This window comes from Aristolochia californica, unplaced genomic scaffold (assembly GCF_029961685.1).
Source record: "Aristolochia californica isolate CCGP_79_NKW_82.1479 unplaced genomic scaffold, dmAriCali1.0.hap1 SCAF_2, whole genome shotgun sequence".
Taxonomy (NCBI): Eukaryota; Viridiplantae; Streptophyta; class Magnoliopsida; order Piperales; family Aristolochiaceae; genus Aristolochia; species Aristolochia californica.
In genome coordinates this window covers 16,495,693-16,567,781 of record NW_027181881.1, presented here as the reverse complement: position 1 = coordinate 16,567,781, position 72,089 = coordinate 16,495,693, and the positions used below count along the sequence as shown (strand labels likewise).

The following is a 72,089-nucleotide window of genomic DNA, read 5'->3' as shown; positions in this document are numbered from 1 at the left end:
GACATATTCATCACAGAGGTGCGCACTCATCTACAGAAGGCACAAAATTCTATGAAACAATATTATGGCAAGAAGCACCGGGAAGTCTTCTTTTCTCCTGGAGATTATGTTTGGTTGCATCTCCAACACTACAGGCAGTTGTCATTGACAGCCTCCAAACGTCACAAGTTCTCTCCAAAATATTATGGTCCCTTTCAGGTGATGGACCGCATTGGGATAGTGGCCTACAGATTGCAGCTTCCGCCAGAGGCCAGAATTCACAACGTCTTTCATGTCTGACAATTAAAGGCCTTCCACGGTGATTCGCCCTTGTTGCACACCCCGCTGCCACCACTCCATGATGGATGTGTACTTTCTACCCTGGCACAAGTATTACAAACTCGTCGTATTCAGGGTGATTGGGAGATCTTAGTGCAATGGGCTGATGTTGACCCCAGTGACACGACATGGGAGCCATTAGCGGCGTTTCGCACCCTCTACCCATACTTTGAGCTTGAGGACAAGCTCTTTCTCCAAGGGGGGGAGGGGGGGGGGGGGGGGGGGGGGGGGGGGGGGTGATGTTATGGACTTCATATCATCACGAGTTATCCATAGGCATAGGAATTAAATTATGTCAATTTACTTTTCATGTAATTTCAATTCGGTTTGGTTTACTTTATTTGGTTTGGTTTAATTTGGGTTGGTTCAGTGTAATGTGGCATGAACCACTTGACCTAATGGGTCATCTTTGTATTTTCGTCCTCAACCCTATTTAGGGGGACGTGAAGGAAAAGAGAGGCAAGTATTGAGAAAATTATATTTTACAAGTCTGATTCTCCCTCAGAGGTCAATGTTGGATTCTCCCTTTGAGGTCCAAGGTTGAGCTTCCTCCAAAGCTCCTTCATTCTAAATTGAGTTCCACCATTACTCGTTCAAGAAACAAGGTTTCTCTTCCAACGTCAAGATCAACCATGGAGGGAAGAGAGGAAAGAAGGGTGGCTCGATCCATGGCAAGGGAAGAACCTAACAGCTGAATACTGTTACAATACTTCATTCCACTCCGCCTTGCAATTCTCTCCTTCCAGGGTTCTTTATGGCAGGGATCCCCCTCACCTTCTATCTTATACTACAGGGTCCACCCGAGTGGATGCCATTGATCAAGCACTCATGGATAGCGACCAGGTGTTACGGACAATTGCAAAACGTCTACAGCGAGCTCAGGTTCACATGAAAGATGTCTATGACAAGGAACACTGTGATGTCTAATACGAGGTAGGGGACTATGTTTGGTTACACCTACAACCATATTGATAGCAGTCCATTGCGAGTCCATCACACATAAACTCTCCCCCAAGTATTTTGGGCCTTTCCCCACTATTCGGCGCATGGGGCCGATGGCCTATCAACTACAATTGCCAACCACAGCCAAGTTGCATGATATGTTTCATGTCTCCCTCCTGAAAATGTCTATGGGGACACCGCCTACATCCACTCCGTTCCTTCCTCCATTGGCCGAGGGCCATGTTTTCCTTACACCATCCACGGTGTTATGTGCCCATTTGGTCAATGACCAGTAGGAGATTCTAGTCCAGTGGACAGCTACAGAACTAAAGCAGCTACCTGGGAGTGGTTAGACATCTTCAGACAGGTATACCCAGCTTACGAGCTTGAGGACAAGATCTTTCTCCAAGGGGAGGCAGATGTTGTGGACTCAATAGCACACCGAATCACTCAAAGGAGGAGACAAGGACTCATTGATTTCATTAGTTTTATATTTCATATTTTATATTGCTTTAAGTATAACTTTTTATTAATTATGTAACGAGCAAGGATGTAGGGGCCGAATTATCATTTTTAGCCCTAAAACACTTATGACATCAAACCCTATTTAAAGGGTAAAGAAATAGAGAAAAGGAAAGCATTGATTTTAGGTTAAACAGGCTTGGAGTTCTCCTTGATGAACTCTAGGGTTAGGAGGTCTCCCTTGATGATCTCTAGGTCTAGGTTCCCTTAGAATCTGTATATCTCTATCATTATTGATTTGTTATTCCATTGATCCATACCAAGGAAGAGAAGGGAGTTGCTGTCCCTTTTCCGAATTCAAACAGAGGTTCCAGCCTCCTTTTCATCACAAGCATCAAGAGAAGGATTCTCCCTCTCTTTCCGAGAAATAATTGAGGCCTTCCCACCATCTTACCACGAGCAACCATAAAGCAGGTTTCTTTTTCCAGCATTGAGATCAACAAGAAGCCAGGTAAGGAGTTCCTAACCATAGGCCCAAGGGCTGTCCTAGTTAGGGGTTGCAACCCTAACACGAGCAGCAGTAAAGAGGGATCAAACCCTTTTTTTCCATGATCAAGAAAAGGGAACCTTTTCCTTTTACAATTTGAGTAACAACAGCATAGGATCCCTTGGCCCTAACAAGCAGCATACTAGCCTGACAAAAGAGGTTGTTTTCATCTTGACCGAGACCAGACCAAGAAAGGGTCTCCCTTACCTGACCTTATCGAGAGCAGTCACTCACTTATAGTGCTGGAGTCTCAAGTTCCACACCTTGTTACTCGATCCATGACTAGGGACCGTAACATATTGATTTTGCGTCTAATCCATGGCCATCAATTTCTAGTGGTGCAAAAGAAATAGAAAACAAAAATATGCTGAGAGCAGTTCCCCCAGAGCAAATTGCTGCAATCGCAGTTCTAATTCCTACACGGGTCCATAGCTCAGTGGTAGAGCACAGCCAGACCGAATGTGCTCAAAACCATCTGAAGGACAGTGCTGAAGAACGTTTGGACTTATCCAAATGGACAGCACTGATGTTGGGTTCTACACAAAGAGGCCATAGAGCTCTTACCAGAAAAGAAGTGGGAAACTATGGATCCCAATTCTGTAACTATATCTGGCCTTCTTTCTGCATGTTCGCTGTTAAGGAAGGTGAAAATGGGTCGAGTACTCCATTTGCTTGCCATTCAATTTGGATTAGTGGAAACTTCTATAGTAAGAAATGATCTTGTCTATATGTCTGCAAAATGTGGTATGGTTGGATATGCCAACTTTATTTTCTTGTCTAATCTATCTACGGATGTGGTTCCATGGAACACAATGATCGGTGGATTTGCTCTCAATGGGTATGCGATTGAAGAACTGTCATGGTTTCACCGCTTGAGATCATCTTCTACCTTACCTGATGTTATCACTTTGGTTAATGTTATTTCAGCTTGTGCTTACACTCGGGTATGTTAACTGGCTCCTAGGAGTGAAAGCTGTGACTGCAGGGTGGCTGTTCTCGCTACAGCAGGGTATGCACGTAACAGGCCACCTGAAAAGGCTCATGGGTTCTTCAACAAAATGATGTATGTTGTGCCAGTGCAGAAAACAGTGCTGCCAGACAGCCAAGAAACCAGAGCTGCTGTGACAGTGCAGAAACCAGTGCTGAAAATAGTGGCAGTGCAGAATGAAACAGGTGCTGTTAATTCTGGAAATCTAGATAACTCTTTGGCTGTAATTAAGCAGATGCTCCAGAATTTTTTTTTGTTCTTTGACAGCCTTAGTTCTGGTTTGGATAGTCATGGATCCTTAGAAGAAGCTGCTGTTTTTGCAGCACATGGGTTATGCAGAGATCCACCTATTGTTGGGGGTAATATAGCCTGCATGATCCGTGTTGGCATGCTCAGAGGGATTCAGCCTAATGGTTGGTGCAGGTTTACAATGGTGCCAATTGATATGGGAGGTGCCGCTGAAATTTTGTATGCTGTCCAAATAAATAATTTGGGTACAGCCAGTGGAACATTAGAGGTTACAGTCATTTTTTTTTTCAACACGGCACACTGTTCCAGCAGTATTGAAGAGGCCAGTGAGTGGGCTCTGTGTGGTTCCGTTCTCTCTCCTGTAGCGAAGCAGCATTATGAGCTATTGTATCAGACAGATGCTTTTGATAAGGCACAAATCCAGGTGACACAGAGACAGCAGCAGCAGCTCACTATCCTTTTGTCACAAACCGAATCCCATGGACAATTCCAGCATACCAACTCATCGTCAGCATTGACTTCACTTAGGGATGTGGAGAGCAGTCATTGTAAGTTCAAGGCTGTTATCAAGATGGCCATAGCTGATAAATTTCCGTTTTGCGTTATTCCAAAGAAGATAAATGCCATAGAGAGGGGTTGGGTTCAGTACTAGATTGATTTCTGTTATCCATAATACTGCAATTCGGGGTTTGATGAGCACTTGCACAACTCAGAGTTGTTTAATTTTGACGTTCTTACTGCTGCCTACAAACCAGTGCTGCACATATAATTCATTCTTGCTCTCTATCCTATAGTAGGTTTCATGGGGAAGAAATCTTTCTATTTGGGGGAGGTTGGTAATGGAGCTAAAATGAAGATTGTGGTCCACATGATAATAGGCAGTATGATGAATGCCTTGTCTGCAAATGGAACACAAAATTATCTACATCACTGGGCGGTCTTTGCACCACCTTCTCATCCCAATTCAAGCAACATTGCTGCTGCCAAGTCAGACCCCCAACAAAGTTTGATTGATATGATAAACGATCATCCACAATGCCAATTGGCCAACAAGACTATTGTGCCCTCTACATTGTTTTTAATTTTTTGTCACGCCATAGCAGCATTGTATGCAAAGTTAAATGAAAGATCACTGGATGAACTTGGGCAGCCAGCAGTAAGTAGGAATCAGCCCCATCCCATTACTGAGGTTACCAGGGACATGCTACATTTGGCCAATGAGGCAGCCGTGGGGGACAACTCACCTAAGGGTTGTTCATATAGAAGCAGAAATTGCCAGGATGGAGCGGGTGATAGTTCTACTTGTGGTTTGGTTGCTTAACCGTATTGGGTTGTGCTATACCAAGTGATGCTAGCAATGTTGGATTATTAAAAAAAAAAAAATTGCTTCTCATGTGGAATGCTCTAGTTTTGTCGTCTATAAGGCTGACACAGATACTGTAGATGTTATTTGGGTACAGGAGGGAGACGTTCGGTAAGCAAACCCAACATTCGAGCTTGAGGACAAGCTCTTTCTCCAAGGGGGTGTAATGTTATGCATGCAATAACATTATTAAGTTATTTAAAGTCTAATTAAAAATTTTTATTTTCTTTACTTTACTTTATTTTATTTCAGTTAAAGAATTAATAGGCCACATGGACATTTTTGTAATATTTTATCTTGAACCTTGTAAGGGTGAACCCTATTTAAGGGGTAAGAGTAATGAGAAAAAGGCAAACATTGATTTAGAGTAAAAAAGGGTTTTTAGTTCTCCTCAACGAGCTCAGGAGTGTGAGTTCTGCTAAAAAAACCTAGGGTTTTCAAGCTTCCATTTGGCTTGATTTTTGTCTTTCTATTCTTCCTCCCTGCGAATCGTTGTGTTAGATCCAGGACCATAACAGGTGCTTCCTAGTGCCTTGTCTAAAGTGACAAATTGTTCATCAAGGGCTTTTAGCAAGTCTTTGACATTTTCATGTTGATCAACAAAACCACAAATACCAGTAGAAATTCTAGTCTTAATGAACATAATACTGAGGCGATTAGATCACTCCCATCGTTCATAAAGTTTGATTTTAGCTGCAGTGGTGGTATCAGTAATTGCTGGTGGTTCATCTTTCCTAATAGCATAGTCAATGTCCATCCACCCTAAATGAAGAAGAATTTTCTCTTTTCAGACTTTATAGTTATATGCCTTAAGATCAGGGATATCACAACGAATATCAAAGAAATTTGTAGGTTGTACAACTGCATAAAATTATAAATTACATGTTTATATTAAAACTGAGGCCTGAATAAAATGTCACGTTTTACCAATGTAAATCATGCTTAAAAATTAAATTTATTAACATAAAAAAATGCATGTGGGCTAAAAATTTTAATTCAAGCATGTTCAATATTCTTTATGAGTAAACTTTATGATAAAACTATCAAACTATTTATCAATTCAAAATTGTTGTGGGTAATTATGAATAATTTGATATTTTATCCTAATTAATAAACTCAAATATAATAAAAAATCATGTGGGATAAAATTTATTATATTAACTATAATTAATTATAATTAAGGTCTACATTTTATTTATGATTAAATTTTATGATAAAACTATCAAATTATGTATGAATTCATAATTCATGTGGGTAAATTATGAATAACTTGATATTTTATCCTAACTAATAAACTCAAATATATTAAAAAATCATGTGGGATAAATTTTATTATATTAAGTAAAATTAGTTACAATTAATGTCTAATATTCTTTATGTGATCCGAATCATAATATATATTTTTTATTAAATTGAAGATGCTATGGCTACTCTCTAATTAATAAAAACTATATGGATCACTAGACATTAAATCACATAAATGTATGAGAATAGCCTGAGTAGCATAATTTTAACTCACACTAACATGTTATCATTATGCACAAAATATTCTCATAATATACGCATAATTAAAAACTATAATTTTATGCATAACTTTAATTTCATGCATTTAAGTATATGCCAAAAATGCATAAATAACAATTACAGGAAATAAATACATAATTTAAAACATATTTGATACATGACAGCCAATAGCTTAATGGTCACGAGCGCCGAATTTAGTCTCAGCACACAAATTCGAATCCCGTTAGCACAAAAATAAATTTTGATAACCGAGTAAGCTCGGTCCTCTCTCGGCAGCTCGGTTTAGCAAGTTGGAATGGGCGAACCAACTCAACCCATCCGAGTCGACCTGAACCTCATATTTTTAAAATTTTTACACTGAGTCTCCTCGGCCTAAGAGGGTTTCCGAGTTGGAACGGCGGGTCACAAACAACTCGGACCATATTTACAAATAAACCTTATATTTTTAATTAACATGATTTTGCACACTGGAGGTCATCTTCAACCTCCATCCGCACACAGAAACCTTTCATAACCGGTTTCCCTTAACGATGTCGACGCTGGTGAACCTTTCGGAATGGTCGCCGGTGTCAGCTTCGACGCAACTCGCCGATGCGATAGCCTTCGGAGAGCTCACAGAGACTGTCAGCACATTTTTTTTTATGTTGTTGTCGCCGGAAAACCTTTCGGAATGGTCGCCGACGTTGGCACTACGTGTTTCTCCTATGATTTTCACCAAAGTGAGAGCTCCGACTATCGTACATAGTGAGCACACATAATTCTCATACAGAGAGCGTACAAAAAATAATCAAATGGAATTGACACGCAGGATCAGAGGTATGGCTCTGATACCAACTGTAAGACTAAAATGAATTTCTAACTTCGTGAAATTCATAGTATTAAATGTAAACGAAAGCCAAAAATCATACCTCCCTCCATACAATCGGATTCCGTGTAGAAATCACCGGTGTTCTGTTCTCTGCTTGTGTTTGGCACTTCCGCTCTCTAATCACTCTAAGCAATGGTGTAAAACTGAAGGGGTGAATGAGTTGACGAGATTAGGGACCAAAACCGTAGATCTTATTAGCCAACCTCCCATCAAGGTTATTCATGGCTTCATGTTACCGAGGGAGTTGCAACTGCCAGAAGTTGAGACCAATCGTGTCCCTATGAGAAACTATTTCTCATGAGAAATGATTAACAAGGGAGTTGACTCATGGTACAAGATATTATTTTTCACAGCAGCTTCGGTTCATCCCAGAATTTCTAACATGAAATGTTTTAGTTTATGCAAGATAACTTTGAAGGATCCATGGTTCATGGATGTGAAATAGTCACAGCTCAATTGGCATATGTTGTTATCATACAAATTTCTCTTGATTCCTTAGATTCACCTTGACCTTGTGTGCTTTTGGTTTTTGAAAGGAAGGATAAATCGGGATCCAACCTGGTATCTTTGTGTTGAGATATTTATATCGACCGGGCTAGTCCTTTTAGATTTACCTGTTGAGCTTTCCTAATAGGTTTGAGCCTTTTAGCGCAATGGTTTCAACATGGTATAAGAGCAGGTTGGTCCCGTGTTCGAATCCCACTTTCCACGGCTTGTTCCCCGTGCTTTATACAGGCCCCAAATTTGAATTTCAAGGGTTGTCCCATGCGGGGGAGTGTTGAGATATTTATATCGACCGGGGCAGTCCTTGTAGATTTACCTATTGTGCTTTTCTAACAGGTTTGAGCCTTTTAGCGCAATGGTTTCAACACTTTGGTATCATCTGCTCTTGGAAACTTATCATTGTTAAACTAGGAAATCATCTTTACATATCCTTGGAAGTTTATGATTTATGCATCACAGAATTAGGGAAGGATCATGTATTTCAAGAAATTTTCCTTGAATCAAAGGAAGTATATTTGTCAAGATAAGATACTCTCTTATCCTGGATTCTAACAGATTTCCTAAATAGATCATTCCTGATTTATCATTTCTTAATTAAATTGGCATCTATGGCAAGATATTCTGATTGAAAGTCAGATTGAAAAGGATTTTGTTTTGAAGATCTCTTGACATTATTACTTTGCCTATTATGCTCTCGAGCCTGGTATTAGTTTGGTGTGAAGACGGTGAGCCTTCTCCCTTGCTCTAAAGGTTCTAATACTGGTTTGGCTTGGTCCAAACTGTGCCAAACATGACGAAGTTTATTAAAGGAATTGATTATTATTATGTCACCTTTCAAATATTAAGCTCTTTGGTCCTTTGTTTAAATCATCAACACTGGCGAGCTCTTCACACAAGTATCAAGTTTCTTGCTCTTGTGACCCCCTTACTCTCGGTTCTGCTTCGTTTCAACATGGTTCACCATGGTTCAACCCTCTCGTGACATAAGTCCTTTACACTTAAGGACTGTAATATGTTATTTGCTGCCATGCAGTATTATTTGTCGATACTTCTTGTTGCATAAGTGTAACTCGGGCCTTGGCTAATTATAGAAGCTGATATTATGTCTCTTTGATGGAGACATTGGTGTTGAACAAGACAATCCTCATATTGATTACCTTGGATTATTATTCATTGACTATTGTCAGCTTAGTATATACTATTTTTAAACCAAAGGGGAGTTCGGTTTTTTCACAAGTTCAGCACTATGATAGCTCTTAAGAACACCAGAGGCAAGAAGGCTATCTTTGTGGAATATTTTCCACTACTTTAGAAGATAAAGCGTCTGATGGCTTATACAAATAACTAGGCCACCTCCAAAAAGATTTTTCCTATTGCTGCTACTTCTATAATAGGTATGGTTTTAGCTACTTGTCCATCCCAGATCATTGAATTTGGGGCCTCTGAGCACTTAACATGTAATCGTACCATCCTAAGTTCTTTATCCCCTTGTTTGATTGACAATTTTGTTTTTATAGCAGATAGATTCCAAACCAAGGTATGTGGGGTGGGGTCCATATTTGCTACATCTACTCTTCATTTAAAAGATATTCTTTTTGTTTGTGAGTTTTCATTAAACCTTTTATCTATCACTCAACTCAAAAAAAAAATTAGCTCTTCCATCACCTTTTCTTTGACTTCTTGTGATCTTCAGGATCTGAAGACAAAGCAAGTTATTGGTGGAAACTGTGAAAGAGGGGGGCTCTATTATCTTGATTCACTAGCTTGAATTTAGAATTTAGGATCCCATGTAGAGGACTTAGATCAACTAAAAAGAAGAAGAGGAAGGAGAAGAGAGGAAGAAGGGATCAACTACAAAAGGGAGAGAGATTGGTCTAGGAGGAAGGAGAGGTGCACCGACCAAGGGAAGGAGGGAGGTTGGATGAACTTTGGAGAAAGGAGGAGAAAGCTTCAATGCTCTATCTCTTAGCCAATGCCTTTATTTATATATTTTACAATGCCATTATGGCTACAACTTTATAAAATAAGAGACATAAAAAGGACAAGTATTTACACCTTCATGCAATCTTTATGAGAAATATTCGATATTACCCATATGCCATCACTTAGACGTGTGGGCTTCCTTGCCTTGGACTTGTATGCTTGAGCCCATCTTCTAACACTCCCCCTCAAGTTGGAGGAGAAAAAACATCATAGATACACAACTTGCCACATATAAAGGATAGGATTTTAGATGTAACTGTTGTAGTTAGGATATATGGTACTTGCTCTTGTGATGAAACATGTTTGAGGGAGATTATACCCGCTTGAAATTCTCCTGTATAAAGTGGCAATCCACCTCAATGTGTTTGGTCCTTTCCTGGAAGATAGGGTTTGAAGTAATATGAATGGCTATTTGGTTATCATAGTGTAGATTCATGGGACCTCCTTTATAAAATCCTAATTCGGTAAGAAGGGTCCTGATACATAGGAGTTCACTAACTGTGTGGGTCATAGCTCTAAATTCTACTTCTGTGTATGAACTTGCAATCACATTTTGCTTCTTACTTCTCCATGTAACCAAGTTTCCTCCAGCAAGAGTACAATATTCTGACGTAGACTTCCTATCATTAGGTGATCCAACCCAATTTGCATTTGAGAAACCTTCCATGTTGAAGGGGCCAAGATTTTTATAAAGTAATCCTCTTCTTGGAGCTCCTTTTAAGTATTGTAATATTCTCTCTAAGGTCTGCCAGTGGGTAAGTTGTGGTTTATGCATGTACTAACTCACCACACTTACAACATATGATATGTCTGGTCTAGTTACCGTGAGGTAGATTAGTTTGCCCACAAGTCTTTGACATTTACCAATATCAATATCTTCTCCAGTCGTTGCACATAATTTTATATTTGTATCTATAGGTGTGTCAACTGGTCAATAACTCTTCATTCATATTGCTTCGAGGAGTTCCAAAATATACTTTTGTTGAGACAATATTTTCCCATGTTTGGATTGAAGAACTTCTATGCCCAAAAAATAATTAAGCAATCCCAGATTTTTAGTTTACCTCTTCTATGCTATGTGCATCATCATCGATTAAGATAATGTCATCAATATATACAACCAATAATATTTTTTATTTTGAGGTATCTTTATAGTATACCGAATGATCTACTGTGCACCAATGAAAGCCAAACAGTAGTGTTGCTTGGCTAAAGTTTTTCAAACCAGGGCCGAGGGGAATGTTTAAACCCATATAAGGACTTTTGAAACCAGCATACAGACTCCCTCTCAACCACATAACCAGGTGGTTGAACCATATAAATGTCCTCATAGATATCCCCATTTAAGACGGTATTCTTTACATTGAGTTGATATACGGGCAATGATGAGTTAGCAGGAAGAGATAATAGGATACGTATATAATTTAAGTTGGCAACGGGAGAAAAGGTCTCCTACATAATCCACTCCATAACACTGAGTGTATCCTTTAGCATTGAGTTGGGCTTTAAGACGAGTAATTGACCCATCCAGGTTATGTTTAACCAAAAAACATCCATTTACAACCGACTGTTTTTTTTGTTTTTGGAGCTGTGCTAAGTACCAAGTTTGATTCTCATATAAGGCATGCATTTCTTCATCCATAGCCACCTTCCATCCTGGATGTTGCAGGGCCTCATGAAAGGACTACGGAATTGAATTGGAAGAAAGAGATGCAAGGAACAGAGAGCAAGTGAAAGACAAACAATGGTGAGACATAAAGTTGGATATAGGGTGAGAAGTAGTACAGGAACGGCGTTCCTTTCTTAAAGCAATAGGCCGAGTATCAAATTTTAGACTAAACATAGGAGGGTATGGACTTACCTTGGGTAGATAAGAAAAATCCACAAGTGAGGTGTTGGTCGGTGCTTCAGGGGGTTGACTAATATCAACATTGAAGGGAAAAAGTGGACAAGGAGTTATAGGAGAAAATGACAAACCTAGAGGAGCACCATTCGAGGAGTAGAATGAGGTGTCCCCAAAGAAGGTCACATCCCAAGATACAAGCATCCTGCGAAGGGTAGGATTGTAACAGACATACCCTTTTTGGGTGCAATAGTACCCCAAGAAAATACACTTCATAGAACGAGGAGCAAGTTTACTCTTTTGTGGAGATGTGACATGGACAAACCATGTATGGCCAAAAAACTTGAGGGGAAGAGAAAAGGGGGTCTTCACAAGGAAATAATACAGAGTAAGGAGTTTTATGACTAAGAAAAACTGAAGGTAACCTATTGATAAGAAAATAGGTCATAAGTATAGCATGAGGACAATAAAAGTAAGGTACCTTCATGGAGTAGAGGAAGCCCCAAGCAACATCTAGAAGTTGACGATTCTTTCTTTCAGTAACACCATTCTGTTGAGGGGTATAGGCACACGATGTTTGATGGATAAGCCAATTACCCTCACAAAATGATTGAAACACACTAGACAAGTATTCCTTGGCGTTATCAAACCTAAGGATTTGAATTCTTTTGCCAAATTGAGTTAACACCATAGCATGAAAGATTTTAAAGATAGTAAGTATTTCAGATCATTCTTTAAAGAGATATAACCACGTGAACCAGGTAAAATCATCAACAAATGTAACAAAGTTTTTAACATGAGAAATATTAGAGACATACAAAGGTCCCCATACATTAGAGTGTATTAAAGAAAAAGGAGCATTACTTGTAGTTGTAAGGCGAGGAGAATATGTACTCCTATGATGTTTACTTAATTGACAAACCTCACAATTAAAAGTAGAGAGAGATTTTAGTGAAGGAAGTAAATGATGAAGGGAAGGTGTAGAAGGATGGCCAAGCTGGTTGTCCTAAAGTTGTGCCTCGGATGTAGTGGATGATAAGGTAGCTAATGGAGGAAGGTTGAAGTAGTACAACCCCCTTTTTCATGGCCGCCACCAATCACCAGTTTCATAGTTGGATACTGAATTGTACAAGAAGAGGGAGAGAAGGTAACAAAGCAATTCAGATTTTTTGTGATTTGGCTAATCAAAAGCAAATTTAAAGGAAATTGAGGGACAAATAAGACATCTTGAAGAGGGATAGAAGATGTGACAGATGAGGAACCCTTGCCAAGTACTTTGGTTTGGGTACTATTGGAAATAGTAACAAATTTATTAGGAAAACATGGAGATAAGGAATGAAGCATGTGTTTGTTACCTGACAGGTGTTCGGAGGCCCCGAAGTCTATGATCCAAGAGGAGGAAGAGGAAGAGGAAGAAAGCATACTTGAAGCAATGGTGGTAGCAGTGGTAGGTACCGGTTGAAGGGAGGACTCCATAAGGGACTTCATCTTTTGAAATGTGGATAGTCTTCAGCAGTAAGAGTCATTTTTCTGGATTGGGAATCAGCCAACATGAACGGAGGTTGTGTTAGCCATGGCCCAATCAGGCTTGCCATGAAGCTTCCAACAGTTTTCCGCAAGGTGGTTCTGACCACTACAGTAGGTGCATATGCGAGACTCAGTGCATGAATGGGTAGGACCCATTCTACCACATCTTGTGCGCCCCCCTCTAAAATTTCTACCACGTCCGTGGTTGGAGGATGATGTACCCCTATTACAGGAGTACATGGCTGATGGAGCATCAATAAGGGAGGTAGTAGTAGAAGATGGGTCAGAGATCCATAGCAACGTAACATTGATTTCATCAAAGGATGAAAGTGTGGATGAGCTATGGAGTTGGATTTTAGCAACCAAAAGACATGTCATGATATTCATCAAACAAATGGTTGTTGCCAAGGCCTCCCATTGCCTTTCTTGAACCGCAATATCTTTTGAGTACGATTAAGTGATCTTCCATTCTTGAAGAAGTCCCTGAAGCCAGGCCAAGAAATTATCCCCTTGCTTAGAATTCAGCATATTTTGTAAGACATCTAATAATTTTTCAAAGAGGCCATGAAAGAGTATAAATTAGCACATGTGTCCCAAATATCCTTGGTTGTTTCCAAGCGGACCACATTGTTGGCTACATGTTCTTCCATGCTATTTATGAGCCAACTAATAACCAAATTATCATTTTTAACCCACTTAGAGGTAGGCTACATCTTATTCATCAATTGGAGGAGAAGGTTTGTTTAAGTGACTGAGAAGATCACGAGTAAGGAGAACCCGTCATACCGATTGTGACCAGCTAAGATAATTGGAGAGGCCCCTCAAGGGGATAGTAGTAATTCAGAGTATATCACTCTTACTACTTGTATGTCCAATCTCCAAGATGAAGAAAATCAAATGCTTAAACCACACCAAGATCAATTGTAAAGGGCATCTAAAAAAAATCCACTAATGCAACTTGGAAGATCCGTGGACCAAATCAGGCATTTACAAAGAGAGATATAGATTTTTTTTCCGAAAAAGTAGGCACTAAATCATCAAAGAATTTGTTCTTATGTCGAGTGGAGACATCAACCAAAAATCAATCAATTCCTCTTATATCCTTTAAAAAAGATGATAGATTTAAACCCTTATGCCTTAATCAAAACTCAAAAAAAAATTGTGGCCAAACACTTAAGAATCACAATTTTATTTTGAGTTGCTTAGTAGCTAGTGCAGTCTCTTATAACTCGTCAACTCATGGGAACAATCCAACTTCAAAGAAATAAGTGTTGGAGTTCAAGGAAGTAGAAGGGGCAGTAGAATAATAAAGGCAAGTAGATGCTGGAATTTGAACCATATGACGATCATCCAGCAAAATAACAAGACCCCATGAACAGTGCCAAGTGTGAGAGAACTTACTATAATATGTGTTGGAATTCCAACTCATAGAAAATTGATCCAAGTTACTTGTAGGTAACTGAATCGCAAATCATTTTCATCAACACATCAACCTTGGTGAAACACTAGCAACGACCAATCTTGATGAAGCTTTCAATTTAGCTACAAGAAGATCAAGATTATAACATCACAAGAGATTAATCTTCACAACTTCTCATATTGTCTTGATGTAAATCATAAATCAAGATATCAACTTATAGAAGGAGAATATGTAAATAATGACCAGAATTGACTTATCTCTTCATGGCTGGACTCCTTTCATGAATAAATTCTTGGATAGATCTTCATAAATATTTGCTTGTATACTTCATCAAAGGGGATCCTAAACTCCTTGCTTTGATATCATATATAATTTAGGATCCCATGTAGAGGACTTAAATCATCCAAGAAGAAGAAGAGGAAGGAGAAGAGAGGAAGAAGGGATCAACTACGAAAGGGAGAGAGCTTGGACTAGGAGGAAGGAGACGTGCGCCAACCAAGGGAAGGAGAGAGGCTGGACGAACTTTGGAGAGAGGAGAGAGGAGAGAGCTTCAATGCTCTACCTTTTAGCCAATGCCTTTATTTGTAGCTTATACAATGCCCTTAGGGCTACAACTTTATAAAAGAAGAGACATAAAAAGGACAAGTATTTACACCTTCATGCCATCTTTAAGAGAAGCATCCTATATTACCCATGTTGGAAGATAGGACCCAAGCCCACACGACCAAGGAAGGTTGGACGTTTTCTCAAAGAGAGGAGAATGTTTGAATCCTTTACCTCTTAGCCAATGCTCATATTTATAGTATTACAAAGCCCTTAGGGTTAAAACTCAATAAAATAAAAGACATACTAAGACAATGTATTTACATCTCCATGCCATCCTTATGGAACATACCATAAATAACCACTTTGCCACTCCTTTGACGTGTGGGCTTCTAGCTTTGAGCTTGTGGGCTTAAACCCAACTTCCAACTTCCAACACTCCCCCTCAAGCTAGAGGAGAAAATACATCATAAATACCCAGCTTGCCACCTATATAAGATAGAATTTTGGATGTAACCGGTTTGGTGAGGATATCAGCTAATTGCTCTTGAGATGAAACATACTTAAGAGAAATTATTCCTGCTTGAATCTTTTCCCATATAAAATGATAATCCACTTCAATATGTTTAGTTCTTTCATGGAAGACTGGATTTGATGTAATGTGAATAGCTGCTTGATTATCACAATGTAGGCCCGTAGAGCCTCCTTTATAAAATCCCAATTCGATAAGAACAGTCTTTATCCATAAAAGTTCACTTACAACGTGGGCCATAGCTCAGTATTCTGCTTCAAAAGTAGATCTTGCAACCACATTTTTCTTTTTACTTTTCCATGTGACCAAGTTCCCCCCAACAAGGGTATAATACCCAGATGTAGATTTTCTATCATTGAGTGATCCAACCCAATCTGCATTTGAGAAGCCTTCTATATTGAAGTGACCATGTTGTTTATATAGAAATCCTCTTCCTGGAGCACCTTTTAAGTATCATAGTATTCTCTCCAATGCTTGCCAGTGAGTAATTTGTGGTTTGTGCATGAATTGACTTACCACGCTCACAGCATGTGATATATCTGGCCTGGTTACTATGAGATAGATCAATTTTCCCACAAGTCTTTTGATATTTTCCAGTGTCAACATCTTCTCCAGTTGTGGCACACAATTTTTCATCCACATCCATAGGTGTATCAACTGGTCTACAACCCTTCATTCCTGTTTCTTCAAGAAGATCCAAGACGTATTTTCTTTGAGAAAATATGATTCCATGGTTTGACTGAAGGACTTCTTTACCCAGAAAATATTTGAGCTTATCCAAATATTTAGTGTTGAACTCTTTACATATCATATTCTTCACTTCTTGTATACTATGAGCATCATTCCCAGTCAAGATAATATCATCAACATACACGGCAAATAATATCTTCCCTTTGATAGTATCTTTAACATATATTGAGTGATCAACTGAGTACATATGAAAGCCATATCGTAGAAGCGCTTGATTGAATTTATCAAACTAGGCCCGAGGGGACTGTTTAAGCCTATATGAAGATTTCTTTAACTGACATAAGGACTCCCCCTCAACCACATATCCTGGTGGTTGGACCATATAAATTTCTTCACGTATATCACCATTTAAAAATGCATTTTTTACATCGAGCTGATATACTGACCAAGATGAGTTAGCAGCAATAGAGAGGATGATACGTATCGAGTTCAGTTTTGCAACCAGAGAAAAAGTGTTATGGTCCTAGGGTTAAATACCTATGCCTTCCGCTGCTAACAAACCGGTCTTTTGGGTAGTATTGGCTAGGTGCTTAACATTAATGTTAACCACCTAGCCAATACTACCCAAAAGACCAGCCTGTTAGGAACGGAACGCATAGGTACTTAACCCCAAGACCATAACATACTTTTGTACTCATAATGGGTATGTGTATTACAATCCATCTCTTCAAAAAAGGTTTATTTTGAGTGATGTCACACACTTTGAGGAGCAGACATTTTATCCATCCACATTGCCTCCAATCTAGTTTTTCATAAGAGAACTAAGCACATCGAGGTCGACTATCACTTTGTGAGAGAAAAGTTGCAAGCAGGAATCCTAAGTCTTAAACATGTCTTAACTCGTAGACAACTTGTTGATATATTCACAAAGTTAGTCAACTCCAAAATTATCTCCATTGCATGTTCCAAGCAGGGGATATAAGATGTTTTTTCACCACCTACTTGAGGGGGAGTGTTGAAAGATATAGACAAGCTTCGATGTCATTATTGTAAATATCTTATGCTTTTTGTCTCTTCTTCACTCTTTTTAAGGTGAAGGGTATACCTGTTGTTGATTTTCAGGACTCCATGGATTTAGCTCATGGAGAAAAAGGAAGATGGCATGTTGGGAGAAAACAGGAGGAAGAAAGAGGTAATGGACTTTTTGTCCTAACCCTCCCCATAAGACTCACTTTATAGATGAATAAGATTATAATATTATAATAATACCCCTTAAACTTGAACTAATTACAGTAATATCATCTTTATGAGATGACTCTTTATTTACCATCATGCCACCACTATGTGGGCCTATGGGCTCTTGGATAGGTGGTCCTTCCATGGTCGTGTGGGCTTGGGCCCATCTCCCAACACTCCCCCTCAAGTTGGGGGTGACAGAACATTATGAATACCCAGCTTGCTGCAAATGTACATGAGATATTCCCATAAAAAATGGCAATCCATAATATCATCCAACACTCCCCCTCAAGCTGGTGGACTCTTTTTGTTTTGCCAAGTGACCTAGCTGGCAAAATGTAAGAGAGTAAAATCACTCCTAGTCGTAAGGCATGACTCCATACTCCAAAAAAATGGTCATAGTAAAAAATACTTTTTGGTCAATTTCACAAGGGAGAAAGTAGCCCTACTGTGGGGCATAGAGTCCACCCACTTTATTAGGGTAGCTTAAAAAAACACCTATTGGGTGAATAATAGACTTGACTCACGTTGGATGTTGGGCACACTCCTATCCTCTATAGGTAATAGGTCTATAGGCATTGCTCAGAAGTGTAATAATATACTCCTCCATCATGGTGTCCCATCACAAGGCACCGACTCTCAAATTGTAGGAGTAAACCTACCAAATAAGGGGGTAAAAAGGTAATTACAAGATGCTAATAAAAAAATGACCCAGGAAATAATCCATAGATAGTCCATCACTAAATAAGGAACTCACACCAAATAATGTGTTGGAACCAAGTAATAAGCTACCAATACTTTAAAATAATAATCCAATAGAACACAATGACCGGGTCGAGCTGAATCAAATATCAAACCAATATAGCCGAGTTGCAAAAGACATGCATATAGAACTTAGAACTCGAATCCGTATAACAGAGGCCAGAAGTAAGTAGATTTACTTGGATACCAAGGATATTCAACGAAAATTAGGGAGTAGAAATATTCAGATACGAGGAATTTCCAAGAAATCAGTGGATCGAGATTATCTCCCAAAGATAACAATGAGTAACTTAACATAAATTAGATAGGCAACAACTAAAATAGGCTAGACCAGAAGACACGAGCCAGCGACGTAATTTCCAAAATCTGTTGTTAACTAGAAGAGAGGTAGAGACGGTAAGATGACTCAACGGAGTCTGGTGTTTTCGGTGAGAAGTCCAAAGATCCAATCCAATGAAGAGTTCAAAACAGGCAAGTGAGGAATGAACACATCAAATGGGGCACATTCTTCTAGCTCCTCCACCAACTCCCCCTGCCAGCACCGAACCACATCGTATCTCCTTGATCAATGCCAGAGACCACAACGAGTAATGCAAGACCAACAAGAGCGAACACTTAATGACTCGACCAACTGATCAACCAAATCTTCAGTTTCCAATGAACCAAAAAACTAGAACTCTCGCCCAAATCCGCAGCTGAAATTAACTTTTATGCCTTCCGATTCTACACTAACTTGGAATTTATTTCGTCAATTTCAAGAAGTGACTAGTCTTGCTCGACGACCTCTTAGAATTTGATTACCAACCAATCGGTGGAAGTGTAGAAGGTAATTGGTGTTTTTTTGTTGAACGGTAGTTTCCGGCCTTGGTTTTTCTTAGTCCTCTAATGCGTCCTTGACCCGTAGCCACTCTTTCTTCATCCCAATTCTAGATTCAATTATGCTGAGTGGTTGTGATTTTTCTGAAGAAGACAAAATGTTGTTAAATGAAATCAAAGGCAGCCAGAAGTAGACATAGAAGAAGCAAAATGAGAGAGGCCAGAGACCATACGGAGGAACGAATTCAGAAGATGCTCCGTGTGTGGGTCGACGCACGTGTCAAGTAGAAAAAGATCAAAAGAAACCTAAGTAGAAATATGAGCAAAAGAAATAAATATGAGTTTCTGGAATCCTAAAAACCATACCTGTGAGTCCTAAAAATCAATGCTCATACCATATTGATTTTTAGGACTCGGATTTAGCTCATGGAAAAAAGGGAGACGACATGTTGGGAGAAAACAAGAGGAAGAAAAAGGTTATAGACTTTTTGTCCTAACCCTCCTCCTGAGGCTCAATTTATAGATGAATAAGAATATAATATTATAATAATACTCCTAAAACTTAAACTAATTACATGAATACCATATTTATGAGATGACTTTTTATTTAACATCATGCAAACATTGTGTGGGCATGTGGGCCTTCTCCTTGGTCTGTGAGCTAGAGCCCATCTTCCACCTCTCTTGGATGTGTGGGCCTACCTTGGTAATATGGGCTTGAGCCCATCTTCTAACACACTTGGACATGTGGGTCTTCCTTGTTCGTGTCGGATTGGGCCCATCTTCCAACACCTGTAATTTATATACTCTAGACATCTATAAATAAAGGCTACGGGGGAGGGTTTGGATATAATCCATAACCTTAATTCTCTCCCTTTCTCCTCTCATCTACTTGACCACTTCTCTCCCTTTCTCTTCCAGCCATCCTCACTTCCCTCCTCCTTCTCTTCTCCTCTTGTCTTCTTCCTTCTTCCTTCTTCTCTCCAACACTCTAAGTTGAAGATCTTTATAGTATGGAATCCTGAAATCAATATCACTGACTTTGAATCCTTGGCTAAAATTAGAAATTTGTCCTCATTATCTCCTTGTACTACCAATCTTTGTTATGTTCATTTCTGATGGATCCCAAAAAAAAGTAAAAGGCTTTGGATATTCAATCCATTATTGACCGAGTGTTGACTCCTATCCATATTTTGATGATAAAAAAATTTAATCAATCAAATAATTACAAATTCAACATTTTAGATATTTGTTATGGTCCCTTGTCATAAATCGAGTAACTCAGCTGTTACGGTTCTGAATCTGACACAAGGATTCTTTGGGAGGATCTTCAATCTGCCACGGGTTACGGGTCTTCCAAGCATTACCATAGGGGTAGTAGGAAGACATGGGGAAGACGAAGATCAATGGAGGATGAAAGAATACGTGGGTTTTTTAGGAAAACCCTAACCTTGGATCTAACCTCTTTACCCTAGATTTAACCTAATTCTTAATACTTCAATGCTTGCCTTTCTCATTACTAATACCTCTTAAATAGGGTTCACCCTGTTAGGGTTTAAGATAAAATATTACAAAAATACCCCTATAAATAAAATATTCCAAAAATACCCCTATGCCTAAAACTGAAATAAATAAAGTAAATTAAAGAAAACACTAAAATAATAATGTTATTGCGTGCATAACATTACACCCCCCTTGGAAGATGAGCTTGTCCTCAAGCTTGGAAGTAGTGTCTGTATGTCGACGTCTCCACCGGTGCCGAAGTAGCATCTGCGATAGCTATGACCCCCCCATTATACACCCAAATTTTATTTTATTTTTTTAATTATTTTTTGGCCCGGTCCGAGTTAACTTGGGTTGACTCGGTTCAGGAACCCTAGTTCGGCGCGCGACTCAGCGTCGTGCGCTGATGAAATTTTCCTTAACTTAGGAAATTTTGAATCTGACCCATCTTCTTCTTTCGGCAAAAAATTCGCTGACGATTCTTCAAAAATCGGAATCCGGCCTTATCCTCCAGCCGATCCAGAACATAGCGGCCGTCAGTAAGTGTGGAAATCTTGTCGACAGCTGTTCCTTCCCTCAGGGCGCTGACGAAGGCGGGCGACGGTCGTCTTCCCTCCACACGGCTCTGAACAAGGCAGAAATTTCGCCGACGGGTCTTTGGAAATCGGAACCCTACGGTATCCTCTTGCCGATCCCGAGCATAGCGGTCATTGGTAAGTATGGAAACCTTGTCGACAGTTGCTCCTTCCCCCAGGCCACCGATGAAGGCGAGCGATGGTCGTCTTCCATCCACTCGGCCCCGAACAGGGCGGAAATTTCGCCCATGGGTCTTCGGAGTTGAGGTCGCCCCCAAATCGTCCAGTGCCAACGATTTAGGATGTTTTGAGGCTGGTTTCGGAGTTGATATCGACTTCGAATTTGGGAGTTCAGGGTCTTGCTCATCAAATTTCCATGATCTAGAAATCAATTTTGACGGGGCCGTCATTGGAGTTTTCTGCTTGGAGATTTCCCATTCCCGATTTTCTAACGAAGGGTATGCTGAATATCCTTTTGTTTTTGGAATTTCTGAATCCCAAAATTCGGAGGTCGCCACCACCGGAGATACGGAGAGGTCTTTGATTGCTTGCTTCTCCTGCCTGTCCAAGCCAGTGTCGACTGTGGCAGCCTTCTTAATTGTAGTAACTTCAATTGCAACGATTTCAATGGGAATTGTAGAAACTTCAATTGCAGCAATTTCAATGGAAGATTCATACGATGCACGTATTTATCCGATATCTTTGCATACTTTTTCCATTAAATCATATACCTCGTCCAGAATAATTCATCCTTTTGGGGAAAATGAATAGCCCATTTTGTTCCTGCTATGATAACAGTCGTTACGGTCTCGGATCTGACACAAGGATTCTTTGGGAGGATTTTCAATCTGCCATGGGTTACGGGTCTTCCAAGCATTACCGTAGGGTTAGTAGGAAGACATGGGGAAGACGAAGATCAATGGAGGATGAAAGAATATGTGGGTTTTTGAGGAAAACCCCAACCTCGGATCTAACCTCTTTACACTAGATTTAACCTAATTCTTAATACTTCCATGTTTGCCTTTCTCATTACTCATACCTCTTAAATAGGGTTCACCCTATTAGGGTTTAAGATAAAATATTACAAAAATACCCCTATAAATAAAATATTCCAAAAATACCCATGTGGCCTAAAACTGAAATAAATAAAGTAAACTAAAGAAAAAACTAAAATAATAATATTATTGCTTGCATAACATCGGCATGGGATTGGTAAATCTAGCGTTGTAAGAGAGCTACTACTCTCAGTTAGGAGGAAAAGAGCCTCCTTTTCGTAGCTAGGCTACTGTTCTTGGTAAGGGGCTGGGACGCCCTAGCTGCTCTCGGATAGGAGCGGGATGGCTCCTTGCTTCTCACAACTGAGAGGGGTTAGGATGTTAGGTTCTTCCCTTGCCATGGATCGAGTCACCCTTCTTTCCCCTCTTCCCTCCATGGTTGATCTTGATGTTGGAAGAGAAACCTTGTTTCTTGAACGAGTAATGGTGGAACTCAATTTAGAATGAAGGAGCTTTGGAGGAAGCTCAACCTTGGACCTCAAAGGGAGAATCCGACCTTGACCTCTGAGGGAGAATCAGACCTGTAAAATATAATTTTCTCAATACTTGCCTCTCTTTTCCTTCACGTCCCCCTAAATAGGGTTGAGGACGAAAATACAAAGATGACCCATTAGGTCAAGTGGTTCACCCCACATTACACTGAACCAACCCAAATTAAACCAAACCAAATAAAGTAAACCAAACCGAATTGAAATTACATGAAAAGTAAATTGACATAATTTAATTCATATGCCTATGGATAACTCGTGATGCTATGGAGTCCACAACATCACCCCCCCCCCCCCCCCCCCCCCTTGGAGAAAGAGCTTGTCCTCTAGCTCAAAGTATGGGTAGAGGGTGCGAAACGCTGCTAATGGCTCCCATGTCGTGTCACCGGGGTCAGCATCAGCCCATTGCACTAAGATCTCCCAATCACCCTGAATACGACAAGATTGTAATACCTGTGCCGGGGCAGAAAGTACACGTCCCTCATGGAGTGGTGGCAGCGGGGTGTGCAGCAGGGCGAATCACCGTGGAAGGCCTTTAACTGTGAGACATGAAAGACGTTGTGAATTTTGGCCTTTGGCGGAAGCTGCAATCTGTAGGCCACTGTCCCAATGCGGTCCATCACCTGAAAGGGACCATAATATTTTGGAGAGAGCTTGTGACGTTTGGAGGCTGTCAACGACAGCTGCCTGTAGTGTTGGAGACACAACCAAACATAATCTCCAATTTTTTTGTCTTGTGGTCCTTTCCAACCTTAGAAAAGCTAACCCTTTTTGCTTACCAAAAATACGGCCTTCACACAAACTATTACTTACAATTTTCAACCCTGGTAGCTTCCCTTTGGACTGAAGCACTTTCACTCCTTTCTTACTCATGTGACCGAGCCTATAATACCACAAGTCAGAATCAGTAACAGCATCAGCAATTGCAACCGTGTCTTTGCAATTGGAAGTCATGTAAAGAGTTTCAGTTTTAACTCCTCATGCAACAATCATGGATCCCTTTGTAACTTTTCAAGCAGCACCATTAAAAGTCACATTATGAGCTTCATCATCAAGTTGCGCTCCTGATATCAGATTTCGCATCAGCTTTTGGTACATATCTCACCTTGTGAATTTTCCACTTTGTCCTGTTTGACTTCCTCAAACTGAAATGACCAATACCTACAATATTCAAAGGTTCTCCATCAATAAGATACACCTTCCCATGATCTCCAGCAAGATAATTCTCCATGATCTCACAATGTGTGATTGTGTGAAAAGAAGCCCCTGAATCTAACACCCAAGAGTCTATAGGACTATCAACCAACAAGAGTAAAGCGTCTTGTACCTCTTCAGTCACTGCATTTACAACATTACTTTTCTTTTTATCCTTCTTCGGTGCTCTGCAATTCTTCTTTATGTGACCAGGCCACAATTCCACTACTCAACATTCCTTCCTAATATGGACTTGCTTCTTCCATTCCTTGACTTCACTCTACAATTTTCCTTGTTGAAATTCTTCTCAAAGTTCCTGCCCGTAGGATCGACACTTAGAGCATAATTAGATGTTGACGATTCTCCGAAGTCTTTTCTACAAACTTCCTCAACCAGAATGGTATCCCAAACATCATTAAAGATCAACTTCCCATTGCCTACAGAGTTGCTGACTGCAGCCCTCATAGGCTTCCAACAATTTGGAAAAGACGCCAAAAGAATTAAAGCACAAACTCATCATCAAGTTTAATTTGAACAAATGTCAATTAATTGACAATCGTGCTAAACTCATTCAAAAGTGATGCAACTGATGTATTTTTTATCATCTTTAAACTACAGAGTTTTTTCATGAGATGTACCTTATTATTTGAGGAAGGCTTCTCATACATGTCTAACAGAATCTTCATCACCCCCGCTATGGTTTTCTCCAAAGCCACATTGTGAGCAATATTCTTCGACAATGTTAACCGAACTACTCCCAACACTTGTCTATAAAGGAGATTCCACTCATCATCGTTCGTACCTTCTGGTTTCATATCTAGAAGTGGTGCGTGCAAATTTTTACTATATAGATAATCTAAGATATGCATCCTCCATAACGCAAAATTCATACCATCAAACTTGTTGATCCCTAGTGTTGATCTTTCTCCGCTAGCCATTGCTCTCAATCATGAACCAAAGTTTTGATACCACTTGTTTGGAATTAAATGCCCTAATTCAAAACTAACGAGAACAATAATAATAATTGTGAAAGAAAGGAAAAAAAGCACGAAAAAGCACAACAAGATTTATATAGGTTCACCTCAAGGTGAGACTACATCCAATCTTCTGCCGCTACAGTAATCCACTATGAAGATGAAATAGTTTACAAGATAAATTGCACACATACATGTGTTTCTCTCTAACCTCTCAGGCTGCAACTCGAGTTCCTCCTAGGTGATGATAATAATCCAACCCTAATAGCGGTGCCCCTCTACTATAAAGAGAAAATTAGGGCAACCGTAATACAAGAGTAAAAATCCCAAACTACCCTTAATGAAATAACAGTTAATATATCATGGACCGGGTGGGGGAGGGGGGCTTCTTGCCTCCCTTCCAACCCCCACGGTGACCTGACCGCGTAGGTCAATCCGTGACCAACTCAACTTAGGGTATTAATTAGGGTCCACAACTTAACATGCTTAGTTGTTATGCATGCAATAACATTGCTAAGTTATGCAGAGCCTAATTAATTGTTTTTCTTTAATTTAATTTATTTTATTACAATTAAAGAATTAATAGGTCATAGGGGTATTTTTGTAATATTTTATCTTGAACCTTGTAAAGGTGAACCCTATTTAAGGGGTAAGAGTAATGAGAAAAAGCAAGTATTGATTTAGAGTAAACAAGGGTTTTGAGTTCTCCTCAACGAGCTCAGGGGTGTGCGTTCTCCTTAACTAACGTAGGGTTTTCAAGCTTCCCTTTCTACTTGATTCTTCTCTTTTTCCCTAAAAATCGTTGTGTTAGATCCAGGATCATAACAACTGGTATCAGAGTGGGAATACAATGAACGATTCTTCGTCCCAAGAAAAATGGTTTGCCATGCTTAATCTATTGAGAGAAATATGCACAAGGGTTTTAGCATGGGAAGAAGCATTGTGTGATGGAATGTGTGAATCTTCCATTAAACTTTCTGCAATTGAGAGACATTTTGATAAGGCTGTAGAGAGGAAGGTCGTGCGACCTCAAATATCCGAGCAGGGAATTCCAAAGTTGCAGTCCAGAGCTTGGAATTTTGAATACGGGGAGAAGGGAATTCAGAGGCGCAGTCCAAAGCCTGGAATTCAAAATACCGGGAGCCTGGAAATAAAATTGGAGGGTTATGGAGAAAAGATCTCTTCAAAATAGTCCAACTAGCGCCAATCCCTTGTTGCTACTCTCAGTCTCCAAGCTGGAAATCCATCTTCTCTGGAACTTGTGGAAAAGAAGATTTCAAATCGACCCTGTGCAAGGCAACCTTAATTCCTCCCAGAACACGAGACAGAAAATTTCCAAGCGAAAAAGCCCCAAAGGGTTGTTGTTCACCGTCGGGAACAGGTCAGTCTCTCACTTTCACTCTCGCTCTCGACATCCCAACAGGAAAAGGACTGGAACAATTTTAGGGATAAGTTTCTAAAACGATTTTCTACAAATTTTGTCTTCTCCTTTTTCCAGTCACTCCATTTTTTCATAAACAACTCTCGAATTGCGTTGAGGGTGTTACATTGGGCTGAGAAACAGAGGGTTTACTCGCCTAAGCTGGAGGGGATGGTCTTTCTTCTTGTTGCATATTATTTTGCTTATTATTTGGGCCAGGTTTATTCATTAGGTAGTGGAATTAGCAAACAGTCGATAATTTTCTGGCAATATTTCGGGAAGATAGGGAAAAGGGACAAGGTCGTGCAACTGTTTGATGAAATGCCTAAAAGAAAGGAGGAGAAATCAGGACCTGTGAGAGTCGACAAGAAGAAATTTGGGGGTAAGTTTCTGAAACGCACTCGATTTTTATGTCAAAAAGCATCTCCCAGGGGGTTCATGGGGCTTAAATTGGCTGAGCAGCAACAACGCTACTCGAATTTTGGGGACGGGGTTTTTTGGCTTTGCTAATTTTGGGTGTTACTAGCCACCTAACCAGCCCAAGGTGAATTTCAGACGGTTTTCCGGTTACATTACCGTGGATGACGAGTCTGGGAAAAGTCTCTTCCCTATTCTTCCCTCTTGTGTGGTGTTGCAGAATGTCCAAAGAATCCACTACTCGATTTTGCAGTTGGGATTCAAAAATTATGTCTTTGGGGGCCTGTTATGGTCCTGGGGTTAAGTACTTATGTCTTTCGCTCCTAATAGGTCGATCTTTTGGTTAGTATTGGCTAGGTGCTTAACATTTGGTATCAGAGCAGGTGCTACGTCCCGACTTCGAGTCCCCGCGATTGCACGACGCAATGTGGACCGCACGCCCCTGGCGGTCGCCGTTAATTCGGTCTCCGTTGTTGTGTTAAGGCCGCCGTGGTCGTCGGCTTGGGCGGGCGGGGTGCAATGTTATGGTCCTGGGGTTAAGTACTTATGTCTTCCGCTCCTAATAGATCGGTCTTTTGGGTAGTATTGGCTAGGTGCTTAACAGGGCCCTTATTTGATTCATATGGGTTCCAAATTTGGGGTTACTCCCGGTGCCTTCCACATATTTGATGAAATGCTCGGTCAAAATAGGGATGTTGGGTACGCAGTGATATTCGGCTTTTTCCAAAATAGGAACGCAATGGAAGCACTGGGTGCCTTTGAGGAGATGTCAAGACAGCAGGTGATGAGTCTTATCACAGTGTCTCGTGTCCTTCCAATGTGTGCCCCACCCAATGATTTTTTTTCTTGGGCAGGTTGATCCATAATTACATGATAAAGAATGGTTTTGAATATGACTTTTTAATGTCCAATGGATTGATTAATATGAATGCAAAATTGGGTTGGGAAGGAGAGGACAACCACTATATGATGGCATGGCATGCAAAAATCTGGTAACATGGAACTCTATGTTGAAGGAGAGTACTATACAAGCATGGAATGCTCTCCTTGAGGGTTTACGGCCTGCTCAATTTATTTTTGTGGCCGGATATGAGGATACTCTACCAAGTGAAATGAAGCAGTGGATTATTAAGAGTGAAGCAAAGTTTGTGAATAAGAATGATAAATCTTACTCTTTTGTGTTTGGACAAAGGGAGTCATCAAATTTGAAGACAAAATCAAATTCTACGGAGGTTTTGGAGACATCAACTAAGCCCAACATGGAAAAGACATTTCAGGATGAGCTAAAGACGTTGAACATAGGGAGTAAAAATGCATTTCAGGGCAAGGGTGCAGCAAGGTTTACTTTTACCACTGATCTTCCAAAATCCAAAGCAACATCAAGTGTAACTGCCACTCCATCGCCCCCTTCGTCCTTCTCTGGTCCCAATTTCTAGTCAGACACAAATCATCATAGGGTACTACAACATATAGCTCAGATAACAAAGCTAACTTTGAAAATATGAGACAAGACTTAAATGTGCCTGCTTGTGATCCACAAACTCCAAAATATGATGCTTCTTCTTTTAAGGAGAACATATATTCTGGTTTGCACCAAAGTTTGGTTTTTAGTGCAAAAAAATGGTAAAAAACAATGGATTCAAAGCCTAAATAGAGGAGGGCAAAAACTAAGCATAGAAGTGGCGCAACAGTTTTTTCCCGAGTCCATGGATCACCCTTAACCGGATTCTCTCCAATTGTGAAGAACTTGTTGAACAGGGTGCCTCAATAGGAGAAACCCCTACTATAGTTATAAAAAAGTGCAAGTATACAATAGTTGTGTTATCTGATCCAGCTGCTACTCTCTCAATTGTTTTTTACAAAGGTGGAGTGCTTGATGAAATATCCAATAGAAAAGGCTACATTGACATGTCAACAGTTGATGCAGACACATCCTCAAAAATTGGAGAGGCAATCACAAAGAAGGGTGGATATTTTCTTGCAGCCCCTGTTTCAGGTAGTAAAAAACCATCTCAAGATGGCCAGCTTCTCATCCTTGCTATTGGAGAGAAGGCACTGTATCAGGAAGCAATTCCTGCTTTCGATGTCATGGGGAAGAAATCTTTCTATTTGGGAGAGGTTGGTAATGAAGCTAAAATGAAGCTTGTGGTCAACATGATAATGGGCAGTATGATGAATGTTTTGGTAGAAAATGGAACACAAATTTCTTTACATCACTGGGCGATCTTTGCACCAACTTCTTTGCTACCAAGTCAAACCTCCAACATAGTTTGGTTGATATGATAAAAGAACATCCACAATGCCAATTGTCCGACAAGACTATTGTGCCCTCTGCATTGTTTTTTTTTTTTTTTTTGTAGAGCCTTAGCAACAATGTATGCACAGACAAGTGAAGGACCATTGGATGAACTTGGGCAGCCAATAGTAATTAGGAATCTGCTCAATCCGGTTACTGAGGTTTCCATGGACATGTTGTATTTTGCCAATGAGGCAGTCATTGGGGCAGATCACACAAGGGTTGTTAATGTAGAAGCAAAAGTTGCCAAAATGGAGCAGGTGATAGTTCAACTTGTTGTTTGGTTGTTTAACCGTATTGGGGTTTGCTACAACAAGTGATGTTGGCAGTGTTGGATTATCAAAAAAAAAAAAAAAATTGCTTCTTGGGTGGAGTGCTCCAGTTTTGTCGTCCAGAGGGCTGACACAGATACCTCGGATTCTACTTGGGAATAGGTGGAGACGTTCGGCAAGCAAACCCTACCTTCAAGCTTGAGGACAAACTCTTTCTCTAAGGGGGGTATAATGATACGCACACAATAACATTGCTAAGTTATTTAGAGTCTAATTAATTGTTTTCTTTACTTTACTTTATTTTATTTCAGTTAAAGAATTAATAGGCCACAAGGGTATTTTTATAATATTTTATCTTGAACCTTGTAAGGGTGAACCCTATTTAAGGGGTAAGAGTAATGAGAAAAAAGCAAGTATTGATTTAGAGTAAACAAGGGTTTTGAGTTATCCTCAATGAACTAAGGGGTGTGCGTTCTCCTTAACGAACCTAGGGTTTTTAAACTTCCCTTTGGCTTGATTCTTCTCTTTTCTTCTTCTTCCCTACGAATCGTTGCGTTAGATCCAGGATCATAACATGAGCTCATGTAAAACAACTCAATAATACAATGAATTTGGAAACCAAAGCTCAAATAATCTTGCTAGAGTATATAGGATGATTTAACAATAAAAAAGTCAATTCTAGCATGAACTAAAGCAACAATAATCTAAGTGTTGGAAAGTAAGGATTATGTTATTTAGTTTACTTTATTTTTAGGAAAGTTGTTTCCTACAAAAACTAAATTTCCTAGGGTTTACGAGGTATAAGGATATGCATGTAATTTTTATATTGTTTGAGTTACAAATGAGGAGAGGAGTTTGTAAACCCTGAATCTCTTCCCTCTCTTATTCTAACAAATTCCAACATGGTACTATAGAATTTTCCTCTTTAAGTTTGTGAGTTTATCAACTAACAGAGATAGTGAAGCTCTTCTCAATTTGATTCTTTATTTTCAGTTTTCTTTTTGATTAATTTAATATTTATAGCCTTTAAACTATCCATGAGTCAATCATCTCTCTTGTTTTTCAGTTTTCCAAATTAGCAAGTAATTCTCCTATGATTCATTCAAGTAGATTTTCCTCGTGGCGCTTTGTTTGTTGTATCAATCTTGAAATCACGATCTTTGTGCAAATCCACTCAAATTTTGTGATATTTTTGTCCTTCCATTATTGAGGAGCTAGCAAAATTTATGACTAAAAAAGTAGACGAAGCATGGTTTTTTCAAAGAGATGAGCAATTGACGAGATGGGTTTTGTTGGTTTCAAAAAAGCCTACTGTCTTCATTCTCCACCATCTTTGATAGTTGTTGCCTTGGCAATCTCTTGCCTTTGTTGAGGTCATGCACCTACCAAGATCAATTATTGACACTTTTGGAGGGGTTTTTTTTTTGTCTTGCAGAAGTCTCCTTCTATCTCACAAGATTGGTTATGGCCCTTGATTACTCCTGATAATAAAGAGTGTAAGAATGAATGAATGTTTTTCAACCAGTCCTGGTTCTGTAATGTCATTGCAGCTCGAGTGTCTCCCTACAAGTACCCACATATCATCTCTTCGCCATGAGAGGAAAAACCTCAGATAAAAGGAGAGAGTAGAAAGTCATACTCTCTATATTCTCTAGAACATCTTCTTGTTTTAACAATCCAACACCTGTAAGTGCGAAGCACCAAAAGTAAAATAATTTCAAAGAAATGAATTGGTCTGGTAGTCTCTACCCTTGTAAGGGGACTATCACCATTATCATAATCAACTACTTATCAATTTTGAAACAATCAAATTCCCTCTCCGTGTAAAGCTATATGCTGGATCTTGAGGGGGAGCATTGGAGGATATAATTATATTTACTTAGTTTACTTTTATTTTCTAGAAAAGTTGTTTCCTAGGTATTATGGGTTGGAAGGATACGAATATAATATTTTATATTATTTAAATTTCTTTCTTTGAAAAATAAATAGAAAGTTTCTTGTAACATAAAATTAAGAATTTGATTAGTTAAACCGGAGGTGGGCATATTTTTAGTCATTTAAAAATAAAAAATAAAAAATAAAAATTTCCGAAGAAAACCGCTCAATGTGGAGGCTGCAGAGTCAAATCTCGAATAAAAAACAAAAGCAAGTAATCATCCGATTGAGTAGATTGAAGACCGCTCAGTTGTCTTCAGCAGAGCGAGAGATCCAAAATTCAAACCAAACGGTGTCACGTAAATAGAATGATAGAAGACAAATATCATTGCGATTGGATTGGATTCTTCCAGAGAAATCGTTGCTTGCATGTGAACAAATGCTTTTGATTTGATTAACCAAACTCTTATTGTTTTTTTTCTTTCGTCTCTCAGTCACCATCGTAGACTTAATGAATAAGGCTGTTGTCGGTTGCGGTTGTCGGTTGTCGGCGTTCACTGGGCTTCTTTTACAAAAGAAAAGCGTGCAAATTGGAACATGTGGAAGTTCCACGGTGAGTCCGAATTGGTAATTCTTCTGATCCTCTCACAACTCACTAGTTAACGTCACATGCCCCGCATAAGCATAATGTCAGTTATTGAACCTGTCATTCCCAATACCTAATGGTCCCAGGAGCCACACGCGTTCGTTTATATATTGGCTTCCATTAATTAAGATTAAATAACAGTGAAATTGTGACTTTCTTATTTGTACGCATACGAAGAAATCCAATGCAACCACTTAATAATATTTAAGTTGTTAATATTCCTAAATTCACATGGTGAAAGAGTCACAATATCATCAAGAATCCTCCATTTCAGTTTTAGAAATTACCATCCATTGATCTTTTTTATGAAAATGCCCTCATTTCGGTCTTCTACCCATTTTATGGTTCAAAAATAGTAAACAAAAATGCTACAAATTGACCCAAGCCTGTAATTGGTCATTTGAACTAAGAAATAGTTTTTGGGAGAAAGTAGTCAAGTGCTCTAGGAGAAAGCAATCGATTGCTTGCCCTAACCTAGTGTTAATGAACTCATTCATGGTTCAACTAAATTATCAGGTATTTCATATCTATTGATTATCATAATTTCAACATCAGACTATACATCTCCATTATCATTTGTCACAACAAAAATTATTTTTTTTTAATATAGCTCATTGTTATATGTTTCCACAACATGTTAGTTTACATCCTAGGAGTATAATTGACTAGAATGAACATGAAGAGAACAATGTCGTAGGTAACTAATAACATAGTATTAAGATATTTGACAATATAGCATATTCTCAATGGGTAACATATTACCTGTTTATTTCTTTAAAATTACTCCAAAATAGTTGAATGCATGGTCCAAAACGATCAACTACTTGATGACCATGTATCTAGTGTTAAGCTCCGATACATAAGCAATTGACTGCTTTATTTGTAGTCAACTTCATAGAAGTCTCCATTATTCTCTGTTTCTGGCAGCCTTGGAAATGTAAGTAACTGTCTATTTTATGATAGCTCCAAAGTAGTTGATAGCATGGCCAAAGTAATCAAATGCTTTTAATGATCATCTATCAAGTGCAGAGCTCCAAGACATAAATAGTTGACTACTTCATTTGTTGTTAACTTCATTTTCTCATATCTTACGGACTTGGGGCCAAATCAAGTTGAAATGGGTTCAAGCATACGACTTGCTCCAGATTTTAAAACTTTGTATATGTAGGTAATTAATTATTTAATAAAAATAAATTAATATTTGCATAATATTACCAATAACATAATATTATTAATAGTGCATATGCTAATCTATTGCATGGATGTAAATATTCTTTAAAATATCCAAATATAATTATTGCATTTTCATTCTCATCTGAGTAGATTTAGGATTTAAAAATAAATAATTTGATGATATTAATAAATCTACGGTCCAGATCTACAACATATTTAGAAATGATTTCGAGATTCTGTCTTAATTATTGATAAACTATAATTATAGTCATAAAATTTAAAGAATAATTTAATATGAAAAATTATAATGAATAAAATTAATGTAATTTTTTAAAATAAAATCATTATAATCATTAGTAAATAAATTTATAATAAAAATATTTTCTAATAATTTAATAATTCATAACTATTTTCTATATTAACTTATTTTTGTATGATGACATAACTTCACTAGTGAGGTTTGATCCAAATGGAAATCTATTTAATTTGAATGAATTAGAACAACATCCAATAATATACTTACACCCTTAACAACCCTATGATGAAGGCAATGACGGATAGTAAGGGTATAGTTGATACGATGGAAGTAGTACCATAGACGATCCTTCTCAATTCTATGGAGGACACTTTATCTTTGTGTGAGCCACGAGTTGATGGCAATCAATTCGATTCATGCTTGTATACTCCTTGAAGTTGTGTTGGCGAATGAATATTTATTTTATGGGCCATATGCCCAACTCACTTGTTCATTTATACTTTGATATACGCTATAACTTTTTTATTTTTTTTGTTACTCACATTATAAGTTTGCATGGTACTTATTTACGATGGTATGTGTTTTATACTTGTTCGTCAATTTCAACTTTATATCTCACTTAGCTCACCCACTTACAGACTCTTATGGTCATTCTTACAAGAAGAAGACACCCTCGGTTAAGGGGTAAAACCAATCCAATCTAATTGGAAGGCAACTACCCATTTGCCCTGTTTTTTATAGGTTGAGCAAAGTTTCGTGCAACATTCAGCCATACCCTTCTTTTGTAGAAGTGACCTTTGCTTTCGGAGGTGATTTATATTAACTATAATTACCGCTTGGACAATTATCCAATACGAAAAACTATGTGGTGTGAAATGATTATCTTGATCGGACGGCTAAGATAGTCGTTGATCATGATCAGATGGCTAAGATATCGTCTCACATGTTTCGTACCAAATAACTTTTCGTATTGGGTAAGGCCTCGTACTTATTTACCATGGTATATTTTTATACTTGATCATCGATTTCAACGTTTTATCTCACTGAGCTCACCCTCTTACCGATTCTCATGGTCATTATTCTAAGAAGAAGACACCCTCGAGCAACATTCAGCCATACCCTTCTTTTGTAGAGGTGACCTTCGCCTTCAGAGGTGATGTATGTTAACTATAATTACCACCTAGACTACATTGCGAAAGCTGTAGTTTCCAAATAAAGCCAGTGTAGATAGGACTATCGTTCTACCACGTTGTGTTCAAATTTTAATTTCCTTGCATTTTTAGATTAATATGATAACTAAACATATATTTAAAAAAAATATAAAACTAACATTAATATTATATTAATACTATATTAAATTCACTTTAGTTACAATTATGTCCTATATCAGTATAATTTTTATTATATACAAATTACATGAAGAAAAATTTGTAATATATAATTATTAATTTTTATTACAATAGATTTAGGGAAATCTAATGTGACCACTTATTTCTTATTCTCATTTAAAAAATCATACTTTTAAGTTTGAAGCAAGTAAAGTAAATTAAAATAATAATTTTTAAAGATTTATTAAAATTTTGTTTGCTCCCACATAAACCATAGCTTACGAAAGAAATTAGTATACACGGTTCATTATAATGGAGATGTCACCTGTATCCACTTATTCATATTGGATATTTGGGCTGCCCACTAGGTGTGTTTACACGGTTCACTGGGAATTACATTTTGCGTGGCTGCGCGTCCCGTCTTCGGTTTTGCTTCCAAATTAAAAAAAGGAAGAAGCCTTCTTAAAAAAATCGACAAAATTAACAAGCAAACGGAATGGAAAGGGGGGTAATTTGGGATGAGAGTGAGGGCATTTGCGATCGTCATCATAGGGTCAATGATGGTGTGAGCGAGCAGTAGACTAAGACTGCACGCTTTCCACTCTGCGAAGATGAGACTGGAGAGGGGGAGCTGCTTTCCAGTTTGGTTCATGACAGATTCCTGCTTATTCTTGTGGACTTCATTCTATTGCCCTTAATTTCTCCACATAATTTTCCCTTTAATTGCCTTGACTTTTATCATCTTCTTTCCTCCTCACGTTTCCTCCCATTTTGGTCCTATTTCCACTACTCAGACAGGAAATGACAGATTTTTTAATTTTCTTTTCCTTAAAAAAAATTATTTTAGACTTTCTCAAATGTACCAATTGGAAAATCGCCTTTGAGAAAAAAGGGCTCCTTTAAAACTTGGGATTAAAAAGGCACAAGTATCTAATTCTTTTATTTTTTTCTTAAATTTCATCCGAGAAAAAAAGTGATTTTTTTCTCAATTCTCAACTGTCGAACAACACAAAATAGCTTTCTCTCCCTTTTTTTTATGGGTTCTTAACAAGCCCTTAAAGACCTAAGGTGAGGGAAAATAAAAAATAAATATTTATTTTTCATTGATTTATCGGTTAAAGTATTTTTATAAGAAATATATTTTAATAACAAATTTTATTTTTTATATTTTATTTATTATTATTTTTGGAATTAAAGTAATATTTACTCAACTTATACCTCCAAAAACACTAATTTTTTATTTTTTGTTACATCATAATTTTTTCTATTGTTTTTCGTATGGTGTGGATCACTCCAAATTTTCTAATTCGGCAGCTTGATCTAATTCAAATTAAACGAATGTGTTTTAGTTTTTATTGAGGTCACACATATTAATGAAGTAAAACATGGTTTTATAAAAATAAACATAAAAAGGTGGACTACTTTGTATTTTATAAAAAAAGCTCCTACTGATAATAAGTTTGTGAATTATGGATCAATTTGGGCATTTGTTTTCCTATTTTTAATTGATTAATTCTCCCCAAGGAGTATGTTTTTGTCTCTCAAGATTGGGTTGTTCGAATGGGAAATGGCCGATTATTGGCTTCGTCTCTTTCGAATCTAGCCATGGTGGCAGTGCCGTTATAATCCTTTTTAACCGGGGTGATTTCGAATGAGCCATCTCTCTTTAAAATCTGTCTTCACTGATTTCACCGGTTAGAGAGGAGAGGCAGCTCGAAGCTCGTCTGTTAATGGCGTCTGCAGTTCCATTAGGACCATAGCGTTGTTGTCTTTCTCATGGGCTTTCAGCAACAACACGGCAACACTGATGGCGTCTCTCCGCGAATCAACAGTCCTCGATATTCCGGTGCCATGACTCGTCGAGCACACTCCTTCAAGCGAAGTAATAACACCAACAATAATAGCAACCAAACCAACAACAACAATAGCGGGTTGCACCATGAGATCGAGCTCCCCATTAACTCGCCCAGGTCGGAAAACCCCTTCTTCCCCGGTTCCGCTGATGGATCTGAATCGACCCTCGAAAGAAGGCAGAATGCGAGGAGTAATTTGTTTAAAAAAGCGGCAATTGGGGCTGAGATAGGGCCGAGGGAGAAGAAGAGACTCGGTCATTGGATGTTTTTTGCGTTTTGTGGGGTTTGTTTAGTGCTGGGGCTTTGGAAGATCTTTGCTGGTGGGTGGTTTGGGTTTTCTGTAGAAAGGGATGGATACTTTCAGGTGATTTACTTCTTTTCCCTTTTTTTATCCTTCTTGGTGTTCTTCCTCTTTTGCAGCACAAAATTCTTTTCTTTTTTTGAATTCAAGTAGCATAGAAGTAGATCATTTTGTTTTCTTTTTGGGATTTGAGGATTTAAAAGAATATTTACTAATTTTTATAAGGCTGTAATGTTCTTTTCCAATTTATTGTCTCAATCTCATTGTGATCTTCCTGTTCTGCTCTAAAGAAAAGAGAACGCTGCATGGATTTCCCTTATTTGTTCGATGAGCTTTTGATAAAACTATCTCAACCTTGCAAATTTGGATCCTGTGTTTACCTTCTTCTTTTTTTTACCCTTCTTTCCCTTTTTCAAGAATTGAATAAATTTTCTTGCTGTGTGTTTGATTAATTTCCCAAAGAAAAACGAGAAAAGCTAGTACAAGATTTGTTTCCCAGATGTTTTATCGTTTTTGAAGTGGTCAAAAATGAACAATCACTACTGCGTCTTAGTTCCGAGAATGACCCGGCCTTGACCACTTCAAGTACTTTGTTGGAAATCTTGAAAACCATTGAATTGGAAGGTGGTCTTTCGATACAAGAGCTCCATTCTGTGCAGCAAATAACAAATGGGTGGAGCTTATGAATTATCCATCAAGTCATTGCTAACGGGCCCTTCTCTGTGGAGCTGCTATTTTGTCTTTGATTGGTTGTTCGGATAGTTGACGTCCCATGTCTCAATTGCTGAGTGCTAAAAGAATGAGCACGTGGTTAGAAAGGCAAGGTTCCACATCGGGCATCTTCATTTCTCTTAATTTTCTGTGTATGATACGTTGCCTTTCAATCCTATAATTTCCCTTTAGTGCATTTTAACGAAGGGCTTGCTACGTATGTTACAAATTCAGGTTTTTGATTTTTGCGGATTATGAAGAGATTTTCTTAAGTTGAGACTCTTTGAAGAGGTCCTTTCTCTGATTTTATAGTAACATATATTAGGAATCAAGTTTGTATTTTGCTGGGAAGATGGGTTCGAGTTCTGGTGACTATGGGCATCGAGGGGCAGGTGACAGTGAAAGAACCCTCATGATGGTTGAACCAGGCACAGTTGGAAGCTTTAAGAACAAATTAGAGGTAACTTTGCACTCTGGTAGTCAAATTGTGATTTCTTGTTGTGCACAGCCTGTCAACCCTAGTAACATGCTACACTGTAAAGTTACAAAATGGAGTCCTCACTGAACTGAAAATGCTGTGGGAGAAATTATTGTATTCTAGTTTGTGCTTTTAACAGCTTCCTGTTGCAAAATGTACCAGTTGCAATTGATTAAAGGATCCATGCACTGTTTATTTTCAAGGGCTGTGGACTGAGGAGCAAACTTGCCACTTGACATGCTCCCACTTAATTTTGAACAAAAAAAAAACATATGCTTGCATGCTTTGTTGAAGTCTTTTGCTTTTCAGTAAATTGTATTATTATTTCCTTCACCTGGCAGCTTTCAGGTATCTGGCTGAAGCCAAGCACTGAGAATTTCACTCAGTGCATTGATCACCCAAGGAGTCACCGAAGTAAGTCCATTTATATAGAGGTCTTATTATATGTGATGTTGCTAAAGAATCTTATGATCAGGGAGCTGGTATGGGAAACTTTACCAGGTTCCCTGCTTCTGCAACTTTTACGTTTTCTTATCATTGCTCTTATATACAGAACCAGATGCAAAGACGAACGGGTACATTCTTGTAAATGCGAACGGTGGTCTAAATCAGATGAGATTTGGGGTCTGTTCCAATCCTATTTTCAAAGTGTTAAAAGCTTAAAGACCTGCTGCTAAATTACTACATTTTGTTTTAAAGTACCAGATCTATTTGGAATTGGTGGCCTATTCCTCTGAACAAATTATGTTCTACCATTGCAGATCTGCGATATGGTTGCTGTTGCCAAGATCATGAAGGCAACACTTGTTCTTCCTTTGCTTGACCATTCTTCTTATTGGGCAGACGAAAGGTTACTTGCTTTCCATGAGAGTATCATTAGCCTCTTTGATAATTTGAAATCTACAATGAGAACATTGTTGCATTGTGAAACTATCTGTCTTCTATTTATGTTGAAAAAAATCTAATAATAACATATTTTTTTGCATTTTTTTTGAATCTTTCATATGTTTTCTAGAGTATGTCAACAACAAGAAATGTCAGAAACAAAAATTAAGAATTTTATTTAAAAATTAATATTCTCAAAATTTCTATAGAAGTTTTTTTTCCTAGCATTTTTTAAGAAATATATTTTCTAGACCTGGACAAGAGATAATTATTTTGTGTAGCTTGTCCTTGGAATGTGAACTGGTATTGAATCTGCAAAGGAGAATGGAAGTATCAAAGAAACCATAGGTCCAAAAACTTATTAAGCAGAATGTCCTGAAATGCTTTGTTCCCAGTTACAAAATTTTCTGTATATTCTTCGACTTGGATTTGAATTATTCTGATTGAAATTGTGATATTGATTTTAAAATCATATCTGGCTTTACTTGCAGTGGCTTTAAAGATCTATTTGATTGGCAACATTTCATAGAGTATCTGAAAGATGACATTGATATAGTTGAGGCATTGCCACCTCTCTATGCAAATATGGAACCTTTCACAAAGACACCAATATCTTGGTCCAAGGTGCCCATAAGTTGTTAATATTATTGCTTCTGCCTGTCTTATCTTTGTCTGAAAAATTAATCATTTTTTGACATACTGAGTTGCTTTTTGTTCAGGTCAGTTATTATAAATCTGAGGTCCTTCCAATACTGAAACGGCACAAGGTTATTTACTTTACTCACACAGATTCTCGTCTTGCTAACAATGGCATTCCAAGTTCTATACAAAAGCTGAGGTGTCGTGCGAACTACAGAGCTCTGAAATACTCTGCACCTATCGAAGAACTTGGAAACACCTTAGTTAGAAGGATGCGTCAAGATACTGGTCCTTATCTTGCTCTACATCTAAGGTACGTTCTTGTTGTGGTTTCTAGTATTATTGAATGAGAAAACTGCACTTAAATAACCTTGGTAATCTCTCGAAGTTAAGCTGATGCATGAGAAATTTAGAAAATGGTTGCTGTAAGGGTTCTTGGATAACTAAGAGTTTGAGAAATTGAATGGTCAATTTTTTAATTTGTGTGCATAATGTTCTTCAAACTTGCTCAATTAAAACCTGTCTAGATTTGGAAAATAAAATTGCTACAAATTGTGAGATCTTGACAAGTTCTCTTTCTATTGATTTCCAGATATGAAAAGGACATGTTAGCCTTTACAGGTTGCAGTCATAACCTAACGGCAGAAGAGGATGAAGAGCTTCATCAAATGCGCTATGAAGTAAGCCACTGGAAGGAAAAAGAGATAGATGGATTAGAAAGAAGGAAACTCGGGGGTTGCCCTCTAACCCCGCGGGAAACTTCTCTGCTGTTGAAAGGATTGGGATTCTCCTCGAGAACTCGGATTTTTTTGGTGGCAGGTGAAGCATATGGGAATGGGAGCATGCAATATCTCAGGGATGATTTCCCTAACATCTATTCTCATACAACTCTTTCTTCTGAAGAAGAGTTGGACCCTTTCAGGAATCACCAGAACATGCTAGCGGGTTTGGACTATGTTGTTGCTCTTCAGAGTGATGTTTTTGTCTATACATATGATGGTAATATGGCCAAGGCTGTCCAAGGGCACAGACGATTTGAGGACTTCAAGAAAACTATCAACCCAGATCGGTAAGTTTCTGGGCTTGTTGATATATTAGTTTATATTATTCTAATTTGTCTTTACCTATAATAAATTCAAGTCATAGAGTTTATGTTTTTTAGGTGTTATGCTACTAGGTTCAATGAATGATGATGACCTTGTTAGGTTTCGTTTCCTAGCATGTTTTATCAGCAGTTGTCTTCTTTATTTCTGTACAATGAGAGATTATAATTCAATTTGTGCATCTTTTCCACCGCATCAATGTATACCTCTCACTTGCTGGTTCTGGAGCCACTTTTGCAACCAAATTTTCATATGTTTTTCTTTCCCATCACTATCTAAATTTGAAATTAGTTTTGGGTGATGAATCCTTTAGATGTTAAGCAATTTATGATTCGTCCCTGATGAATACACCCTTGCAATATGGTCTAAAATATCCACTTTTTAAATAAAAAAGGTGTAAAATAAATAGCTTTTGTGAAATCATGTATGCATTTCTAAAATATTTTAGTTTGCATCTAATATATTACTGATCGTTTGAGAGAATATTGTTTATCAAGTTGCTGAGTTTTACCTAAGGCTGTTTGGTCTAGTGGTATTCTGTTTACATTATGTGCGGAAGGTCGCGAGTTCGAATCACGCCACGCTCCTCTCTCTAAAAAAAAAAAAAAAAAAAAAAAAAAGTTGTTGAGTTTTTTTTTTTTTTTTCTGCAGGATGAATTTTGTGAGACTTGTTGATGATTTAGATGGAGGAAAAATCTCCTGGAAGAAATTTAGCTCAAAAGTAAGAAAACTGCATAAAGACCGAGTTGGGGTTCCATATTGTAGAGAGCCTGGAGAATTTCCTAAGCTGGAGGAGAGTTTCTATGCAAATCCTTTGCCAGGTTGTATATGTGAAAAAGAAGATTTCAAGAAAAGCTGAAAGAAAGGCTCTCTTCTGTCCTCTTTATGTGCAACTTCTGGCTTGGGCAGAACAGAGAAAAGCTCTTGCTAACCAAAGCTGGTACACGAAACTTCTTTCGAAGCCCCAGAACAGTACAATATTAATTCATCCAGGTTGGGAAGTTGCAATTTCCATGCACAGAATGAGGTCTTAGTGGGCAGAGAGGAAGATAGAAAAGCTTATCCTCATTCCACAAATTTTAAGATCATTCATCACACAACAACAAATCAGTTGCCACGTGAACTTCCATCCACACCATACCTAGCACTGGATACCGCTTCTTGTCCTGGAAACCTGGAAAATTTTGTTTGGGTTGCGATTTGATTCTTTGCGAGGATGTTATGCATTATGTATTTCTTCTTGATTGGACCAAATAACAAACGATTTATGTAGATTCAAGTAACAGGCATGAAGATGACAAATTCTTGTAGTGAGGCCAAAGAGATATTGTATGAATAATGATGTTTAAAATAGATGCCAAATGCAGAATTCTGCCTATTTCTTGATACCAGAAACTCTTCACTTTGGTTGTGCATGTTTTATGTAACTTCTGCATGTAATTTTAAGAAAATGAGTAACATGTGGATCTGGTTCAAGCATCTGTTTTTGTAGTTGAGATTCGTAAGAAACCCACCCACCAAGGGGTGGGAGTGAAATATCAAGGGAAAATGTATTTATAATGAGAAAATCATACAAAGAAAATAAAATAGGAGTTATCTTCGTTATATTTATATCTCTCTCCAAAATTAGAGGAGTTTCGAGAGAAAAGAAAAGAAAAAAGGGGACAATTTTATCAGGTTTCCTTGTCTATATCTCAAATTTGTGCTGTTTCCTCTGTCTATGAGTCTATTGGCCCATAGGTCTCTCTATTTTTCTCTTGTCTCTAATTCTTTTTGCTTTGGAGTATTTTTTGTTTTTAGTGCATTTTCTGACTTAATTATGCTTGGAACACAAAGGATTCAACCCCAAGCTATAAATATGGAAATCTAAGACTTTTTAGAGCAATAACTTTGGTGGTATGTTTACAATTTGGATAAGTGATCTACCAAAATGACAAGCAGCACAAGTTGAATAATTAAAGTTTTTTTTTCATATTTTATAAACATTTTTCACTATTTTTTTACAAGAGCTACGAGTATGCTTGATTTTTAGCAACTAGTTTTTTGAACTAGGATTTTGTCCTATAAATACCCAAGTTCCATTCTAGCTTTGACAACAACCTTCCCCACATATTTTTTAAAGCTTCCTCTCATATTTAGTGATTTCTAAGAGCTTAGATTTCAAATATGAGATTGAGGTCTCCTACACAAGTGCATCTTCAAGTAGCTAAGTATTACAATGTTTACTTTCATATCTCTTGAATACATTATGAAATTTTCATTATATTCCCTATTTGAGATTATTGTAAAAACAGACCCTTCAAAGAATTTTTCGATTATATATATTCTTCTCTTCATGGAAGTTTTTTATAATACATTTACAACCTTATTAAGAACCAATTTAGATATTAGAATCAGGAACAAATCAATGAAACAAATCGTTTCCTAGAATTACGGTAACAAATTACACAATTTACAGCTCATTTCAACACTCCCCTTCAAGTTGGTGCATAGATGTCGATCATACCCAACTTGTCAATTATACCATGAAATACTTTCCTTGATACTCCTTTCATGAGCATATCAGCTAGTTGACTCTCGGATAGAATAAAAGGAAATTGTATAATCTTTGCATCGAGGTTTTCCTTGATGAAATGACTATCAACTTCAACATGTTTAGTGCGATAATGTTGAACAAGATTTTTTGCAATTTTGATGGCTGCCTTATTATCATAGTAGAGATTCATAGATTCAGCATATTCAATCCCTAAGTCCCTCAGTATATTTCTTATCCATAACAATTCGCATACACCATGAGCCATGCCTCGAAATTCAGCTTTAGCACTTGATCTTGATACTACTGTGTTTTTGCTTGCCACATTACAAGATTACCTTCCATAAAGGTAGAGTAACCATACATGGATCTTCTGGTTGTTTGATCTCCTGCCCAATCAGAATCTGTGTATCCTTCAATGTTAGAGACACATTTTTTTGTGAATAACAAACCTTTTTCTGGAGCACTCTTTAAGTATCTCAAGATTCGATAGACCACTTCCATATGTTCTTCACTTGGTGCATGCATGAACTGACTCACAACGCTCACTGCATATGCGACATCTGGTCTTGTGTGTGATAGGTAGATTAATCTTCCAACTAATTACTGATAATGCCCTTTGTCTGTTGGGATTTGATCTGGGAGAATTCCGAGCTTATGATTCATTTCTATGGGCGTCTTTACTGGTTTACAATCAAGGATTCCGGTTTCGGTTAGAAGATCTAACAAATATTTTCACTGTGAAAGGAAGATTCCATGTTTCGATCTTGCTACCTCAATTTCCAAAAAATATTTAAGTTGTCCAAGATCCTTCATTTCAAATTTAGTGCCTAAATACTCCTGTAAAACTTGCATTTCACATGGGTCATCTCCTGTCAAGACCATATCATCAACATACACAATTAAAGCTGTTACTTTTCCTTCTTTGTGTTTTATAAACAAAATATGATCTGAGTTACTTTGTTTATAGCCAAACTCCTTCATTGTAGCTGAGAATCTCCCAAACCATGCTCTAGGTGACTGTTTTAGCCCGTACAATGACTTATTCAATTTACAAACTTTACCTTGACATAAAGAACCACTTTTAACTCCGGGTGGTAGCTCCATGTAGACTTCTTCTTCTAAGTCTCCATTGGAAAGACATTTTTAACATCAAATTGTTGCAGAGGCCAGTCTCAATTTGCTGCTATAGATATAAGAATGTGAATTGTATTAATCTTAGCTATTGGTGCAAAAGTATCTTGATAGTCTATTCCATACCTTTGCAACTAACCGAGCTTTATATCTTTCAATACTTTCATCCGGTTTGAGTTTCACCATGAACACCCATCAACATCCAATTGTCTTCACTCCTTTAGGTTGTGAAACAAGTTCCCAAGTGGCATTCTTTTGTAGAGCCTCCATCTCTTCGTTCATCGCCTTTTTCCATTTTGGATCAGCTAATGCATCCTGCACATTACTAGGAATAGAAACCCTGGATAATTGATCAACAGTAAATGCATATGATATAGTCAACCTATGGGAGGACACATAGTTATTGATTGAGTATTTTGTCTTGGCTTCAAGATCAGGTTCATACTGTTTCTTTGGAACTCCCCTATTCAATCTTTGTGGATATCTAGGAGTTATATTTTTTTGTAGGAACACATGTTTCAATAGATTCATTAAACACAGGATTCGTATTTACCTAAGAAGGAACATTCTGGGTAGATTCTTCAGTTGATGGTGCAGACGGAGGCAACTCTGAGGATTCTTCAGGAGAAATTAATGATTCACTCTCGGCTTCATGGTTGGGAGCATATTCTTGTTGCACATCATGACAACCTGGTTGGTACAAAAGTTCATTCACCGCTTCTAACTCAGCCTCTCCGCTATTCTCTTGTTGAACATTCTCTTCACTTGAGCTCTCCCCCTGAAGAGAATTCCGAGAGACTCCCCCTGAGTAATAAGGTTGTAATTCATGGAAAGAGGCATCTAGAGTTACATGGAGCTTTCGGGTGTGTGGATCATAGCACCGATATCTTTTTTGAAAATCAGAATAACCCATAAAACACATCGTTTAGCACATGGATCAAGTTTATTTTGTAAGACTTTTGGGATATGAACATATACAGTATGCCCAAAAACCCGGGGTTCAAGATTTGGAAGATGGGGAATGAAAATTAGGGAGTGCAGTTTTTGTTGAGGAGTTTGAAAGTCTATAACTCGAGAATGTGTTCGATTGATAAGGTATGTAGCAGATTTGACAACTTCTCCCCAATAAAACCGAGACATGTTCATGCCAAAGAGAGAGGCACACACTATTTCCAAAAGTTGTCTATTCTTCTTCTCTGCCAATCCATTTTGTTGGGGAGTATAGGTGCATGAGGTTTGATGCCGAATTCCATGATTGTTCAGAAAATTACCAAGAGAAGTATCAACAAACTCAATACCATTGTCAGATTGTAAAACAAGAATCTACTTCTGGTACTAAGTGTACCATTTAGTGAAATTTCTAAAAAGCCAGAAACAAATCACTCTTTTTTATAAGTAGGGATACCTAGGTCATTCTAGTGTATTCATCAATAAATGTCACAAAATACCGAGCTCGAGAAATAGAGGGAACCTTTGCAAAACCCCAAACATCAGAATGAAAAACCTCAAAAGGTTCAGAACTCTTATTCAAACTCGATAAATAAGAGATACGGTGGCTCTTAGCCAGTTCACAAGTGTCATAATGAAAATCCAGATTATTCAAACTTGAAAAAAGTTGTAGTTGCAATTTCTTAAGATAACCAAAGGAAAGATGGCCGAGTCTTCGGTGCCATAACCATATAGTTGCTCTAGCACTATCTTCACTACTAGCTTGATTTGCCTGACTGATTTTCGATCCCCCATTCTCTGTCAACTCAAAATAGTAGAGTTTGCCTTGTCTAATACCATTACCAAGAATCTTTCGGGTTGGAATGTCCTGAAAGACACAGAATGAGGGCCAACAAGTTACAGTACAAATAAGAGTTGAAGTAATTTGGTTAACATGTCACCACTTATTCATAGCATTCTAGCCTCTTTCCATGAGAGTACACATAAGGGCCGACAAAAAAAATATTTCCGGATCAGTCGGGCCTTTTATTGGTAGGGTATGAAAAGCAATATAGCAGATTATGTGGCGGCTTGTCAAATTTGTCAACGGAATAAAGCCGAATCATTAAGTCCAGCCGGGTTGCTCCAACCACTTCAGCTACCATCACAAGTTTGGTCAGATATTTCCATGGACTTCATTGATAGCCTTCCCTCTTCGTCCGACAAATCCGTTATATTTGTAGTGGTTGATCATTTCTCAAAGTATGGCCATTTCCTCCCTCTGGCGCATCCTTACACAACAGGTCATGTAGCTCAGCTATTCATGGATAATATTATCTGATTACATGGGATGCCTACCTCCATTACCAGTGACAGAGACACCATCTTTACCAGTACATTCTGGAAAGAACTATTTGAGCTGCAAGGCACAACGTTGGCATTCGCTTCTGCCTACCATCCGTAGACTGATGGACAGACCGAGGTCGTCAACCGGATGATTGAGATGTATCTTCGTTGTTTCATGGGGGACTCACTTAAACGGTGGGTTAAGTGGCTCGCCTGGGCTGAATTCTGTTACAACACCTCCTACCACAGTGCACTCCGAACTACTCCATTCAAGGTAGTATATGGCAGAGATCCGCCTCGAATTTTATTGTATGAACCAGGTGCATCCAAGGTAGCCACTTTGGACCAAACTTTAGCAGAAAGGGTTTCCATGCTCAGTGAGGTGTGCACTCATCTCTAGGAGGCCCAGCATACTATGAAATTATATTATGATAAGAAGCACCGAGAAGTATTCTTTTCTCCAAGAGATTATGTATGGCTGTGTCTCCAACATTACAGGTAGATTTCACTGACAGCCTCCAAATGCCACAAGCTCTCTCCGAGTATTATGGTCCCTTTCCAGTGAGGGACTGCATCGGCACCGTCGCCTACCGCTTGCAACTTCCGCCAGAGGCAAAGATCCACAATGTGTTTCACGTCTCCCAACTGAAGGCCTTCCATGTTGACTCTCCCTTGATGCACACCCTTCTGCCACCACTACATGAGGGACGTGTCCTTTATACTCCAGCACAGGTGTTGCATGCTTGTCGTATTTAGGGAGATTGGGAGATACTAGTGCAGTGGGCTGATGCTGACCCCAGTGACACTACATGGGAGCTCTTAGCAGCTTTCAGAGCCCTATACCCCTCTTTCGAGCTAGAGGACAAGCTCTTTCTCCAGGAGGGGGGTGATGTTATGGACTCCATAGCATTATGAGTTACCAACAGGCGTAGGAATTAAATTATGGTATTTTCCTTTTGATGTAATTCAATTTGGTTTGGTTTGGTTTAGATGTAATATGGCATGAACCAGTTGACCCATGGGTCTAACTTGTATCTCCGACCTCAACCTTATTTATGGGGATGTCAAGGTGAATGAAAGAAAGCATTGAGAAAATTAGAATTAAACAGGTCAGATTCTCCCTCAGAGGTCTAGGTCGGATTCTCCCTTTGAGGTCCAGGTTGAGCTTCCTTCAAAGCTCAATCATTCCATTCCGAATTCCACCATTCCATGTTCCAAAAACAAGAATTATCTTCCAGCGTCAATATTCAATATGGAGGGAAGAGAGGAAAGAAGGGTGACTTGATCCATGGCTCAGGAAGATCCCAACAGAGGGGTATGAAACGGATGATAGCTGAGTATGTCACCACCTACCAGGTCTGTCAATGGAACCAAGCAGAATCATTACAGCCCGCCGGCCTGTTCCAACCTCTTCAGCTTCCCTCACAAGTATGGGCTGATCTCTCCATGGATTTTATTGATAGGCTTCCCCCTTCTTTGGGAAAATCCATTATTCTCGAAGTGGTGTATCGGTTCTCGAAATATGCTCACTTTATGGCTCTCGTCCATCCATATACAGTGACCCAAGTTGCTCAGCTTTTCATGGATCACATTGTCCACCTTCACGACCTTCAAGAGTCGATCACCAGTGACCGCGATGTGTCTTCACAAGTAAATTCTGGAGTGAACTCTTCAATTTACATGGCATGAAGTTAGCCTTCTATTCCACCTACCACCCTCAGACAGATGGGCAAACCGAGGTGGTCAATAGTACTTTGGAAATGTATTTGAGGTGCTTTGTTGTTGACTCTCCCCGGCATTGGGTCAGATGGTTGGCTTGGGCTTAATACTGCAATAACACATTGTACCACACCGCACTGGGTACTACTTCCTTCTGGGTAGTCTATGGTAGAGACCCCTTGCGTCGATTATCCTATGTACCTGGGTCATCTTGGGTCACACCGCTGGACCTGGCTTTAGAGGAAAGGGATAAAATGCTTGCCGGGGTTAGAACTCATTTGCAGCGGTCTCAGACTACTATGAAGCACGCATATGACAAGGGCCATCGTCCCCTTTTCTTTGCTTCAGGAGATTATGTCGGGCTGAAACTCCAACCATATCGAAAACTTTCACTTGCAGCCACCAAATGCCATAAGCTTTCTCCCAAGTTTTATGGTCCCTTCCAGGTGCTACACCTTATTAGCAATGTGGCTTATCGCTTGCTGCTCCCACAGGCTACCAAGCTCCATGAGGTGTTCCATGTCTCCATCCTCAAGCCATTCAAGGGTGGCTCTCCACAGCTGCATACACTATTGCCACCTATCCAAGATGTCTGGTCTATTCCTACTCTAGTGCTGGTACTTCAAGCCCGCCGTGTTCAAGACTCATGGGAGGTGCTAGTTCAGTGGACTGATGAAGACCTAGTTGAAGCCTCTTCGGAGCCCCTTGAGTCCTTCCAGGCCCTATATCCCACTTTTGAGCTTGAGGACAAGCTCTTTCTTCAGGAGTGGGTGGTGATGTTATGGAATCCATAGCATCTAGAGTGGCTAGTCGACGAAGAGGATAGATTGTGTAACTTGCACTTTTAATTTATTAGTGGTTTTTCTTCTAATTTGGTTGAACTTTATGGCCCTTGCTTAGGCCCATGTGCGTCTTATATAGGGACGTGAGATTAACAAAAAGGGTAGGCATTACTCATATTTAGTCTAAACGAGATCAGGTACTCTCTCACAAGGCCTAAGGGTGGAGCTCCTTCAAAAGCTCACATTCCTCAAGCATAGGTCGTTCCAAGCATTCGAAATCCTTCCCTCCCTTGTCATCCAATCTTGAAGCCAGAGGAGATCGCCAGGTGACACGATCCATGGCCAGAGAACCCAACACGACGTTCTCCGAAAATGAACCCAAGGATCGGTGTTCTCCTCAATGAACCCAAGGTTTCAAGCTCCCCTTCGAGCTTGATTAGCTTCTCCTCCATGTTCTTCCATGTGAATCACATTGTTGGATCTGGGACCATAACAGTTTTCTTTTCTATTGATGTGGTAGGTTGTTCCTCCTTTGTAGCACTTAATAGGACTTGTTGGCCTTCTTATGACATATCTCTGCAATGTGGCCATATCTTCCGTAGAAGTTGCATTTCTTGCCTGAGAAGCACCTATCAATTGTGTGGCCAGGTTTCCCATACTTAGTGCATTCTTTGTTTGAATAGCACGTTTCTATAGTGTGACCAGATTTCCCACGCTTAGTGCATTCTTTCCCATCTATTCTATCATACCCATTCCTTCCACCTGTTCTTCGTCCTCCTCCAAAATAGCTGCCACGACCTCGGCCACGGTCAGATGATTGTCCCCTATGCTCAGAATACATAGCGGGAGTATTGTAGGAGTCGATGAAGAAGTGTCTGGAAGACTTAGTAATGTGGCCCATACATCATCAAATGTGGGGACTGCAGAAGAGCTAAGAAGTTGACTCTTTGAAACTTCAAGATATGGTTTGATGTTAGCAAGACATATGGTCGTGACTAAGGCTTCTTTTTGTTTGTTTTGGATAGAGATATCTGCGGAAGTAGGCTGGGCTATTTTCCATTCTTTAAGAAGCTCTCTAAATCAAGCAAAATATTTGTTGTTAGGGTTTAATCACCTGAAGCATTACCATCGAAGCATCACCAGTTGTGGCAAAGAGAGGTTAAAGAAAAACCACCTGTAAGTGTGTGCTATTTCTCTTATAAACTATTCATCTTTATAGTGGATTACTGCAACGGTGAAAAGCAGGATGTAGTCTCCCCTTGAGGCGAACTTGTATAAATCTTGTTGTGTTTTTTTAATTTTTTTTCCTTTCTTCCATGATTATTATTATTTCTCTCATTAGTTTGGAATCAGGGTGTCTAATTCCTAAAAAAGAGATAAATTTAATTAAGATCAAATTTAAAAATTCGGATTTAAGTTATGTAATAATTTAGGAAATTAATGACAAAATTGTCATTTTTAGGCCTAAAACACTTATGACGTCAAACCCTATTTAGAGGGTAGAGAAATAGAGAAAAGGAAAGTATTTAATTAGGTTAAATAGGGTTCGGAGTTCTCCTTGACGAGCTCTAGGGTTGGGAGGTCTCCTTGACAAGCTCCAGGTATGGTTCTATTGATTTGAGTTTTATTCTTTCTCTCTTTGAATTCTGGTTGGCATTGATATTAACCAATCTAAAGGAGATGGACTTGAGTACTGTTTTTCGAGTTCAAGAAGGGGCTTTAGCCTCTTCCACATTCACAGCAACAAGAGAGGTTTGATGTTTTCCCTTACGAGCAAGAAAGATAGATTCTTGACTACCTAACCGAGCAGAACATCTAAAGAAGATTGCTTTAGCCTATAACCAAGCAAGGCAGGGTTAGGAAAGCCTAGCCCTCCTACGTGAATAGAAGAAACATTCCAAGAGGGTTCCTACCCTCTTAGACGTGAGCAGCAAGATGGGTTTAACCCTTCTTGGCTGAGAACAACAAGAGAATGACTCCATATCATCAAGAGTGGCGAACTGGAGAAGAGGATAGATGGAGTAAACTTGTATTTCAGTATCTTAGGGGTTTAATTGTAATTTGAAGTTCAATAAGGGTTTAATTGTAATTATGGAACCTTTGACGTTTTCCCTGATATATTTAGGGCATCAAGTGAATGAAGGAAAACAAGCATTGATCAATTAGCATAGACGAGATCGGGTACTCTCTTTAAGGAGGCCTAAGGGTGGAGCTCCTTCAAAAGCTCACGTTCCTACATCATTGGGCGTTCTAAGACCCCCAAAGCTTTCCCTTCTTCGTCAGCCAATCTGGAAGCTAGAGGAGATCACCGGGTGACTCAATCCATGGCGAGAGAACCTAACATCGTGGTATCAGACAGGACCACTATTGATGATTCCTCTTCCCCAACAGAAATTTGGAATTTTGTGGAAGAGAACCATGCTGATCTACAATCTCAAATCAATGGCCTTGACGGAAAATTCCAGATGTTGATGTCTCGAGTGGGGGCCTCAATCCAGCACCCCCTATCGTGCCCAGGTACACAAAGCTTGATTTTCCAATGTATGATGGGTGTTCTGACCCTTTAATGTGGTTACACAGGTGTGATCATTTCTTTTCCAATTAAGGAACTCTGCCCAAGGGCAAGGTTCAACTAGCTGCCTTCCACATGCTCGATGAAGCGCTTTTGTGGTTTCATCAATTCAAAAACGAGTTTGTGGTCTATGATTGGGAATTTTTCAAGGAAAATTGCATGCTACGGTCTGGTCCTCCGCTTCGTAGCAACCCAATTTGGGATTTGATTAATTTAAAATAGCTTGGAACTATCGAACAATATCAGAAATTGTTCCAGGAAAAACTTGCCCGTGCAAGTCATTTGGTGCGCCTTGAACTTTATGTCAGTTTGTTCACTGCTGGCCTTGTGGAACCACTTCGCCTAGAAGTGGCATTGGAAGCCCCCACCTCCCTAGCCCACGCCTTGAATTTGGCAAGAGCATTGGACACCAAACAGTGCCTCTTCCGAGATTCATTAACCAAACGTCCCCCATGGCAACCTCGGCCATAGCCCACTGGCCCTTTTTCCACTACCCCATGGCCTCAACCCCACACCCCCTCTACAACACCACCACCAGCCTATACACCACCTCCTGGATTTATCAAACTTCTTACATAAGTAGAAATTGATCAGAGAAGGGCTCAGGGACTATGTTTCAATTGTGATGAAAAATTCATAACGGGCCATCAATGCAAAAGACTCTTTTGGGTAGAAATAGAAGACCCAACAAAGGATGACTTTCCGGAGGATGTGGACCAAATTGAGGAGAAGGAACCAGAAATCTCCCTCCACGCAATGACCGGCCTGCATAGCACAAATACCATGCAGGTCCACGCCACCATGAATCATCTTATTCTGCTAGCACTGGTGGACTCAGGTAGCACCCATAATTTTATAAGCAGCCATGCAGCACAACAGTTGGGTTTATCACTCCAGCAGAAATCAGGAATATCAGTCTCAGTGGCTAACGATGACAAGGTCACCACTATCGGCTTCTGTTCAGTAGTGCCCTTTACTATTGAGGGTCACTCCTTTATGGCGGATTTTTTGGTTATACCACTGGCTGGTTTTGACCTGGTATTGGGCATTAAATGGCTGTAGCGATTGGGTCCAATCTTATGGGATTTCCAATCCCTTACCATGAGTTTTACACAAGATAACCATCATATCATCCTCCAGGGCGCTAGCACCCAACGCCCATGCACTCTCTAGATACTTTCTGTGGGTCCTTCAGAGCGGGATAACTTTGCTTCATTATTGGCCAAATATGCCGATTTATTTCAGGAACCTGCAGACCTCCCTCCTATATGAGCTTGTGATCACAGAATTTGTTTGAAGATGGGCACAAAACCAGTGGTAGTGCGTCCCTACCACTATCCACATGTGAAAAAATATGAGATAGAAAGGCAATGTCAACAAATGCTCCAACAGGGTATTATTCAGCCTAGCCATTCCCCCTTCTTGTCCCCGGTATTGCTGGTTAAAAAATCAGATAAATCTTGGCGCTTTTGTGTGGATTACCGTGAACTCAATGCTCGTACAATCAAAGATAAATTTCTAATTCCGGTGGTAGATGAATTATTGGACGAGCTACACGGATCTCAATTATTTACCAAGCTGGACTTGAAATCTGGGTACCATCAGATTCTAGTTTATTCGGAGGATGTCAAAAAAACTACCTTCCGCACCCACCTTGGTCACTACGAGTTCCTGGTGATGTCATTTGGGCTATCCAAAGCCCCGTCCAACTTTCAAGCGCTTATGAACGAGGTATTTCGCCCTTTCTTACAGAAGCATGTCTTAGTTTTTTTTGACGATATACTGGTCTATAGCAAAACTTGGGAAGCATGTTTGCACCAATTGAGTCAGGTTTTCACAATTCTCCGAGCACACCATTTATTTCTCAATAGAGCAAAATGTGACTTCGCCACTTCCGAAGTAGCTTATTTGGGGCATGTGATCTCTGCCTCTGGGGTGAAACCGGACTTCAGCAAGATACAAGCTGTTATGGAATAGCCCACACCTGACTCCGTCATAGGTTTGAAAGGGTTCCTTGGTCTCCCAGGGTATTATAGAAAATTTATAAAAGAATATGGTCAACTGGCAGCACCGTTGCACAATTTATTGAAGAAGCATGCCTTTCAGTGGTCTCAGTTGGTGGACTCATCGTTTCACCAATTGAAACAAGCATTAGCGTCAGAGAGAACCTAATAGAGAAGTCTTCTCTTAGCCAAGAAGATTAAGAAAAGGGAACTCCTTTTCAATCTTATCCAGAACAGGTAAGGAAAGGAGGTTCTTTTCCTCATTAACGAGACCAACAACCCTAATATAGTACTGGATTGACAATTCCCACACTAAGTTACTCGATCCATGGCTAGGGACCATAACAATTTGATATCAGAGCCGGGTAACACGGTGGAGAACAACATTAATGAGTTAAGGGTAGTGGTGGTCAAAGGTCAGGCAGAGACTGACAGAAAAATCTCTATAATCATGGAGCAGTTGGTACAAATTCTGGATATGAATATTCAGATTGAGAGACTTTCTAGGATGATGGGAAATATGACAACCAAATGGAACTCAATTCTAGAACAAAGAAGAGAGGACAACTCACACAATAGAGGGGGAGACCAATTTGTTGGGCGGATTGGTTTTCCTAGCCAGACTAGAAATTTCAACTAGGAGGAGGCACCGTACCAAGGTATACAAAACTTGATTTTCCTACTTTTAATGGGTCAGAAGACCCCTTGATTTGGTTACATATGTGAGAAAAGAAATTTATCCATCAAAGAACAATAGCTAGTGATATGGTAGGTCTGGCCGCTTTCCACTGCTGAGGAAGCACAACTTTGGTTTCATCAAGTTGAGTTGGATAGATTAGTACTGGATTGGGAAGAGTTTAAAGAATTATGCACTATACGATTCAGTCTGCAAGCCCATAGCAACCCCTTGGGGGATTTGGTGTTGTTACGACAAACTGGTCTAGTGGAACTCTATCTAAAACAGTTCCAATAAAAATTGGCAAGAGCTAGCCAGATGGTTCGGGTAGACTAGCAGGTCAATTTATTTACAGTGGGCCTTAATGAGTCATGAAGATTAGAGGTGGAGCTACATGCACCTACTGACTTAGCTCGATCAATGAATCTAGCTCGTGCACTAGAACTTCAACAAAAAGTTCAAAACAGGAAACCAGCTTGGCAAGGGGACTGGAACACTTCCACTAGGTCGCAAGGGAGGCACAACACTAGCCCTCAGTTAGCTTCTCCAGCATGGCAACCAGTCCAAAATTATCCCAGTATTACTCATGTAGTAGATACACGGCCCAGCAACCCACCCGCCCAGTTTATTTGGAAATTAACAAGTGGAGAGATGGCTGAGCGCAGGGCAAAGAACTTATGTTACAATTGTGATGAATCATACATGGCAGGACATTAGTGTAAAAGGTTGTTCTGGTTGGAGGTCGATGAAATCATGGAACCCTTACAAATTGATGATACTATTGAGGAGGATCCCCCAGAAATATCTTTGCATGCCATTACAGGACAGAAATCCGCCAAAACGAAGCAAGTCCACACTCGAGTGATGGACTAGGACCTTGTAAGCCTTGTAGATTCAGGAAGTACCCATAATTTTCTCAGTTGTACCGCTGCTCAACATCTTCAACCACTCAACAACAACTATTTCGGTTGCCAATGGAGAAAAAGTTCCTAGCTACGGCATAAAAAAAAGTTAAGTTCTCAATCAGTGCAACTTTCTTTCATTCTTATTTTTTTTTGTCAAACCTCTACCTGGGTTCGATATGGTTTTGGGTATTAAATGGCTGCAAACACTCGGCCCAATTTTATGGGATTTATTGCTTTAACTATGAGTTTTTCAATAGGCAGATAACAAGTATTATTACTGGGCAGTCACATGGACAAGCCCCATCATATTCATATGATTCACTCACAGGACAATCCAGACAACAATATAGATACTCTTCTGGATGAATTCTCAGACTTGTTCCAAGAGCCCTCGGGGCTGCCTCCCTTGAGGCATTGTGACCATCATATATGTTTAAAATAGGGATCCAAAGTGGTGGTTATTCAACCTTATCGGTGCCCACATCTCCAGAAAGACGAAATTGAGCGACATTGCCAAGCAATGCTACATCAAAACCTTACTTGCAAGAGCCATTCCCCATTCTCATCACCAGTCCTCCTCATAAAAAAAATGATGGTACATGGCGTTTGTTACGGTCCTGAGTCATGGATCGAGTAACACGGCGTGGGATTTGTGAATCCAGCACTAGTACTGAGTTGCTGGACTCGGTAAGGAGGGTTAAAGATCCCTTCTTTGGCTAATCTTAATCCAGTGATCAGTCTCCCTTTTTATGAACTCACTCTAGTGCTAAAGTTATAGCTAGAATGGAATTAATTCAGGTGGAGAGATAATGGAAGAAATACCTGTTCTTGCTCATGTAAATCAAGGTTTCAACCCTGATTTGGTGCAGCTCATGCTAGGATTGAAGGCCTAGCTTAGGGGCCAGCCTTGGCTCACGTTGATGGCTGTTCTTGCTCTATTTCCATGATGATTCCCCAACAAGAGGAGTTTCTCTAGTCCTTCACGTGGAAGAACCAGCAACTCTTCCTTTTTGCTGCTCTTCAAGAGGGATTGAATCCCTACTTGTTGTTGACGCTGAGGAGGAGGGAAGAACCTCTCTTTGGGCTTGGAAAAGGGGCAGGAAGCTCCTATTCCAACTAGGGATGATGGTGGATGAAGTTGGATGAAGATGGATGTCAATGGAGGGTGAAGGATAGGTTGGATTTTTGGAGTAAACCCTAAACTTGGGATCAAGAGGTGATCTCAGCCTATTTACACTAGGTCATTCTAAAATCTCAAAGCTTCCCCATTTCATTCATTCCTTTCCCTTAAATAGATCACATCTTGGAGTTTTAGGGTTAGGGTTACAATAATTCCCCCTACATATAAAAGTAATTAGAAATAACTCCTACTTAAAACGATATAAGAAATAAATCATACTCAAAGTAATATAAGAAATAAATCCTATTGAGTGAGTTGTTGTTGCCTCCTTCTTTGTGTGACTCGGTGTGCTATTGAGTCCACAACATCTGCCTCCCCATGGAGAAAGAGCTTGTCCTCAGGCTCAAAATCTGGGTAGACCTGTTTGAAGATGTCGACACGTTCCCATGTGGCAGCGTAGCGGTCAGTTTTCGTCCATTGAACAAGAATCTCCCAATGGTCATTGGTCAGCCACGCGCGTAACACCGCAGCTGAGTTAAGAATAACCTCACCATTATCAACCGATGGTAGGAATGGAACGGATGTAGGCTGCTCCCCGGAATGTGGCTTCAAAAGAGAGACATGAAAAACATCATGAATTTTGGCTGTGTCCGATAATTTGAGTTGATAGGCGACTGGTCCCACTAGTCGAAGAATGGGAAACGACCCGAAAAATTTGGGAGAGAGCATATGACGTGAAGGTCCTGCAAGAGACTGCTGACAGTAGGTCTAGAGCCGTAGTCACACATACTCCCCAACCTCAAAAGAGACCTCACGGTGGCCTTTGTCTTAGACATTCTTCATCCGAGCTTGGGTGCGTCGTAGCCATTCTGTGATATTCTGCAGCAGCAGATCCCGATCCATGAGTGCCTGATCAATCGCGTCCATGCGGGTGGACCCTTGGCTGTACGAGAGAAGGCGAGGTGGATCCCGGCCATATATAACCCAGAAAGGAGTGGATTGCAAGACAGAGTGGAACGAAGTGTTGTAACAGTATTTGGCCCACGGAAGCCATTGAACCCATTGCTGTGGACGATCACTCACCCAGCACCGTAGATACATTTTGATGGTGCGGTTCACCACCTCTGTCTGCCCATTTGTCTGTGGATGATAGGCGGAGGAGAACTTCAATTTCATCCCACTCAAGTGAAAAAGTTCCCGCCAAAAGGTGCGCATGAAAAAGGCATCTCTGTCACTCACAATGGATTCTGGAATGCCATGTAAGCGAACTATCTGCTCTAGGAAAGTTTGAGCAACCAGTGTTGCTGTATAAGGATGAGCCAGTGGTATAAAATGTTTGTACTTGGAGAATCTATCAACCACCACGAAAAGTACGGATTTGCCGGAGGACAGGGGTAGACCTTCCACAAAATCCATTGAAATGTCGGCCCAAACCTGCTTAGGAAGGGCCAGAGGCTGGAGAAGACCGGCTGGACTCAAGTGCTCGGCTTTGTTACGCTGGCAGACCTGAAAGTTGGCCACATAAGTCGCAATAGAGGGTTTCATGGCTTGCTAGTAAAAATTAGCTCAAATTTTGTGCAAGGTCTTCTGTATCCCTTCGTGTGTACTATCATGGTAGGCCGAGAGAATAGATGGAATCAACTCGAACTCAGGTGGAAGGAAACGCCGCTGCTTGTAATAAATAAGTGAATCCTGGATGGACCACTTCGAATTCATTGTCCCTTCCGAAATCTTTTGATGCAGTTCCTGCAGTGCGGGGTCAGTGACATGTGCATCTCTCACCAAGTCTAGAATGAGAAATCTCGGTTGGCTGATCGAATAGACCGACTGCTGATCCTCAAAACACCGTGACAAGGCATTTGCCTCCTTATTTAATCTCCCCGGATGATATTCCACTGAGAAGTCAAACCCCAACAACTTACTGATCCAGTGCTGCTGTGGCAACGTCGTCAAACGCTGTTCTAGTAGGAATTTAAGGCTGTAGTGATCCGTGCGTATGAGAAAAGCCCGGCCCCAGAGATAAGGCCTCCAATGTTGGACCGCCTTGGCCAACCCAATCAATTCGCGCTCATCGGTTGCCAGCTTGTGATGACAGACTGCCAACTGTCTGCTAAAGTACGCAATAGGATGGCCCAACTGCTGTAAAACGGCCCCAATGCCCACGCCCGAAGTGTCGCACTCTACCATGAACAATTAGTCAAAGTTGGGAAGTTGTAATACTGGCACTGATGTGAGGGCAGCTTTGAGTGCCACAAACGACTTGGTGGCCTCGTCATTCCAAATAAAGGAATTTTTCTTGAGTAGACTGGTCAATGGTGCTGCCAATGGCCTATAGTTCTGAATAAATTTGTGGAAGTAGCCCGCAAGACCCAAAAACCCCCGTAATGCAGAACACGACTGTGACTGCGGCCACTCGTGAACAACTCAAATCTTCTCGGGATCCACCGTAACCCCCTCATGTGAGATAACGTGTCCCAGATACCCCACATGTGAAGTCGCAAAAGAACACTTGGAAAGTTTCAAATAGAGCTGATGTGCTCGTAACAAGTCGAAAACAATCCTCAAGTGTGCCAAGTGCTCCTCAACCGACATGCTATATATCAAAATATCATCGAAAAATAAAAGAACAAATTTTTGAAGATATGGGCAAAATACCTCATTCATCAAAGCTTGAAAAGTGGAGGGTGCATTGGATAACCTGAACGGCATGACAATGAAGTCAAAGTGGCCATGGTGCGTGTGGAACACCGTCTTCTCGATATCGGAGGGGTGCATTCGGACCTGATGGTATCCCGAACAGAAGTCGAGTTTACTGAATAACCACGACCCATGTAACTCATCCAGGAGCTCATCCACTATCGGAATCGGAAACTTGTCTTTTACTGTCTGCACGTTCAACTCCCAATAATCCACGCAGAACCTCCATGTCCCATCATGTTTCTTCACAAGTAAGACAGGTGAAGAGAACAGGGAGCGATTGGAACGAATAAGACCTTGTTTCAACATCTCCTAGCACTGACGCTCTATCTTGTCCTTCTAATGGTGTGGGTAACGGTACGGTCGCATGACCACTACCTCAGATCCTGGTTTCAGACAGATCCTGTGGTCACAGTACCTCAGGGGAGGCAAACCCGAAGGCTCCTGGAAGAGGTCAGAGAACTCTTCAACCAGACCCTCAATAGTATTATCAGGTTGTTCCTGTGTCTGCAAAGTGTGCATGCGGTGGACCCTATCCACTTGACAGCCCTATAAGAGCACCCGACTGCCGGCCAAATCAAAGCTCATGGTTAAAGCTGAAAAGTCCCACAGAATGGGCCCCAGCGTTTGTAACCATTTATTGCCTAATACCATATCAAATCCCGCCAGGGGAATAACAAAACATTCAACATTAAACGAAGTAGAGCCAATGGAAAAAGTTACTGCCTTACTAATCCCATAGCTGGGGACCTTCTCGCCATTGGCCACTGAGACGGTGGCTATCAGATGAGTGTGTATCTGGAGCTCGAGATGCTGTGCGGCTGTCAAACTCAAAAAATTGTGTGTACTCCCCGAGTCGACTAGTCCCACTAGTTCTCGGTCGATGACATGAACTCAGACTTGCATTGTATTAGGCGATTTCTGCCTAGTAATAGCATGCAAGGATATCTCCGGTGGTTCCTCGATAATATCCTCTGGTTCCTCTGGATCCTCTGAATCCTCTGAATCCTCCACCTTGAGCCAAAATAATCGTTTACAATGGTGTCCTACCCGATACTGCTCATCGTAGTTATAACATAAATTTTTGGACCGCCTTTCTGCCATATCTGCACTTGTTAATTTTTTTATCAAGCTCGGTAGGGGATTTACCAGGGCGGGGATTGGCTACCCGAGTTGTAGTCGGAGTGTGTCTGGATGGGGCTACTGGAGATGCTCCCTGAGATGAAGTATAGCGGCGCCCTTGCCATGTGGAGGAAGTGTTCTTCTCATCCGATCAACCTGGCTTATGTTGCTTCAACTGTTGTCGTTGTTCCATTGCTCGGGCCATATTCATTGCATGAGCTAAATCCGTAGGCATAAGGAGTTCTACCTCTAGCTGTAAATACTCATTGAGACCAGCTGTGAATACGGAGACCTGCTGGTCGACCAATACCCTCTCACCAGCACGAGCCAACTATTCTTGGAACAGTTTTTGATATTGTTCCACCGAACCAGTTTGTCGCAATAGGACTAACTCTCCCAGGGGGTTGTTGTTGGCGGGAGGGCCAAATCTAACTGTGCATAGATTTTTAAATTCTCCCCAAGTCATCTGTCATATGGAAAGAGGCTAGTGGCACCTTATCCCATTCAGTAGTCCCTTGGTTCAAAAAAAAAAATTCACATCTATGCAACCAAATTAAGGGATCAAATGAACCATTGAAAGAGGGAAACTCTAACTTTGTGTACCTTGGAACTGTGCCTCCATGCTGGGTCCTTGGATAGCAGTGCGCCCAGGCCACTGTTCCCCTCTTCTGTGATATGGTTGAGCAACGTCTCTCACCTCTGGACTTTGATGTCTCTCTGCCCTCTACTCCGTTAGCATGCTGATGACTCGGCTCATCTCTTCTTCCAAATCACAAACCTTCCCCAACATTGGTTGTGTTGTTTCAAGGCTATCTTCTATCTTTTGTATCCTGATTTGGATTTCTTCATTGCTGATATTATCCCCCAAGTTACCCTGCTCTGATACCAAGTTGTTACGGTCCCGGGTCATGGATCGAGTAACCTGGCGTGGGATTTGTGAATCCAGCACTGGTACTAAGTTGTTGGACTCGGTAAGGAGGGTTTAAGATCCCTTCTTTGGCTAATCTTCCACCAGTGATCAGTCTCCCTTTTTATGAACTCACTCTAGTGCTAAAGTTATATCTAGAATGGAATTAATTCAGGTAGAGAGATAATGGAAGAGATACATGTTCTTGCTCACGTAAATCAGCGTTTCAACCCTGATTTGGTGCAGCTCGTGCTAGGATTGAAGGCCTAGCTTAGGGGGCAGCCTTGGCTCATGTTGATGGCTTTTCTTGCTCTGTTTCCATGATGATTCCCCAATAAGAGGAGTTGCTCTAGTCCTTCACGTGGAAGAACCAACAACTCTTCCTTTTTGCTGCTCGTCAAGAGGGAATGAATCCCTACTTGTTGTTGATGTTGAGGAGGAGGGAAGACCCTCTCTTTGAGCTCGGAAAAGGGGCAGGAAGCTCCTCTTCCAACTAGGGATGATGGTGGATGAAGTTGGATGAAGATGGATGGCAATGGAGGGTGAAGGATAGGTTGGATTTTTGAAGTAAACCCTAAACTCGGGATCAGGAGGTGATCTCAACCTGTTTACACTAGGTTATTCTAAAATCTCAAAGCTTCCCTATTTCATTCATTCCTTTCCCTTAAATAGATCACGTCATGGAGTTTTAGGGTTAGGGTTACAATAATTCCCCATAATCCTCCTACATATAAAAGTAATTAGAAATAACTCCTACTGAAAACAATATAAGAAAAAATTCCTATTGAGTGAGTTGTTGCTGCCTCTTTCATTGTGTGACTCGGTGTGCTATTGAGTCCACAACAACGTTTCTGTGTTGATTATCGGGAATTGAATAACATAACTATGAAAGATAAGTTCCTTATTCTAGTGGTGGATGGGCTTTTAGATGAATTGCACAGTTCTCATATATTCACCAAATTGGACCTGTACTCTGGATATCATCATGTTTGTATGCACCCAGACGACATCGAGAAAATGGCTTTTTGCACTCATCATCGCCACTTTGAATTTTTGGTCATGCCATTTAAGTTATCCAATGCCCCATCCACATTCCAGGCATTAATGAATGAGGTATTCCGTAACTATCTTCACAAATTTGTACTTGTGTTCTTTGATGACATACTCATTTAGAGCATTTACGATTGGTATATGAATTGTTGGGTGCCCATCAATTATATACAATGATTGGTATTTGAACTATTGGGTGCCCATCAATTATATATAAAGAAATCAAAATGCTCATTTGCAAACATCACATGTGGCCTATCTCGGCCATATTATTTCACATGATGGAGTCACAGTGGATTCTGAAAAAATTCAGACTAATGCAGATTGGCCGCAACCTATGAATACCTTAGCTTTGAAAGGGTTTTTGGGATTGGCAGATTATTATAGGAAATTTATTAGAAACTATGGACCGATTGCTGCACCATTGACAAATCTCCTGAAGAAAATTTCCTTTATTTGGAATTAGCAAGCAACCCAGTCCTTTTCAGATCTCAAATTAGCTCTTGCATCCGCACTAGTTTTGCAACTTCCCAATTTTGAAGAGTTATTTGAGGTCGAGTGTGACGCATCAGGTGGGGGCAGTGGGGCTGTTCTACAACAACACTTTCACCCTATTGCATATTTCAGTCGATAGCTGGCCATACGACATCACAAATTGCCAGCATATGAATGGGAGTTAATCGGGTTGGCCAAAGTTGTACAACATTGGTGCCCGTATTTATGGGGTCGTGCATTTCTTATTCGGACTGATCATTACAACCTCAAATATTTGCTAGAGCAGTGACTCACGACTTCTCCTCAACAACATTGGATAAGTAAATTGCTGGGATTCGCCTTTACAGTGGAATACCCCGTAGGCATATTAAAAAAGGCAATTGATGCCTTGTCCTGACATTTGGAGACCCCGCCACTTCTATATTGCTATCAACCAAGTTCATTTTGTTCTTTTAGACCTGGTAAAGGAGGAAAATTCCAGCAATCTGGTTCTTCTCGATATGCACAAGAAAATCACTGAGGGGGCCATGGACTCTAGATGGACCATTCAGGACTCTCTTATTTATTATCACTCACACTTATATATCCTACACACTGCAGATTTAGTTTTAACCATCATCTCAGCATACTGTGATAGTACTCATGAAGGCATCCAGAAAACCTTGCATCGTATTTGAGCGGATTTCTATTGGCAGAGTATGAAGACCTCCATTGCAACATATGTAACATCCTATCAGGTGTGTCAACGTAAAAAGGCCGAACACTTAAGTACAGCGGGTCTCTTGCAACTTTTGGCACTTCCTACACAGGTGTGGGCCGATATTTCTATGGACTTCATCAAAGGTCTTCCAAAATCTACTGACAAGTTGATATTATTTGTGGTGGTGGATCGATTCTCCAAATATGCTCACTTCATACCCATGGCTCACCCATATACAACTTCCAGAGTGGCATGGATATTTCTCAAGCATATTGTTCATTTACATGGTATTCCATAATCGATTGTCAATGATTGGGATGCGGTTTTTACCAGCACATTTTGGTGTAAACACCTTCGTCTCTGCGGCACCAAGTTGAAGTTCTCATCATCATATCACCCTCAAACAGACGGACAAATAGAGGTTTTTAACCACATGTTGGAAATGTATCTCCAATGTCTTGTGGGTGATCGTCCTAAAACCTGGGTGCAATGGCTACCGTGGGCGGAATATTGTTACAACACCTCCTTCCACACAACTTTACAATCTACTCCCTTCAATGTGCTCTATGGCAGATATCCACCTCAGCTTCTATCTTATACTCTGGGCTCCGCCCGCGTGGACTCTATTGATCGAGCACTTATATAATGGGACCAGGTGCTACAGAATATTTTAGATCTCCTCCCCATAGCACAGGTTCGTATGAAGGACTTCTATGACAAGGGACACCGGGATATCGAATACAAGGAAGGTGACTATGTCAGGTTACGACACCATCTGTACCATCAACACTTACTAGCGGGCCAAAAAACATCATAAACTTTCCCCAAAATACTTTGGGCCTTTCGCTATTATTTGGTGCATCGGGCCAGTAGCCTATCAATTGCAACTTCCTGCAACGGCTATACTTCATGATGTGTTCTATGTTTCATTACTTAAACCCTTTAAGGGTCCACCTCCATCGGCAATTCCATCTCTTCCTCCGATGGATAATGGATAGGTTATTCTTACTCCGGCTACGGTATTGCGGACCCGTTAGATTAATGACCAATGGGAGATTATTGTATAGTGGAAGGACACTGAAAAAGATGTGACATGGGAGTAGCTAGCCAACTTCCAACAGTTCTACCCATCTTACGAGCTTGAGGACAAGCTTTTTCTCCATGTGGGGGGAGCGGGGTGAGGGGTGGTAGGCTCAGTAGCACACCGAGTCACTCAAAGGAGGCAGCAATGACTCATTGAGTTTATTACTTTTAAATTTCATATTTTATATTGCTTTAAGTATATTTTTTCATTAATTATGTAATGAGCAAGGAAGCAGGGGCAAAATTGTCATTTTTAGCCCTAAAACACTTGACGTCAAACCCTATTTAGAGGGTAGAGAAATAGAGAAAAGGAAAGTATTGAATTAGGTTAAACAGGGTTTGGAGTTCTCCTTGACGAGCTCTAGGGTTGGGAGGTCTCCTTGACGAGCTCCAGGAATGGTTCTCTTGATTTGAGTTTTATTTTTTATCTCTTTGAATTCTGGTTTGCATTGATATTATCCAAGCTAAGGGAGAGGGACTTGAGTACTGTTTTCCAAGTTCAGGAAGGGGCTTTAGCCTCTTCCACATTTACAGCAGCAAGACGGGTTTGATCTCTTCACTTCCAAGGAAGAAAGGTAGATTCTTGACTGCCTAACCGAGCAGTACATCTAAAGAAGGTTGTTTTAGCCTATAACTGAGCAAGGCAGGGTTTGGAAGGCCTAGCACTCCTACGTGAACAGCAGCAACATTCCTAGAGGGTTCCTACCCTCTTAGACGTGAGCAGAAAGAAGGGTTTAACCCTTCCTGGCCACGAACAGCAAGAGAAGTCTTCTCTTAGCCAAGAAGATTCAGAAAAAGGGAATTCCTTTTCAATCTTACCGAGAACAGGTAAGGAAAGGAGGTTCTTTTCTTCATTACCAAGACCAACAACCCTAATGCAGTGCCGGATTCACAATTCCCATGCCGTGTTACTCAATCCATGGCTAGGGACCATAACAATTGGCCTATTCCTAAGACTAGGTGTTCTTCCAAATCGTATTACTGTATTAGTTGTTGTGGATTAAGACAATGAGGAGGATATAAATGAAGAAGACGAAGAGGAGGTTAAAGACAAGTACGATGAAGAGCAAGATGAAGCAAGAGAATAAAATAAATAGATTAACAAAGAGGGGGAAGAAAACAATGAACATATATAATATTTTTAAATTATAAGGAATCTGAATATTTATCCCATGGGTCACTCAAGTTAGTTTTTGTAAAATTATTAATTGCAAACATCGTTAACATTATTATATTTTTAGAAATAACAATATGGATGTTATAAACATACTACATATATAGGTTCATCAGATATCATGCTTCCTCGTCCTCCTAGGCTACCATCAATCTCACCCTTGCATTATCTGAGGAGATGGTTTCGCTGGAGCCAGTATCCAAGATGCATGATAGTGGGTTACTTGGGAGGGATGATAGAGTCCTAGAGATAGAGTATGATAGTCAACTAATTGTCTTCCTACTTTATGTTAAATTAAAGTTAGCCTAAAATAATTTATGTTTTTTGTACATAGATACATCCACATCATCTGCATCCACATTGGCTCCATCGGCATCCTAATAGACAAGGCAATCATAAAGAGTGAGCAAGGGCTCCAAGGTTGATAAGCTGATGAGAAACCTCGACGGGAGGATCCCAGTGGAGTTTTATGATTAGCAATGGAGTGCATTGGGTCTCCATAGTCCACTTTTACACACATTGGGTGGGTCATTATTGAGGACTTATTTGGAGGTGAAGGTGGAAAAGTTCAAAGCCTAGACCTTCCATCAGATAGCTTTTGCTTATCCTTAAATTGGGATAATATTACAAATTACTCAATTAAATTTTGTTTTCATGTTTCTATCTTACAATGTTAACTTTGATTAGTTTTGTGTGTTATAGAGGAAGTTTGGTAAATTTAGGTTCAATTTTCCAATATTCCGAGCAAGAGAAGAGTGGAAGAAGACCAAAAAGGGAAGAAAGCTCTTGGGTAGAGAGAACAGAAGAAGAGAAGAAAGGTGTGTGCCAAGCAAAGAGAAAGAGATTTACTCAAGAAGGGATTGTAGAACTTGATTAATTCTGAATTACAACACCTCTATTTATTGCAAAGGAAGTGATAGAGTCCTTATACAATTAACCTTTAAATCTCCTTATTACATTCCAATTCTAACTCTCTAAGATAAGTCTATCATGAAAAGATAACACAATCTACTAGAGGTCTAATATAAGTTGAACTATCACTCTTCTTCAATAATGTGGACATAAGAGAGGAGGCTAGCTTATGGTATTATCTTTTGTGGTTCCCACATGATCTTCCAACTCATATTGATAAGATTACCAATTTGTGGTATCTTTGTAGGTCCCACTTGATCTTCAAGTCTTCTAACTCATTTCAGCTTGTGTTTCTTATCTCTTAACTCATGTTAGCTTGGGTGAGGACTCTTCTTGGCATCCCACGTCCTCATAGTGGGTCCAATGAGATCATGCACCATGGTGGGTCCAACATTGTTACACTCCCCCTCAAGTTGGGGTTGAGGAAACAACGTAGATGCCCAACTTGTTGGAGATGGTAGACATAATCTTGTGAGTGACTGGCTTGGTGACAATATCTGCAACTTGAATTTGTGTTGATATATGCTTTAGAGATAAAAGGCCCGCTTGGAATATTTCTCATATAATATGGCAGTCCACTTCAATATGCTTTGTTCTTTCATGGAAGATTGGATTTGGTGTAATGTGTATTACTTCTTGATTATCACAATATAGATCCATCAGAGCTTCTTTGTAGAATCCCAATTCATGGAGAAGAGATCTTATCCATAGGAGTTCACTAACAATGTGTGCTATGGCTTTGTATTCTGCTTCTACACTAGACCGTGCTACTACATTTTGCTTCTTGCGTCTCCATGTAACCACATTCCCTCCAACCATCATACAAAATCCCGAAGTAGGCCTAGTCTGCATCTAAGAATCCTTCGATGTTGAAGTGACTATGATTTTTATAGAGAAGCCCTCTTCCTGGAGCTCCTTTTAGATATCGTAATATCATTTCCTTGTTACACATAGGTAAATAAGTCTTCCCACTAGTCTTTGATACTTCCCAATATCTACATCTTCTCTAGTGCCTGGACATAATTTTGTATTTGAGTCCATAAGAGTTTTTGGAGGTTTGCATCCCATCATTCCTATCTCCTCTAGTAGATCAAGGGCATACTTTCCTTTACGATAGCACAATCCCATGTCTGGATTGTAATACTTTAATACTCAGAAAATATTTGAGTAGTCCAAGATCCTTTGTCTTGAACTCAGAACATATTTTTTCTTTTGTTTTCTAGATTACCTCAGAATCACTACTAGTTAAAATGTTATCATCAACATATACTGCCAGAATTACCTTGCCTCTCAGTGTGTTTTCAATAAATACTGAGTGATCTCCAAAGCATCTATTAAATCCGGCCCGTATGAGGGCTTGACTAAATTTCTAAAACCATACACGAGGGGTCTATTTAAGACCATACAAATATTTGTTTAGTCAACATACTGACTCCCCCTCAACCACATACCCAGGTGGTTGTTGCATATAAATTTCTTATTTAATATCCTCATTAGGAAAATCATTTTTCACATCAAGTTGATATATCTACCATAAAGAATTTGCTGCTAGAATAATAATAGACGTACCGAGTTCATTTTTTCCACTAGAGAGAAGGTTTCTTCATAATCAATACCATCACACTGAGTATAACCTTTTTCTATAAGTCAAGCCTTCTGACATGTTATTGAATCATCCGAATCATGTTTGACAGTATAAACCCATTTGCAACTGACGGGTTTCTTATCTGCCAGAAGAGGAACCAGTGACCATGTCTGACTGTCATTAAGTGTCTGTATTTCTTCATCTATTGTTACCTTCCACTTTGGATGTTGTAGATCCTCCTGGAAGGACTGTGGAACAGATATGGAGGAAGTAGAAGAAAGAAACTGACAACATAGAGGTGAGAGGTGATGATGAGAAACAAAATTTGAAATGGGATGAAAAGTAGAAGGTCTAGTGCATGATCAAGGTTCTTTACTTACAGCAATAGGGCGAGTATCATTTTGAGGGCCAAAAAGAACATGAGAGGAAGGACTTACCTCGGTGGGATCTATTAACTCGGTAGGTGTGGTGTTGGCCACTTACTCTAGGGTTGAATAGTGTCTGCATCACGGGGCACAACCGGTCGAGGGGAACCTGGTATTGAGGATAGACCAAGAGGAGATCTGTCAGAATAAAATGATGAGTCTTCAAATAATGTAACATCCCTTGACACAAGTAAATGTTGAAGAGTGGGACTATAACAAACATAACCCTTTTGTGTGTCAAAGTATCCCAAAAAGATACACTTGATAGATTTAGGATCAAGTTTATTGTGTTTGGGAAATGAATAATGAACATAATATTGACATCCGAAGACTCACAAAGTGTTGGAAGATGGGCTCCATCCCACATGACCAATGAATGTCTACATATCTAAAAGTATTATAAGATGGGTCACACGACCAAGAAAGGCCCAGAAGATGGACCCAAGCACATAAGAAGTAGGACCCACCATGATTACCACAAGCTCGCATCCTTATCACATAAGTTGGAAGATCAAGAAGGACTCACAATGGCATCTTTATCTTATGTTCATGTCCTAGAAGAGTTTTAGTTTGAGTTATTTAATTATGCTAGGACTTATCTTTAAGTGTTAGAGTTTGGGTGTAATTGGGGTAAAGGTAGTTTTATTGTAATTTGACTCTACTACCTTCCTCTATTATAAATAAAGGTTCATGTACTCTAATTATGATAAGTTAATAAAGTCAATGAAGTATTTCTCTTTCCCATAAATTCAACATAGTATCAGAGCAGGTTCTTTGAATTGACGACGTCAACCCACAGAGGTAATGTGATCCTTTTCTCTAAACCCTAAACCCTAAGTCTAGGTTCGTATTTTTTTAGTCCCTACACCCGTTAGTTTTATTTGCGTTTTAATCTATATACTAAGTTTTTGATATTGTAAATTATATATTTACGGAAATATATTTGAGTTTAATTTCCAAAGGAAGCTGATTTTTTCCAATCGGAGTTATCTATAGGGAGATATCAATATTTGAATGAGCGAAGGTCAGATTACAAAAATGTTTGAGCAGCAGCAGAAAGTTTCAGCTTCCGAGGTATTTTATACTATCAAGAACTAGAATTTATATGAAGAAATAAATACAAAAACATATCTATAGGTCTATTCTTTTACCTATTCAACCAATTTTTTATCTGAATTATCTACAAAGAGAAATCGATATTTGAAGTAGCAAAGGTCAGATTGCAAAAGAAGTTCGAGTAGTAGTAGAAAACTTCAACTTCCGAGGTATTTTATGCTATCAAGAACGAGACTTTATATGGAGAATTATATATCTAAGTCTATTTTCTTACCAATTCAACCAATTCTTGATATGAATTATTTATAAGGATATATTTATCTTGGAAGACTAAATGGTCATGCAAGAAAAAAGGAGAAGCAGTGTTTAGTTCGGCTAGATGACAGAGACCGAAATCTATCAGATTATTTATCTTCTGATAATTATATTTTATGAAGATAAGTTATACTTGAATGAAAACTATTTAAGTCTAGTTTCATAAAGAGAAAATTTTATATCAATCTGATCTATATCTAAAGATAAATTTGCATTGGAAGAATCAAAGGTCATGCTGGTAGTCTGTTGTATTGAAAAATTCAAATATATGCCCTTTGTTTTGTGTCACTATTTGAGTTTCTATATCAGAAAAATATCTCACTTCTCTCTAGTTTAAGGGCTTATTACTACATCTATGTTATTTGGGCTTATTGCTGCATCTATGATACTTGGTTCAAGCTGGGATCATTGTCATTACCTCCCAGCTTGAGGGGGAGAAGTAGAAGTATTTTATTCTATATGTTGAGAATAAGTTTATGTGAAAAAAATATTCAAGAAAGGGGGAGCACAAAAGGTGAAGCTTATGCTTCTAAGAAAATATATTTATATCGGATTATGATTATTTCATGGGTCCTTCTACAAGGTTTATTAATTTGGTTAGTGTTATATGTGTTGGAAGATGGTCGTGTTATATTCAATTGCAACTATTATGTCTCTTTGAATGAGTCATTATTGTTGAAGAAGAGGTGGCCTCAGTACCTTTTCTTATACCATAATTTATTTGACTCTGAAAAAATCATGATTGGGACACCATGAGATTCGGTGCCCAGATTGGGACACCGTGATCAATTTACCTCTAAAAATTATCATGATTGGGATACCATGAGAGTCAGTGTCAAAATTGGGACACCATCATAAATAAACTCATAAACTCACTACCCCCCCTGTAATGGCTTTTATTACTCTACCACTTGAGAGTTGTCCTGTGGAGGGACACAGTAGTGGACACTTCAGAGCTATGCCGATAGACACACTACCTATAGAAGACGGAGTGTACCCTACATCCAGCATTAGGATTGGAGTATGGAGCAATGTCTTACTGAATAGGAGTTATTTTTACTATCACTTATATTATGCAAGCAAGGCCTCATGGAAGAACGCAACAGCATGAGGGGGAGTGTTGGAAGATGAAGGCATATTGGAAGATGTGTCATTATATACAAAAAAATTTTATACATCATTTTTAGCAAGTTGGGATTTCATGATGTTCTCCCACCCCTATCTTGAGGGAGAGTGTTGGAAGATGGTCTCCAGCCCACACGACCAAGGAAGACCCATCTAAAAGTATTATAAGATGGGCCACATGACCAAGAAAGATCCAGAAGATGGGCCCAAGCACATAAAAAGTAGGACCCACCATGATTAATACAAGCTGGTATCTTTATCACATAAGTTGGAAGATCAAGAAGGACTCACAAAGACATCTTTATCTTATGGTCACGTCCTAGAAGAGTTCTAGTTTGAGTTATGTTTGTCTTTTATCTATATTGAGTTATTTAATTATGCTAGGACTTATCTTTAAGTGTTAGAGTTTGGGTATAATTGGGACAAAGGTAATTTTATTGTAATTGGACTCTACTACCTTCCTCTACTATAAATAGAGGTTCATGTACTTTGCTTATGATAAGTTAATGAAGTCAATGAAGTATTTCTCTTTTTCATAAATTCAACACAAAGGTAGGGAAAATGGATCATCATTTGGTAATAATCTAGAGTAAGAAGATTTATTACCAAGAACGGAAGATGGTAGATGATTTATAAGAAAACAAGTAGTAAGGACTACATGAGGCCAATAAAAGTAGGGAACTTTCATGGCGTATAATAACCCTCGACCTACCTCAAGAATATGACAATTTTCTGTTCGGCTACACCATTTGTTTGAGGAGTGTAGGCACATGATGTTTGATGGATAATGCCATTTTCTTGACAAAAGGAGTCAAGGTCTTTGGAAATGTATTCTTTAACATTATTAGACTGGAGTTTTTTATATTATGACCAAACTGTATCAGAACCATAGCATGAAATGACTTTAATATCAATGGTATTTCAAAACACTCCTTAAATACAAACAACCAAGTTTTGCGAGTGAATTCATCAATAAATGTAATAAAATATTTGGCTTGAGAAATGTTTTAGACACTCAAGGGCTCCCTAACATTAGTATCAATTAAAGAAAAAGGAGGAACATTTTTGACTTCTAGATGAGGAGAGTATGTACTCCTTTTAGAAACTTCATAATTAAATTCAGACCTTACTTTAAGAGTAGGAAACGTATAGTGAAGAGACTGCAC

At 39.5% G+C, this 72,089-nt stretch overlaps 3 protein-coding genes across 3 annotated transcripts; all 3 read left to right on the top strand.

Moving 5' to 3' along the window:
- The first annotated feature begins 27,717 nt into the window (after positions 1 to 27,717).
- Positions 27,718 to 35,784, top strand: LOC137954933 (glyoxylate/succinic semialdehyde reductase 1-like). Its single transcript, XM_068801824.1, has 3 exons — positions 27,718 to 28,082; positions 28,435 to 28,910; positions 35,723 to 35,784. The coding sequence occupies exons 1-3, from the start codon at positions 27,718 to 27,720 to the stop codon at positions 35,782 to 35,784; spliced, it is 903 nt and encodes a 300-aa protein (XP_068657925.1).
- A 518-nt stretch (positions 35,785 to 36,302) lies between these two features.
- On the top strand, positions 36,303 to 41,975 carry LOC137956464 (O-fucosyltransferase 35). Its single transcript, XM_068803980.1, has 9 exons — positions 36,303 to 36,806; positions 37,780 to 37,914; positions 38,274 to 38,346; positions 38,486 to 38,556; positions 38,694 to 38,782; positions 39,309 to 39,441; positions 39,537 to 39,769; positions 40,049 to 40,525; positions 41,211 to 41,975. Exons 1-9 carry the CDS (start codon positions 36,366 to 36,368, stop codon positions 41,416 to 41,418), a joined length of 1,860 nt encoding a protein of 619 aa, XP_068660081.1. The 5' UTR covers positions 36,303 to 36,365; the 3' UTR covers positions 41,419 to 41,975.
- Positions 41,976 to 48,473: 6,498 nt separating this feature from the next.
- On the top strand, positions 48,474 to 49,013 carry LOC137954932 (uncharacterized). Its single transcript, XM_068801823.1, has one exon. It carries the CDS (start codon positions 48,474 to 48,476, stop codon positions 49,011 to 49,013), a length of 540 nt encoding a protein of 179 aa, XP_068657924.1.
- The last annotated feature ends 23,076 nt before the right edge of the window (positions 49,014 to 72,089 follow it).

Excerpts from the sequence above, each read along its gene's own strand:
- LOC137954933 (XM_068801824.1), top strand. The coding sequence starts at position 27,718 with ATGGCATGCAAAAATCTGGTAACATGGAACTCTATGTTGAAGGAGAGT. Across the intron at positions 28,083-28,434 it reads CAGGGCAAGGGTGCAGCAAG|TTTTTTCCCGAGTCCATGGA; the intron begins GTTTACTTTTAC and ends GTGGCGCAACAG. Across the intron at positions 28,911-35,722 it reads GGTCAACATGATAATGGGCA|AAATATATTTTAATAACAAA; the intron begins GTATGATGAATG and ends TATTTTTATAAG.
- LOC137956464 (XM_068803980.1), top strand. The coding sequence starts at position 36,366 with ATGGGCTTTCAGCAACAACACGGCAACACTGATGGCGTCTCTCCGCGA. Across the intron at positions 36,807-37,779 it reads AAAGGGATGGATACTTTCAG|GAATCAAGTTTGTATTTTGC; the intron begins GTGATTTACTTC and ends AACATATATTAG. Across the intron at positions 38,783-39,308 it reads TCTTATTGGGCAGACGAAAG|TGGCTTTAAAGATCTATTTG; the intron begins GTTACTTGCTTT and ends CTTTACTTGCAG.
- LOC137954932 (XM_068801823.1), top strand. The coding sequence starts at position 48,474 with ATGCTTGCCGGGGTTAGAACTCATTTGCAGCGGTCTCAGACTACTATG.